The sequence below is a fragment of the Nesoenas mayeri genome (assembly GCF_963082525.1).
Source record: "Nesoenas mayeri genome assembly, chromosome: 6".
Lineage (NCBI taxonomy): Eukaryota > Metazoa > Chordata > Aves > Columbiformes > Columbidae > Nesoenas > Nesoenas mayeri.
Genome location: NC_137545.1, coordinates 9,587,117 through 9,659,205, shown reverse-complemented (window position 1 = coordinate 9,659,205; position 72,089 = coordinate 9,587,117). Strand labels below are relative to the sequence as shown.

Below are 72,089 nucleotides of genomic sequence, written 5' to 3'. Positions count from 1 at the left end.
AGGTATGTCCTGCAGCTCCACTTCATTGTGATGCCTTAAAACACGTTGGGCACGCTGTCTGCAAGACATAATGTCTAGTGTGGTTCCAGGTACCTCCTCAGTGTACCCAAGCACATTTTCCTTGCTCTGTGCTGGGATTGTCCAGCCTTGCTGAGCCAGGGAGCAGCTGACTGTGCTCATACAGCTCCTCCTGAGCACTGTGTGTGTGTTGGGGGGGGAAATGACTGAGAAAATGAGTCTGTAAAATAAATGAGTGATAATAGCTATGTTTAGGGAACCCTGCCAGCTGGAGGGCAAAGTTTCTTGATGCAGAACAGCCTCAGGACTATACAGAGGCACTGCAACTTGTCTCCTTCTTCCTGCTGCTGTGCAGGCAGCATCTCTGGACAAGCCTCATGCAAAGAAAACCAGCCAGGCAGCTGAGCCTTTCAATCTTTTCAGGCTGCCCACTGACTCATGTCACCACTGACTGGGGGAACAAAAGCAGTTTGCCACATCTGCCTTCACCAATTGCAGTTTCTACCACATTGTATCAAAACCCTCTAGGTCACTGCCTGGTAAATTTGGCTTTAAGCAGGTGACATATATTTTGTCAACTTGATTTCTTCTACTGCACTTCTAACCCATGTTCTCTGATACCTGCATCCTCTCACATCAGCCAGTTCTTGTCACCTAATGATTATGATCCTGGGCAGTGAGAAGGACAGTGCTGTTACAGGGATAGGACAAGGTTAACCCTGGGTAAGCATCAGCTTCTCAGTGATGTAGCTTTGATATAAGAAAGCATATAAGAACAGATTAGCATTCTGTTAAGCTGGAAGCCAAGAGTGCTGATGTTACACAACAGTAAAAGGAGAAGAGCTGTTTTTCTATATACTGACTTCTTATCATTAATAACTGCTTTCAGGGCAGTGGATATGTCCTGTGAAGTCATTTCAAGTATATTCAGCGTCAGTCCTGCTCCCCGTGACTCTACTCGCTTGGCATTGTCCATCTGGTCTCCAAATAACGGCATTAGTACCATTGGCACTGCGTTGCATATGCCCTCGTAGATACCGTGTGAGCCTCCATGAGTAATAAAGGCACGAGCCTTAGGGTGAGCTGTAGAGGAAAGAAAGACTTGCTTAGCTTTTTGAATTCTTAAGTCACAGTAACACATCCCTGGGGAAAGAACTTGGGCAAAATTAGCATTGGCAGTCATAAAACAAGAACTTAGGGCTGTCACATGTATCATTACTTATGGACAGACTCAGGGCTGCAGAGAATGGGGCATTACAAGGGACTGAGTGAACCTTGGGTTGTAGAGCCCTTTCTTGGTTTGGGTAATCTCTGGCAAGCCCTGGATAATCCTCCAAAGCTTCTCAGATTTTTGAGTGAAATCAGAGCCAAGTGATGTTAAGGAGGATGTTACCATCACTTACTTTTTTACCATGTCTTCCATTTGCTGGCTTTTCAGATGGCCCACAGCTGAGTCCTGTTGTCTAACCAACAAGTGTACACCTGCCAACAGCATGTACTATTTTACCACTTCAAAGCCTGATGACTCGCCTGGAAATGCTCTCTCGGGCTCCTTAAATTTTAGTTTCAGTCCAGTAGACAAAAACATGACAACACCCCACAGCTGGCTAGTCAGAGGTAAAGACCCCCGTTATTGACAGAAAGAGTAGAGTCAATTGGTGGAACACCTTTCCAAACAGTGTTGTTTCATAATTTGGCAAATTTGAAGCTGCAACCAGATATGTTTCTAAAAGACGAGCTCTGGTTCAAACAGCAAGGGCCAAAACTAAATCCTGTGACCCACAGTGACACAGGGACTCAGCAGAGATGATGCTCATGGGGCTTTACCGCAGCAGTATCAGACTAAAAGAAAGATGTTGGAGTCACTCAGGGTATCTCAGACCTACCTAGAAGATCATTCTGTGGCAGCCATTTGACGAGCTTCACGTTCTTTGGCAGGTTGGGTGGTGCCTTTCCCGTGTATCTCCACAAAACCTGTCAAGAAAAGTAAGCACAACATCAGTTCTCAGCAACTGGTCTCTTGCTGCTCCTCAGTGGGTTTGCAAAGCACAGCTAAAAACCTGCACGATGCACAAAAGCTGTTTTGTCTTGCGGAGCAGCTGGGCTGATACTTCCTTCTGGCATCAGGGAGCAGGAGAAAGAAGGGAAGACCAAGCACACCAAAAAGCAAAGGTAATCATGTACTGTATTTGAAAAGAGCATTGAATTGCTGTGCTGGAATTGGGAGAGGGAAACCGTACCGTCTGAGGGACAGAGCCCAAGGCATCTGCAATTTCTTCGGCTTTCTTCATAGGAATCTCAGAGACCATGGAGCCCAGCGAGAAGACAACAATGCCATGTTCTCCAGAGGCATTCACAATAGCTTCAAATTCCTGCCAACACAGAGTGCATCCCGAGTCAAATTCCTTTCCACGTTACGTGCTGTACTTTGTCACATTTGCACAAAACTGGGAAGGCAATAAAATGAGCAGCTGACATATCAAAATTATGATCAGAAAATTTAGTTCTCTATAGGAAAATGAGTCCTGGGTGAAAAAAAATCGGCACAGGTGGATGAACAGAGTGATGGAGGTGTGTGAGTGTTTGCAGAATTGAAGCCTGAGCCATAATACAGTATGGTCATGAGAAAATATTTACTCTAAAACCTTCATGCAGCAAAGCCTGCGTGCTCACAGACAGCAGTTTCTGTGCACTAAACAAGATCCTGTAGCAATACCCAGGTGAATATATTGTGCTTTATTTTCACATATATTACAAGTCAGGTGCTCTGGATTTGGAGTTGATGCTCTTCTTTTCAGACCATGTAGCTGCAAGAGAAAATGAAGAGTTTTGCAAAGTGTTCTTACAGCAGAAAGCTCTAACTTCTAATATCTGCATGTTTTGGGCCTGCTTTGAGTATAATCATATTGAATCACTGCCAATTTTTTAATCTGTTTTGTTTGTTTGATTTAAACAAAAGAAGGACTAGGAGATCTGCCACTGGAATTCAAGAACAAAAGGATTCTGTTGAAGCATAAAAACAGCCGAAGGCTGGAGCAAAAATGTTGCACCTTAGAAAAATATTTGATAAGGCCAGGGAAGGAAAGACAAAACTGGAGGGAATTACTGCAGGCATCAGAGTTAAGTGGAATAAAATGAACTAAATGTCCCTATAAGTCTGGCAACTGAAAAGTTATATCTAAGGTCTGAGGGGATAACAGGGATCGATCCTCTTAGTTTATGCCCCATAATGTATTTTTGTGGCTGACCAGAATGCCAAGGCTCTCTGCTTGAGACTGGATCCCACAGAGAAGGAGCCATTGAAGGTTTGGTGACAGCCACATCCCGAAGAGCAGACGTCGCGCTCTCCTGGGGGCAAGCAAGGTGAAACGCAGTTCTAATTTCAGGGCTTGGTTGTGTCTTAGCAGACTTCTCAGAAGACGTGCTCTACATTAAGGCACCATAGATATCTGTTTGGGAGTGCAGTTCTGTGTAAACTCACAGGCATCTGGGAACTGCAAAATCCTCCCTGAATTACCAATGTGCTTTTGATACGAAATTCTTCGGCACTTCCTGATGCAGTGGAATGGGTATGGCTATTTCAGAGTATATTTAGCACTGTTTATTCTCTATGGGACCAGTCACATCAGTTTTACTCCTTTCTTTAAATGTTTTTGTGTACCAAGGTCTGACTCTCTCCTCAGGAACGCCACTACCATTAAGAAACTTTTTGTAACACTGCTTTGGAAATAGGTGGGTTATTGTACTAAAGTCTTTTTAACCAGGCTCTGCTTGCATAGGTGGGTGCTACGCATGACCTTTATGAAATATCTGCAGTAGACATTAACTGAAAAATAAGAGAAAGCATTAAGAATTAGGAGGATTTCTTTGGGGAAAGTGACAGATATTCTATACTTAAGAAGCTGGCCATAGTTCTAGCAAAACATAGTTGCAGTCCAGATCTGGGACAGAGTATTTTGCACAAAAGACCTCTGGCTCCTTCGCTGGGTGATGGGGGTTTCACTCAGGTCTGCCACTGTCTGACATTCCTGCAGAAATGGTCCTCTGCTCAAGGGCAGAAGACTATAGCATTACCCCAGCTAGCACCAAGTCCTATAAACAGGCATACAAAATGGAATTACTGGAAATAGGCTGCTGGAAAATACTGAGGGAAAAGCCCACCTTTTCATGCACGCTTCTGTGGGAATCTGGAGGTCTCCCACAAAATAACATATTCCTCATTGCCCAAGGGATGCAGAGGTGCAAAATGCTTCCTAGCCACTTCTACCTCACTCTTTCTCTTATTATTTGTTACTGCCAGGAGCTCCACCCAACGGTGAGAGCGAACGGTGCAGTCATAGCTAAGCTAGAGGGGGTAAAAAAAGGTAACTAACCTGTGGTAATGCTTTTTCCTGAGTGCAGCTTATGCCTCCGATCAAGACCATATTAGGCATTAAGGGCCTGGGGTACTCAAAGACAAAGTCATATTTCATGAGCCAAACAGATGCATGGCTGAACAGCTCGAGCATTGTGGCCTCTTGTTGGAGGAATTCCCTGATCAAACCGTCATATGGTGAATAAAGAAAGCTGCAAGCCAGGGAACTGCTCAGGCTAGCTAGGAGGTTGCCGGTGCGCTGCAGGAATGCCATGCGGTCTGTGTGGCGAGTGTAGAACCTAGGAACGTAAGAAGGAGGATTTGGGCACAGGGTGGCGTGGAAGTCTAGGCTGCACGGCAGTCCCCGTAGGAGGTACACAGAAGGTAGGGAGAGGTGTTCAGCCACTATTTGTCCACATGGGAAAAAAGGATCCATAAAGACAGCATCAAATTTGCTTTCTTCAAGGTATTCAATCAGCTCTTTGTTAGACAGAAGATGTTTGCAGGAATCAAAGAACATGCTTGAAATATTTGCCATTTTTGAGAATTTTTCAAAGAAGGATTGGGGTGTGAAACTGCTATACCCCAGCTTTTTAAATTCTGCCTCCACATACTCCCTGGTATAAGACACAGAGTACGTTTTCATGCTATAATGCACCGATGAATCTATCCGCAAATTTATCTCTGGCGCAAGCACCGTGATTTCATGTCCCCTCTGTCTGAGCCGCTCCACAACCGGGCGCATGCTGAGCCAGTGGCTGCCATCGATAGGGACAACCAAAAGCTTTCCTCCTTCAGAAGAGGTCCACAGGAGCAGGAAAAACACAGCCCAGGAAGCAAGAGCATTAAATCCTCGATTTGAAGAAGCCATTTTCTGTGAGCTGTCAGCAAAGTTTTAACCAGCTGCAAAACTGCTGCAGGGGATGAGGAATGAATCGTGGGGTACTTTGCACTTTGTTCTTCACTAAGGTGAGTGTTTAATGTTTAATGGACCGTACAATGGTGGGCAGAAACAAGGGTAATTTTTAACTGTGGGTAAAGATTGGATTTGTCTTCTCTGCAGAGTGAAGGCTTTAAGCAACTGGGCCCACAGCAGTCAGCGATGTCTAACAGTGAAAGGCTGAACAGAGTTATGATTGGGAGGTATCAGCTGACTGAGCATTCTCTATCTTATTAGCAAACAGTTAATGATGAACTCCCTGCCTTGAGTCTGCTCAACTGATTGGATGCAGAACTTGGAACAGAAGTCTGACCTGTGGATTAACTTGTGCTCTCAGAGCCTAAACGGGAAGCAATGAATTGACAGAGATTTGATATCCAGTGAGTTGATAAGGTTTATCTTCGGATTTGTTTCTATACTGTACCAGTTATCAAAGCAAAAGCCCTGAGTCTACAGTAGTAAAGGTGATACAAGCTCAGCAATAACTTCTGCTGTTGCAACACCACCGCGGTCTGAAAAATGCAATAAATGACAGGCATCTGCATTATATGCACAGCCCACTAGGGAGATTTGAACAAGTTAGGGAAAGAGGGTAGATACTTACACTCCTGAAGGTTTCTGTTTCCAATCATCCTCTTCTATGCTTTCTTCCACAAATGTGGAAGGAGCTCCCTCTACTGTTTTTGATTGCCTACCCTGCTAGGATTTGGGGTATTCATGCACATTATTGATCTCTGTCGCACACTGCCAGTGCCTGGGTATACCCACAGAGTTAATTCCACATTTCTACTTTGTGCCCAGTTAAGTCTCCTACAATTAATCAATATTCCACAACTGTTAGGGGTATGAATATGATCTAGCATGATTTTGTCATTTATCTAGATACAGTAGAACTGCCATGATTGTCTGACATTACTTGATATGCTTCCAACAAGCTAAGCTATACCTAGGCAGCTGTATAGCTTAGACAACTTCACCTAAGCTCTTCCGGAGAGAAACCCTTCAGCTGCTCACAGTGCAACGAAGCTAAGGTCTTGTGATCATCTATCAGAGCTACTTCCAAATCAAGCCATCCTGGTATTCGATCACATTTGTGCTCAAGCACAAATACTACTATAGGAAGCATTTAAAAAGGCAAATCTTAAATAATCACTAATAAATGCTATAATGCCCTTAATGGAAACAGTGACAAACCTTCGGTAATGACTTCCTCTGAGCGCAGTTGATACCTCCAACATAGACCATATTGGGCATTATTGGGCGCGGGTACTCAAAAACGAAGTCATATCTCATCAGCCAAACGGATGCTTTGCTAAACAGTTCCAGTACTGTTACTTCTCTTTGAAGAACCTCAGAAGCTAAGTTCTCATATTTTAAATAAAAGAGATAGCATAACAAATCTTCTGAAATCCCAACCAGAAGGTTCTTCACACGCTCTGTAAATGTCATGTCATCTGCACTGGCTGTGAAAGTCTTCGGCACATAAGAGAAAGGACTGGGGCACTGAGCGGCTTTGTAGTCCAAGGTACAAGGAAGACCACGCATAAAGTACACTGAAGGGAGAGAGAGATTCTCAGCAACAATCGGTCCACAGGGCAATACAGGATCCGTCATAATGGCATCAAATTTGGTATCATTGAGGTACTTCATTAGTTCTTTATTATATAAGAGATGCCGACAAGCAGAAGAGAACATGTTGGTCACTTCTGACATATTGATGAGTAAAAATGCAAATCTTTCTAGAATGGGAGAGTTATCAAAACTGTTTTCACCAATGGAATTGTAGCTTTCATCCAGAAACTCCTGTGTGTAAGGCACAGAGTATGTTTTGATGGTGAACGACTGTGAGCTGTTCAGCAGCAAAGTGGCTTCAGGAATCACTGCAACAATTTCATGCCCTCTCTCCCAGAGTTTCTCCAGAACCACGCGCATGCTCAGCCAGTGACTTCCATCCTGAGGCACGACCAAGAGCTTCCCACCTTCTGCCAAACTCCAGAAAGAAAGGAAAAGAACAAGCCCGTTGGGTATCTGGTATCTCCGCACAAATACCATGGTGCTGTTGGCAGGAAAATAAACAAACGCACTGTTCCTTCTTCTTCCAGGTCACGTATGAAAGCAAAATATCATTGCACCTCAGTTATAACTTCGTGGTCTTTATAACTTCGTGGTCTTTAATCCCTGTCTCCACCAAATGTTTACTGACAGAGGTTGGCGTTCAAAGATCACTTTTTAAACTGTGATAAAGGCGTTTATAACAGTACTATCAAGGGATCTAAAGCAAGAAGTACTTCCGTGCATTTGTGTTATCTTAAATGATTCAGAACAATTAGCGGGGCTTTCCATTTGCAGAGGTAGCAGTTGTTTTTAAAGAGATTTTTCTGGATCAGGGCTGTTAGAGATGAGTCACTGTGCCTGGAGTTCACACGCAATGTTCTACACGCTGAGCAGGAGCTGGCACGCCAAGCAGTGGTGTCACCAAAGTTTGTGTAACACATTAACCAAACACCTCTTTGTGTAGACAGTGATGCAGCAGAATATGCAGCTCTTGCTCAAGAGGGGAGCTCAACTCCAAAAGAGTCCATAGGTGAGTAGCTCAAGGTCAAAGATCTTTTAGAAGGCAATGATACCACAGAATATGTGGTCCTTGCTCAAGAAGGGCCATAAGAGTTCATAGGTGAGAGGCTACAGGCCAAAGGTTTATAAATGTTCTTAATAATACCTGCTTTTCAAAAGAACTTAATAAGGCTTGGCTGTGGTATAAGCCAAGATAGTCCCACTCCAAGGACTTGTTTAGATAGCCAAATCAGATTGATTTGCATGATTTCAGTGACTTATTGAATTATTCTTAAGAAACTGAGTTGACACAACAGCAAATGATGCAATGGATAGTCAAGGGGTAGATGGGTGAATTAAATAGGCCCTGGTAAACAAAGCAGTGGGAGCACATGTGAAGGCACATGAAAACTTTCATGATAAACCTAGGAGAGCAGATATCTGCTGTTTGTGCTTGAAGAAGTGCCTGGCCAAGCAGATTTTATCTGCCATTAAGGAATATTCCATGGAAAGGGAAAAGGTGGATGCCAAAAGTTGGCAAATTTACAAATCCCAACAAGATAAAGGAATGGTATGGTAGCTAAAAAAGAGCAGTTTCTGGGTGGAGAAGAGGAACTGTTTCAGACTCCAAATGAAGCAGACTTGATCAGAGAGAGCTCTGAACATTTTCTTCGTGCTGTGCAGCAGCCTGGAAGAGTCGTCGTGGAGCAGGTAAGAGTGACAGGAAATCCGTTTCATGGATGTCTACCTTTGCTGAAGGTAGTTGGGTGTGACAAGCACATTTTGAGGCTAATACCAAGTGTGTCCTAAAAAGGTTCTCCATATGGCACAATAAAAAAGGTGATTCTCATAAGCCAGCAAGAAGGACTATAACATCTAAGAACACTTCATTTGAGAGGAAGGAGTTTCAGGCACTAATACAGTCCCTTTCTGCAGCCTGTTTTAGTGCCACAGGACAGGCTGTGCTCCAGATGGACAGACAGCAGCTCTGCAGAAAATGACCTGGAGTCTTTGTGGACAAGAAGATAAGTAAGATAAATAAGAATCAGCAGTGTGGCCTGCACCCTTGAGACAATACTGTCCTGAGCTATACAGGTGAGACTGCAGCCAGCTGGCTGAGGAGGTGATCCTTCTGTGTTCAGCACTTGGGAGACATGTGAAGATATGTACCTAGTCTGGGGCTCTCCAGCACAAGAAAGACATTGATGTGCTGGAGCAGGTCCAGCAAAAGCCAAGGGGATGGTTAGGGGCTGGGGACCACTGAGAAACATGAGCTTGCTCAGGATTCAGAAGAGAAGGCTGCCAGGAGATCTTACTGCTGTCTTCAACTCCCCTTGTGGGAGAGCATAACGAAGACAGAACCCAGCTCTTCTCAGGGACTCACGGTGACAGGACAAGAGGCAACAGACACAAACAGCCACATGGAAAATTGGAACTGAATACAATAATAAATTTTAGATATATTGAAGTGTTTTCACTATAATGGTCATAGGAGGTATTCAAATACATTCAACATGACATGGAATGGAACAACTTGAACTGGATATGCTTTGACTAGGAGGCTGGCCGAGAGTCCTGCAAATGACCTTCCAAATGAAAGTATTTAAGGGGTCTATGATAATTCAAAACATAGAGAATCCTTCTTTAAAGAAAAAAAGACAGGAATGTAGAGGAAATCAGCAATGACAAGTTGGTCCACAGGATGTGTTGAAGGTCTCTTGAAATGAAAATCTGCCTTTGCAGCACATCAACAGCCCCGGGTGATGAGGCACTGAGCAACCTGCTCTAATGTCCAAGCTGGCTTTGGGCAGAGGCACAAGGCCAACAGCGAGTTTCCCAGAGCTAATTCCAGACACAGCTCTTTATCTGTCTTTATACTGTGACAGTAGGATGTCTTTACTGAAACAAGCACTGGTATCTCTTTGCAAAGCAATAGTAGTTTGAAATCCTGCTACTGTCAATTACCCACAGAAAGAGACTTTTCTAACTAAACCTACCTTACGAATTTTCAAGGGTACGTGAGAACCTGCGAGAAGGACAAGAAAAAGGAGAGTATGACCCACCTGTGTTAGCTTCTTGTGAGCACAAGTTACTCCACTAACCATGACCATGTTGGGCATCAATGGTCTTGGATACTGAAAAACAAAGTCTATCCTCAAGAGCCAAATGGAAGCCTGGCGTAAGAGATCCATCACAGTCACATCCCGCTGGAGGAATTCTGAAGCTAGTGTTGCGTACGGTTGAAAAACAAAATTACAGAGAAAAAAATTTGGGATGTCATATATTAGGTTCTTCACCCGCTGGAGAAAGTTCATGCGATCTGTATGATCTGTGAATGCCCTGGGGACATAAGAAGGGGGACTGGGACACTGAGTGGCTTGTAAGTCTAAATCACATGGTAAGCGTTGCAAAAAAAACACAGAAGGGAGTGAAAGATGCTCAGCCAGTATCGGCCCACAGAGTAGGAAAGGATCTGTAAAGACAGCATCAAACTGACTCTCCTTAAGATATGTGACAAGCTCTTTGTTGTACAGCAAGTGTGAACAGGTAGACAGGAACAAGACAGAGGAATTTTTCAGTAGTTCATGTGTTTTAAAAAATCTTTCCAGAAAAGATCCTTCTTCAAACGCATTCTGGCCAGTTCTCCAGAAGGTGCGATCCAGCTCTTCCTGCGTGAAAGGCACTGGGTATGTTTTCATAACAAAATTCTTTGTTGGCTTTATGTGGAGAGTGATTTCAGGTGCTACGACGACTATTTCATGTCCCTTCTGCTTCAGACCATCCAACACTTCCCTCATGCTGAGCCAATGACTCCCATCCACCGGCACCACCAGCAGCTTCCCCCCAGCAGCCAAGCTGAGCATGGACAGGAGCAGAACCAGCGTCGCTGTGACTCGTGCATGAGCACTAAGCACCGGGACCATTTCTGCAGAAACCTGGTGAGTGCTGCCCACAAAGAAAACCGCTGGTGACACTGAAGGAAGAGCACCAGCTCTGCACTTTTAAGCAATCTGTGCTTCTGTTTAACTTTTGATCCTTGGAGTTATTTGCTGTCTGGTAAATGTATAATCACTGTTTTGATAAAGGCTGGAGAACAAGAGATCAGTAATCTACATCGTTGCATAGTAAATGTGGTGAGAGTGCCAGATATGCTCTGCCTGGTTCTATTAGAAAAGCTTTGGCAGCTCTGCTGCCTTTGAGCAGAATCTGCCAGGCCACCGTAGCCCCTTCAGGCAAAGTGAGATTGACTTTTCTCTCAGATCTCACATAGCCATCACCACGGTCAAACCTTGTACATGGAGACAGTGCTTCTTAGCCCCAGAGTCCACAACCTGCAGCATTCCTGCTGATTCCAGCTTTGGAAATAGCCTTGGGAAGCAGACAAGTTCATTGACAAAGAAACAAGTGGTAAGGCAGCAAGGGTGCACCAGGACAGAAGCCTGATGTGCCTTTCTCAGTAAGTAGCGGACCCTGCAACGATTTGCAAAGTTGTATGGATTATACTTGACTGCAAGACTTTGACAGCCCCTCAGACTTGCCTGCTGCTCATCCATCACTCACAAAGGAAGAGAGTACCAATTTACTCAATGTTACACAAAATGGCTTGAAATACACATAATGAAAAGGCATCAACTGAGCCTAATTTATAAGAGAAAAGATATGGCTGCCTAATAGCTGCCTAAAAAAGTAGAGAAAAATAATTTATTTCATGAGTATTTGCCTAACTCACTCAAACAGGAACTTGATTCCTATCCACAATACAAAATTCCACACTTGTGAACACGTACGTCTATCAGAGCAAGAATTAAAAACACAGCATGACCCACCTGTGTTAGCTTCTTGTGAGCACAGTTTACTCCTCCAATTACAATGATGTTGGGCATCAAAGGTCTTGGATAATCTAACACAAAGTCAAACCTCAAGAGCCAAATGGAACCCTGGCGTAAGAGATCCATCACAGTCACGTCCCGGTGGAGGAATTCGGAAGCCAGTTTTGTGAACCGTTGAAAGGCAAAATCACAGAGAAAATAATTTGATATTTCAAAGATTAGGTTCTTCACTCGCTGGAGAAAGTTCATGCGATCTGTAAGATCTGTGTACATCCTGGGGACATAAGAAGTGGGACCGGGACACTGAGTGGCTTGAAGGTCTAAACTACATGGTAAGCCTCGCAAAAAAAACACAGAAGGGAGTGAAAGATGCTCAGCCAGTATCGGCCCACACGGTAGTACAGGGTCTGTAAGAACGGCATCAAACTGACTCTCCTTGAGATACCTGAGAAGCTCTTCGTTGTACAGTAAGTGTGAACAGCTAGAGAGTCCAAGATCAGAGAATCTTTTCATGTTGTTGTATATTTTAAGAAATCTTTCCAGAAAAGATCCTTCTTCAAGTACAGTTTGTACAAATGCTTCGAAAGATTCATGCATCTCTTCCTGTGTGTAAGGCACTGGGTATATTTTCATAACAAAATTATCTGTCGGCTTTATGTGGAGAGTGACTTCAGGTGCTACGACGACTATTTCATGTCCCTTCTGCTTCAGACCATCCAACACTTCCCTCATGCTGAGCCAATGACTCCCATCCACCGGCACCACCAGCAGCTTCCCCCCAGCAGCCAAGCTGAGCATGGACAGGAGCAGAACCAGCGTCGCTGTGACTCGTGCATGAGCACTAAGCACCGGGACCATTTCTGCAGAAACCTGGTGAGTGCTGCCCACAAAGAAAACCGCTGGTGACACTGAAGGAAGAGCACCAGCTCTGCGCCTTTAAGCAATCTGTGCTTCTGTTTGACTTTTGATCTTTGGAGGTATTTGCTATGTGGTAAATGGATAATCATTTAATTGATAAAGGGCTGCGTAATAAACATTTAATTCCAGCCAAGCCCACAGGCTGGTGGTGCGTGGTGGATGCACCAAATAAACCCTATCAATTTTTATTAGAGTAACAGTAAAGAGTGTCCTAGGAAGCAGGCAGGGTTGATTCTGGGTGGGACTGCACTTCTTCCCTCTGGATGAACCTTTTGCAAGTGCAGGAGATATGTCATGTGCTGCCCAGATAAAATATTCCCGGCTCTGTGCTTGTAAGCAAGCTGTGCTGTGGTTCTCTGAGCGGTCTTTAGATTTATTTGCTGTGTGGTAAATGTATAACTATGCGTATGACAAAGATGGAATAAGGGGTGTTAAGGTACAGCCGATTTGGCAGACAACAATCAGAGTGGCAGCTAAACTGGGAAACACCCACCTCTTTATAGTGGAGGAACACTAGGATTTAAGAAAGTGTGGGATCCTTAAATAAACGGTCTGCTCAAAAATGCACAATAATTCCACAATTAACAGATCATTAATTTTCCAAACAAAGATTTTCAGTATGAGGAAAATCTTCCCCTCCTACCAGTTCAAATCATTTTTTATTTGTTAAAGGCTGGAAAAATATTAATGCTTCACATAGGAAATGGTCTGGTTTCTTATCCAGTTTTATATCTTGACACTGTAATGGAAATGGAAAATTGGCTACCGAAGTTCATTTCCCTGAAAGGCCTCTTTCTAGAAGGATGAAGTAGGAGTTGGAGGGAGGAAGGATAAAGGCATATTGTTTTGCCAGATACATTTAAAACTGGATTAGCAACTTTGAAATTCCATTCTGGATCAGCCTAGGAAGAGCACGCCCTAGGGTCACGAAAGCAAACAACACTAATGCATAGACAGGATTTGCAGACAATCAGACATAATTATAATAATTATTGCACATAAGTAATTTTGACCATAGTGTAATTTATGATAGAGGTTGATGGTATGCACTAGAACTTTTTTAAGGACATTTACCAAATTATTGGATTTCTAGGTACACCTTTTGCAGGGAAATGTTTCAGAAGGCAGTGTGAGCTGCTGCAGATGGCTCAGTGCTGGGTAGCAGCTATGAAAACCTCCAATGGTTCTGCAGAAAATTGCGTAAGGAATCCATACAATAGAAGGATAAGCCTAGACTGACAAAGCAACTAGTCATGCATCATGACACTTTATTTCTAGATTATGGAAGGATGGTTCTCCTAACCAAAAAGATTCATTGTTTTTAAAAATCAGTTGTGAAAGTAAAACAAATAGTTTCAGATAATACTGACCTGGTAAAAATAAGCAGCAGAGTTGCCTGCTAAGTTGGGGATCACCCTCACTGGTGGGTGTGTGGCTTGTTAGGGAGAGTTCACTGATAAACTACGTCCAGCTCGCCCAAAGAAAACAACTGCATAAGCAAAAATGCTTAGATCCTGCTAATGCTATAGAAGACTACCTGCAAGAGTGGGAGAGAATTAAAATCAACCCAGTTTTTCACCTGTTTTGTCTTTACAGTATACCTTAATGCAAGTATAAATCCCACAAACTCAAGTATACAATTATACATAGAGCATTTGTAAACAGCCTTTTCCCTTCAAAGCTTAACATACTTCATAAAGGAAATCACTGACCTGAGATAAGGGCTTTTTCTTTCCACAATTTATACCTCCAATGAAAACTATGTTGGGCATCGCTGGCATGGGATACTCAAAACCAAAATCCATTCTTTTAAGCTAAATAGATCCGTGGCTTAAGAGCTCTTTCATTGTTACTGGTCTGTGGAGAACATCTGAGGCCAGAAATTCAAATGGCAAATAGGCAAAATTGCAAAGAAAGGATTCTGATGATTTCAGAAATAAGTTTTCCACATGCTGCAGAAACATCATGTGGTCTGAGCTGTCTGTAAATGTTCTTGGGACGTAGGAAGGAGAGTCTGGACACTGGGTAGCCTGCAAACCAAAACTGCAGGGAAGTCCCCGCAAAAAAAAAAAAACAGATGGGATAGAGAGATGCAGAGCCAGTATTTGTCCGCATGGTACAGTGGGATCTGTGAGAACAGCATTAAATTTACTCCCTTCAAGATATAGCATCAGTAAATTGGTACAGGAAGAAATGTAGAGACTGGAGATGACTTTAACTTCTTCATAAAGCGCAGCAATCCTTTGAAGAAAAGGTCTTCTCTCAAAAAGATCATTCGCAAATGAATGCATGCTTGCTCCCAGTTCTTCCCTCGTTAAAGGCACTGGATACATTTTGAGAGTGTTATTCAGACGCCTTCATGTTCAAGCTTACTTCTGGTGTGACAACGACAATTTCATGACCTTTCTGGCTGAGGGCCACCAGCAATGAGCACATGCTGAGCCAGTGACTCCCATCCATTGGCACCACCAACAACTTTCCACCAAGGGCTAAGCAAAACAGAGACAGGAAAACCACAACTCCTATAGAAACTAAATAACTGGATATACTTACATGAGCCATGTTGCTAGAAATCCAAGGCTCATCTGCCCTGACGTAACAGATTTTAAGGAGACCCCACAGCCCCTTGCCAGATTCTTGCATTCCTCTTAATGATCTGTTTTTTCCAGCAAAACCAGTCATTGTTCAAGGCACTGATGAATCATTTAAGGAACAGTGATAAATCAGCTTGGGTTGGGCAGAACTGGGCTTGGTATCTGAGGCAGCCTTGTGATGAATCCTTTCTGATTCATTCCCTGAGCTGATGGATGTTGAATTGAAAATACAATCAGACTGTGTAAAAACAATATCCCAAGTCTTTGAATAGTACTGGCACTTGGAAGTTAACTGCGCTTGCAGATGTTAAAATGGCTTTCTTGCTTTCCTTCTTCCCTTTCTTCTCGATAAGCATTTTACAGTTGTTCTGAAATGCTTGTCAAGATTATATTTAAATCTAATTATAAAATTATGCCGCTATACAGCACAATATCTATGCAAATCCTAAGGAGGAGGCTCTGTGATTTATAGAGAGCTCAGCACTGGGGCCAGGGACACCACAAGGTACAAATTTATTACAATAAACAACATTGCAGCAGAGGCTTGTATCAGCAAAGGAAAACCCCTGAATCTGTGCTGTCAAGCACAATACTTCTTTGTTTTCATCCTGACCTACATCTCTGTGCTGCTCTCATTTCTTTTCTTTCTCCAGGAACAACAGAAAGGAAAAGCCACTCAGTTCTTCTTGTAGCTAGTTAAATATAGGAAAGCCTGGACAGAAATAGCCAGCAACAGCCCTCTTGTTTCAGGACAGGAATTGATTTTAAATGGTAAGAGGTGGTGTTACTACTTCAAATGAAAAACTAAAAGTAAGATACTGTGTCTGAGCAGTTAATAAGTATTTCTGATAAACTTGGCAACCTGCAGGATTATATTGTTCCGTGAGATGTAACTGTGTGATTTAGAGGCATAGGTGGAAGACAAGAAGAAATCAGGATGGAAGAATCAGTACTTCTGCAATAAATATTGCTGCTGGACTATGATCTTTATCCCTTGAGCACCATGAGAGTGAGTTTGTCTTCAGAGGAAAGTCTGATTTTAATCTGGAGCTGCCACATGGCTTCTCCTGGAGGGTCTGCCTGGGATTGGCCCTGAGGAGCCCTTAAGCAGCTCTGATGGACAGGACAGATAGGAAAAAACTCCTCTCATAAAAGCAGCGGTGTGGGGGGCTGGTGGTAATTTGAAAGGCTTTTGTGAAACAGCAAGTTCTGAACACTAGCAGCTCAACAGAAATGGGCAGTACTTTCAATGGGCAGCATCAGGTGAAGTACTGGGAGGGGTAAAGCAAAGCCTGAGGGCGGTTAAGGTTGGCTTTGGCAAGGTGTGCCAGGCTTGTAAAATGCAAATCTATTTTCTTGTGAGGCTTCACTCATTTGTGTTCACAAAGGCCCATGGATTGGGGGGAAGAGTAGGAGTGGTGATAGGCAGGAGGAATCCATCCCCTAAGACTCAAGGAAGGCTGGCAAGTGAAAACAGTTCAAGGAAAAAATAGAAGAAAGTCTGTTTCTTTTTAAGCAGCATTTACAAAGGATAAAACTTTATCCTTTCTAGGAAACAAAGCAATTTAGTGCATTTTTTGCATTATTTCCTGGGTGAGATGCTGTTTGTGTACCTGACTTCAGCTGGAATTGAACGCAGCATAGCATGTGATCCCCTCATTGAACGAAATCTCTGTGTTGGGCAGACCCAAGGAAGGGAGATGGAATCACATCTTGTTCTCCTGGTCCACCATATCACTCAGTTTTTGGCTATAGAGAAAGCATTAACCTAAATTATCTCTTTAGGCAAGCAATGTCCATATCAAACACACCATTGGACCTCGCTCAGATGGTACAGGTGTATGACTGCCAGAACTTTTCCCATGTTATACCTTTCCCAGCCAGACACTGACCTGAGATAATGGTTTCCTCTGTCCACAGTTTATGCCTCCAATGAAAACCATATTGGGCATGACAGGCATAGGATATTCAAAGATAAAGTCAGTTCTCTTCAGCCAAATGGATCCATGACTTAAAAGCTGTGTAACTGTCATTGGCTTTTGGAGAAAGTTTGAGGCCAGGCTTTCAAATGGTGAGAAGAATATACTGCAGGTGAGATAGTCCGCAGTGGCGAGCAAGAAGTTCCTCATTCTCTGAGGAAATGTCATATGATCTGTATAGAGTGAGAAAAGTCGTGGGACGTAGGATGCTGGGTCTGGACACTGAGCAGCTTGAATGTCTATACCACACGGGATGCCCCGCAAGAAGAAAACAGTAGGGATAGAGAAGTGCAAAGCAACTATCTGTCCACAGGGTGTCAGAGGATCTGTAAAGATGGCGTCAAATTTACTTTCTTCAATGTATTTCATAATCTCTTCGTTGTACAGTAAGGAACTGCAGAAGGCTTCAAACATGGCAACAGCCTTTCTGAAATGAACCCAGGTATTCACAAATCTCGTCAGGAAGGGCTCTTCACTAAAACAGTTTTCACTGAATGAGCGCATATGTTTTTCCATGTCTTCCTTTTTGAAAGGCACAGGATACATTTTCATTTCGTACATCTCCGAGGAATCTATCAGGATCCTGCTGTCTGGGGTGACGACGACTATTTCATGGCCTCTCGCGCCCAGCTCAGCCAGCACCTCCTTCATGCTCAGCCAGTGGCTGCCCTCCATGGGGATCACCAGCAGCTTCTCGGCGGCGGCAGCGCCCGGGCAGCACAGGAATGGCAGCAGCACTGCCAGCAACATGCTGCGAGTCCGACAGTCAGGGACTCGTGCACAGAGGGGCTGGGTGGGTTCACAGGCTTTTGTAGCTATAGTCCACCTCTGCAAACAGCGCTTTCTGATGTTGCTTTGCCCTTTGGCTTGCCTGGTGTTTCAGGCCCTCACATGTTTGTACACAATGGCAGTTGCACTAGGTGATTAATGATTATAAAAGGTTGAGGAGGAGGTTCGTACTTCAGAAGCGGGCTTGTGTGAGCATGAGAAAGGTGTGTTTCCCGTCATATGCTTCACTCTCCTAAGCTGTGAGTACATCTCATTGCCACAGCCTTCTCCTTCCCATAGTAGGTCCATGATACTTCTTCCCACCAGCCACATTTACTGACATGACATTTACTGACAGCGTGCTCTGAGATACATGGGAACCCCAGAAGGAAACACATCCACAGAGCAGATGGGCAAAAACACTGCTGGGATTACCCTACATGGTAGTACTGAGTCTAGGAAGCATGCATCAAAATTAGGTTTTTTCCATCTGGTATTGGAGTTCTCTACATCACTGAAGGCTGAGAGTGTTGTCACAGAGTGTAGTAAACTGATATTCTTTTAATAAGTATTTTCTAAAGCAGCTAAGGCAAGTTGTACAGCAAAACATAACTTATAGTGAAGATAAATATGAGGAATCAATGTTAAAGTACCTTGGTTTTGGGTTTTGCTTTTTTTTAATAACCAAAACCAGTTGGTACAACTGAAAAATTGAATTATTTTTTTCATTGATGCAAACACGCTCTTTTTTAAAGATAAGTAGCCAACAGAAAATCTTTCCACATCTCTGTATATCTATCTAACCTCTTATCGAGTATAAAACTAAATTGCAAAACAGCAGGTCAACATTGTACCTCAGATAACATAAACTAACAACAGGTTTCGAATAATGAACCCAAGAGTTCATGGTCCATGTCAGTTTAGTTCATGACTGAAACAGTTAACGGACTCTGATCCTTCTTGATTGTAAACTGCTGGGGTTTTAGATGTTGGTGATAATCTCTCATCATAAAAATTTAAAAATGGGTGGCTGGGCAGGTGCCTTTGGGTTACAATTTGCTTGTCCAGAACATTCAGGGCTGTACATTACTGGTGGATCTTTCTGCATGCTTATATTCTCTAGCCTGGTGGGAAAGCTTTGATGTTATTGAGAACATGCCCTCCAAAAAGAACAGCCAGCTCCATCACATGCACAGTCCCCGTATCAGTAGTTTACAACACAGGACTAACTTAATGGGAATTTTTCAAACAGCCCAGGAGAAGGTGATGTGCAGAAACAGATCTGCTGCTCATAACCTCTGAAAATGCTGTCAAATGAACACTAGAAGATGATGCCTTTAAGCTAGACTGACAGATGAAGGCATCCCCACCCAGAAAAGCTTAAAAACAATTAAATAGCCTACAAAAGAAGGAGCAGATTCATTTTTAAAAGGCTTTCCTTGACAGCTTCACATAACAGGAAGGATGTAAATGAATCAATCTGGCAGATGGATATGACAGAAAAAGAACTGATGAATAGCTAAAATCTTATTTCCTATGACCTTCAAAGTATATGAAAGGAAAATGGGTACACAGAGGTATGGATGGACAGTCCATGAGACAGCTGGAAAGGGAGGACACCATGGGGCAGACAGAGGGCAGACTGTGCTTATGGATGTTCTTCAGGCTCTTTCAGAGCAATACAGCCAAGTCCTTGGAGCCTGGTCTTGGTTGTAGGGACAGCTCTTACGGAGATGGACATGGCATAAAAAACTTCGATGAAATGGAAGCTACTACGTCTGGCTCCTGTTAGTAAAGAAAGTTTGCAGCTCACCAAAATCCAGGTGAGCTTCAGTTCAACAAAACAGCTTATTATTTGCATTAAAGTTACATGTCACTTGGATTTTCATATCTGATAAGACATTGGCTTTGCCAGGATATGATCTAACCTGAATGTTGGATACTAGGAAATAACATTTCTGCATCATGCAAGATTTCTCATTAGCTTTCTATCTTTAAATACCAAGGTGCTGCCAGTTAGGTTTTGATCTAAGGATGCTTAAACATTTATGTTCTTGCCTTTTCAATAAAAACAAAATGAAATTTCATACCTGAGACAGTTTTTTCTTCTGATCACAGTTTATCCCTCCAATAAAAACCATGTTTGGCATCACCGGTCTTGGGAACTCAAACACAAAATCAAATCTCATTAGCCAAACAGATCCACGGCGTAGAAGGTCTGTAGCTGTCATTTTCTTTTGTAGTATCTCATTTGCAAGTTCTTCAAATAGAAATAATATAGGCTTACAGTAAATGACCTCCAGCAAATGGACTACTGTGTTCTTCACGCGTTGAGTAAATGTCATCTGATCTGAATGATTTAGGAAGGGTCTGGGGATATAAGAAGGAGGGTTTGGACACTGGGTAGCTTCAGAATCCATACTGCAAAAAAGCCCCCTCAAGAAGTACACAGAAGGAACTGAAAGATACTCAGCAATTATTGGTCCACACATCAGAACTGGATCCGTGAAAACCACATCAAATTTGCTCTCTCTCAAATACTGCATCATGTCTTTGTTGTGAAAAAGGCTCTCGCAGTTGCTCAAAAAGAATTTGGTAATTTCTACCATGCTTTGATGTATTGAAATAATTTTATTCAAAATAGATTCTTCAGAAAGATGAGCATTAACAAAGGACTTGAGCACAACAGAATAATTTTCGTCTGTGTAATGTACTGGATATTCTTTCACTGTATAATTCTGAGGCTCCTTTGGCTTCAAATACAAATCTGTTGATGGTACAACCACAACAACTTCATGTCCATTTTGCTGGAGTTTCTCCACCACTGGGTGCATGCTGAGCCAGCGACTTCCATCTTGAGGTACCACCAGGATCTTTCCACCTTCAGCAAAGATTAGAGATGATACCAGAAGAAGAAATATCCCAGTATGTTGGTAAAAACACTGAAATGGAAGACCCATTTCAGTGGAAGTAAACTGGAGAGTTCTGCTCTGTACACATCCGACACAGATCCATGCAAGCTCTAACTTGTCTGCAGGAAACTTATTCACTGCAGAAGTAAATGTTTAACTTCCCAGCATCATTGCGGTTATCTGTCAATATTTAACTGCAATACAGGAAATGGGAGCATACTGCTCTTGAAAAGAGATGTCCCTCTTTGTACTTGTTATTAATTTTCAAGCTTGAAAGTATGTTAGCACGTTCCTTCCTTCATGAAACTAAGAAGAGTGGGATTGTCATCATGTAATAATGTTTGTAGTTAATGCCATTGACTTGGTAGGTACCCAGTGAGAAAAACCTGGTTTTGCTTTCAAAAGGCAACCTGTAAAATACACCCAGCAGAAGGAATGGAAATTGCAACATCATTTGTTTTATGGGCTAGCCTGAAAATACCTGACCAGTATGTGGAGGTTGATAGATTCCCACCCCCTGGAAGCTGTCAATACTGCATGTCCTATGAATATATCAGAGCTACCGGGATGTACCATGCAATTCCAAATCTGAGGAGAAGAAAAGTCCTGTTTGGCTTTTCTCTCCATGGTACTAGACAAAAAAAACCCCAACAAAAATACAAAAAAAAAAACCAAAACAAAACAAAAAATCCAAAACACACCAACAAAACAAAACAAAACAAACTCCTACACACACAAAAACAAACAAACAAACAAGCAAACAAAAAAACCCATCTAAATGATGGTTTCAGGGCAAGTGAATGGAAAGGAGGCCAGTGGAGACTTTTTTGGGATACAAAGAAGGAGCCTTAGTCTTTGGTCACTGTCCTGAAAACCCTTTTTATATATTGTGAGCGAGACGAAATTTAGGAGGAGCTATAATATTTTTTACTAATCACACTGATAATACACATAGAAAACCCCAACTTTGATGAGAAGTGGGGTCATCTCTTGGTTAAATTAGCCAGGAACTTGGTAGTCAGTCCTGTGGGTTTGAATCCACTCACAGGAAGGCACAAGCTATCGCTGGAGTTCATGTCTCCTGAGAGAGGAACTGATTTCTGGGCTGTTATAAAAAAAATACCCTGGTTAGTGTTTTCACTAAAGCTCTATTAGGGTGGTGTGACTCCTCCTTTGCCAGCATTCACTGCCATCCCCTGGGAACATGCACTGAACTGAGGCCCTCAAGGCTTTGCTGGAGGAAGGTTTTGTCTTTATGCAAGTAAAAGCAATGCCAGAGCAGTGTTTTGGGTAGTGCTAAGGAAAAAATCCTTGCAAAGGGCACCTCTACCCCTTTCAGGTTTGAAGGGTGTGGTGCTCATTATCAATTCCTGTGGTATGTGCAGGTGAGCAGCATGGAGTAGTTGGAGAAAAAAGGGCTCAAAGAGAGAGAACTCTTTGTGTTGTGCCTGCTTCTGGCATCTAGGAGGTAAAGCTTCCCCGCTGGATACTGAAGGAGAGATATTTTATGTTAAACACAGCTGAAGCTCGGGTGACTCAGGACTGCAATTTATTTTCCTCCCAGGAGCATCTCTCACCACAGGACTTGTGTGGGTTACTCCAGGCTGTCTCTTTGAGCTTGCAAGGAGCATTGCTGTGCTGGAGCTTATCTCTGACTGGGACTGGTGGTGACCTGTGGATTTCTTCTAAGCTGAGCAACAAACAGTGAGTGGCACTAAGGAAAGAGGATATAGCAAATGGATACCTCAGCAGCTACTTGCTGTATGAGCAACACTAAAACTAAACTAAATGTTTTTGAGACAGCATGGAAATGTTGGTTTCAATGCTGGATTTGTTTTCCTGTTGGTAGGTGAGATTGCTTGCCTCCTTGTGCTCTGGGTCTTGCAAACAGGATCAGGTTGCTAAAATGCACAAGCGATGATCTAGTTTCATTTCCCAGGATTTGGATGATGGATGAGGCTTATATATGGACAAATCCTTGTGCAACTGAACCTACTCTTCTTATTTTTAATTTTTTATTTTTAATGCTAAAGTGCATCAGGCAAAGGGATTCCAGTAAATGCAGAGTGGTAGCTGCTGATGCGAACCTGTCTGCTTTACCCTGTTATATTTTGCATAGCTATGCAGAGGCACTGGCATTTGCCAACACAGGATAAGATAGAATGTAGTTTGGCTAGCATGACTTTGGAGGAAAAACAACCCACAGAAGTGATGAGATGTTGACAGCCAGGAACAGAGGGCTCAAAGAGTGAGAACCGTACACTGAAGAACTATGTTTTCCAGCTTCTTTCAATATCTCTTCAAAATATGAGAGGCACAGGGCTGTGGACAAAAGCAGACTGAGGAGGACAGTGAGATGACGTGTTTGGTTAAAGCAGCTGTTTCAGGTTTATATATACTGCACACTAAAGATGTACAACGCACAACGGCTAAACTTTCTTTTTCAAAAGTAGTGCTGATTGTATTGTCTGACACTGTGTATTTTGATTTTGCAATATAAAGCAGATGAACATTATTGTCAGCTTTAAAAGTGCTCAACTTCCTTTACAAAAACATAAACAGTGAAAGCTGGCTGCTCTGAACTGTCACTAGGTTCATCAACACCTTGAATATTGCATGGAAAAAGCAACCCTAGCATTTGGTTCATGAACAGTGTGATGACTACTGCTCCAGTGCTGAAAATGAAGAGTACCGCTATAGCTGTACTAGTCTGGTTAGCAAAGTAACAGTACCCGCAGACACAACAGGGTCCCTTCTGAGGTCCCATAAAGTGGCTTTTGTGTTGAACAGGCTTTTCAAAAGTGTTGCTCTGTGTACCAGGTATGTGTGCGTGCTTTGGTACTGCTTACTGTATTCTTCGGCTTCTTGTCAGAGTCTTTGTATTCGCTTTAATTGCATGTTTCAGAGGACCAGTTAGGAATGCCTCCTTATCAGTGTCCTAAGTGCTGCTGGCTCTGGCAGGAGGGTTTCAGAACAGGACCTGTTTGCTTAATCCTTGTGCTAGAGGGACAAACCACAGGGTCTTTATTCAGCTCTACTTCTCCATTTCTTAACTACCTACTTAAACACAACTTAAAACTTAATGTCTCACTCTTTGAGCCCTTTGTTTCTCCAACTACTCCATGCTGCTCACCTGCACTTACCACAGGAACTGATAACGAGCACCACACGCTTCAAACCAGAATGGGGTACAGGTGCCCTTTGCAAGGATTTTTTCCTTAGCACCACCGAAACAACGTTTTAAGTTAACCAGTTTGAACAAGTAACATGAACACAAGAAGCATTTTGAAAGGCTGCTATAGCTTACATTTCTGAACTTTGCTTTGATCTAACTTTGATTTTACGTGCTGCACAAAATAGCAACTTCACAGTAAGTCTGGCCAAAAGTGTCTCAGGGCTCACAGTCTGAGTTCATTTGAAATGTTCTCTTAATGAGGGACCATTTATCCTGCCAGCCTTCAGGTCCTTCTGGAGTCATTAAAGGCTGATGCTGGCACGGGACCTCTGCTCAGCCGAAATACTGGCTCTGACTTCCTGCGAACCTTGTATTAGACTTCCAGACACACTGGGATTTGGCAAGTGGATTTATGTGTCTGTTAATGAATATGTACTTGCTGTTGAGACAGATGCCTATGCAAAGTGGGACATGAGGAAGCCCAGCCTGCGGCAGCCAGTGCAGTTACCTTAGTCAATAAGTGCAGTTTGTGTTCCCCCAGGCCCAGTCCTGCAGTCGCATGTTCTCCCACTCCTTTTACACAAGAGCACTGCAGGATGGAGAGGATTCTTATAGCTCAGGAGGGTCAGGGAACGCGGGATTTAATTCCCAGCTCGGTGCTGGATAAGACACACTTGCCCAGTTCTGCAGAGGCAGGAGCTCCACAGCACCCTGGTGCAGGTTCTCCACAGCACCGTGTGAGATATGGCAGCGAGGAGTCCTCTTCTGGAATGAGGCCACAGCGCCTGGTTTTTCTGCCTGTGCAAAACTGTGGACAGTGTTGAATGGTCTGTGGCTTAAGCTTCTCGTCTCAGAAAATAAAATGCGTCTTCAATCTCTTGTTCTCTCTCCCTTTTCTGGTCATCCTTTTTGTTTTCTTGTTGAATAACGGGCTACTGTGTTTCAGAGAACTATCTATTCTAATAATACAATTGTATTTCTGAAAAGTCGTGACCAGCCCAGGGTTTACTACTGTGTACAGATCAGCAGATTGGTTTTTTTTCCCCATGCATGACCCACTTCACATTTGTTTACACTCTGCTGCATTATTGCCTTGCTACTGGGCACTGTTTGAAGTGAAATAGGAGAAATTCTTCTGCTCTCTGCAGAACATGTTGCTGTAACAGGTGGACTGAAGAAACGCAAGTACTTTCAAGGTTTGGAACATGTGGTTTCCACCAGATGACAAATGTCAGTGTGAAGATGGGAGATGCCAGGTATAAAATGAGGGCAGGATGGCACTACCCTTGTAGTAAGCAACAAACTGCAGCTCTGAGACCTTCAGATATAGAAGTAAAGACTTAAGTCATGCAACCAGCAAGAATTTACATCTTAAATCGCAACCTATGAAGCAACAGTTTCTTGAGCCTAATGGAAGACAACGTCATATTTATAATACTATTCTAGGATTTGAATTTACAATGTTATTCTTTATCAAGTTCAGTGGACTCTGCAGAAGCCTGTCAAAGAGTATGAAAGAAATGGGAAAGAATGAAAAAAACATCAGCTCAAAACTGCTGTCCTGCAATTGTACAGTGAAATTGTGTGACCACAATTCAGAAGCAAGGCAGTAATTTCCTATCATAGGAAAGAGATCTGTGTCCTGCTTTGTGCCTGGAAAGAAGTGTCCAGTGCTATTAACTCTTTAGAGACCATATAGTAACTATCAAAATAGATCTAAATTTCTAGATTAGGATTAAAAACCCTGCAGAACAATTCTGGCAAAAGCAAATGTCAAGAAACAGGTATGAAAACTTAGCTGAGTTTTGCATACAAGTGTATTTCACCAAATACACTCTTCCAGATTAATTTTTCCCATTTCAACATGACATTTATGTTTCACCATGACCTACAAATAGAAACAACATACTTTGGAAGCCACAAGTCATCAAAACACAGACAAGGCAACTTAACTGACTTTACTGAGCACAGAGTTAAAAACAAAAGATGACTCTCAGGGCATGGTCTTTGGGCTTTTGGTCAGGTCAAAGAAAGATGTCAGACTCCAGGAAATCAAAATAAAAATGCATTTAGTCAGTGAATATACATTCACAGAGGATGGTAATTTGTAGCTGGCCGATGAAGTCCATTTCTTGTTGGACTTGCCCAAAAATCCTCATTAATTCAAATAGGTCACCTACCTCCATGATGATAATTTGATTTCAGCCTGTGCAAAACAACTGCAAAAATCTGGCTGCATTAAATCATTACCAGAAATAGAAAACTTAATTAGCACTAGATTTCCAGACAAGATGTAATCACATTCCGTTGCAAAATGTGTAATTTGGAGGAAAAAGAACATACCTTAGGCAGTGGTTTCTTCTCAGCACAGTTTATACCTCCAATAAAGACCATATTGGGCATCACTGGTCTGACATACTCAAACACAAAGTCTCAGAAGCCAAATGGAAGCAGAGTTGAACGTGTCTAGCAGGGATACATCTCTCTGAAGAACTTCGGAGGAAAACGCTAGTGCTTCTTTGTAGAAACCATTACAGTACACAAGCTCCAGGAGGGAAACCAGTGCATTTTCCACTCTCTGGAAAAAAGTCATGCGGTCCGAGTTGAAGGTGAACAGTCTCGGAGCGTAAGACAGAGGGCTTGGGCACTGCGCTGCTTCGTAGTGTAAGTTGCAAGGCAATCCTCTCATGAAGAACACAAACGGAAGAGCAAGATAATTAGAAATTGTTGCTCCACACATAAGGATGGGGTCGGTTAGGACAGCATCAAAGCCGCTTTGATTTAAGTACTGCAAAGTCTCCTTGTTCCTGAAAAGTTCCTTGCACTGAGCAAAGAATATATGGAAAACATGCACAGAGCTGTTGTACATCGCTAGAGTGTTCAGCGGAAAAGGCAAGTCCTTCAGGTGAGCAGCAAGGTAGTCACGAAAGCTATTATCCAGGTCTTCTACTGTGTAAGACACGGGGTATGTTTTTACCGTGTATGCCTCTGTCTTTCTTACCTGCCAGCTTACTTCTGGTGTAAGCACCACCACTTCATGTCCTCTCTCGCTGAGCTTTTCAACCACAGGCTTCATGCTAAGCCAGTGGCTTCCATCCATGGGCACCACCAGGAGTTTCCCTCCATCTGAGAGGCTGGGAATGAGGAGGATAAAAATCCAGGCACAGCAAAGCCGCAAAGTCATGTTCCTGTGGTGAGAGTACACACTGTGAAAGTCTTCTTCAAACTGTAGCTTGAAGACACTTTTGAAGGACGCCAGTTGGTTTATCTGTTGAATTGTCCTTCTCTGTCTAGTTAATAATTTAGTGCTCTGGGTTGTGGGTTGGTTTTTTTTTATTAATCATTATTTGTAAAGCCAAATGCCATGACCCCTTTCTGTGCTGTGTCATTGGATTTCCTCAGCGTTCAATGGAGAACTAGCTCCTCAACCTGCCAGTCAGATTCATTCAGATTTCTCTCTTGATCACGGATGTTCAGATAATTTCTCCAAGGACAGAACAAGACACTCTCAAGATAAAGGGAAAGGGCTGATAAGCCAACTCTTTGAGCTGGCAGGAATCTCCAGAGTCTGCAATGACACCAAGAAGAGACACAGAGAGAGGCTGACTGAGGGGAAAAGCTCTGAGATAGGAGTGAAAAAAAAATACTCTCCTAATCTTTTGTGTTATAAAATGTAAGGGAAAAAACATGAACACCTGAAATACGTTATTTCCAGATTTACATAAAACACACATTTGATCATTGGGAAGATGACCAGTTTAGTAAACAGTGTTTTCTCGTGAAAAGTTCTTTGTGTTTTGTTTTGGTTTTTGGTTTAGTTTTGGGGTTTGGTTTGGCGTTGGTATGGTTTGGGGTTTTTTTTGGCCACTCTGCATTTGCCAAAAAGAGGTAAGCAGAGAGCTGTTTGGAAAAAGTCCTCTCCTCCTTTCTGCAGCTAGAAGAATTTGCCATCCAAACCTCACAGCACCATCCAAACCTCGCAGCACCCTTAATGTGAAGGGAGCGGCTGCAAAGGCAAGTGCAGGACAAGCCGGGTGAAGTTAATCAGTACCTCAGAGGTGCTTCTGAGCATTTGAGAGTTTGCCAGCAGCTCCCTCGGTTGGCTTGGCTATTTGGCAAGGGTTTCTTGGTTAGTTAAACTTCGCTGGGTTCAAGGGAGCATGAGATAAGAATTGCTCTCCTCTCATACGTGCAAGGAGGCAGTAGGGACTTTGAATTTGGGTAAGAGGCAGCGTAGCTGGGGGATGCTGTGAGAGAAATGCACAAGCTCAAGGGAGAGAGGCTGAGCTGGGCAGCTGCAGTGAGAAGGAGTGACATTGTGCATGACAGGTGTGATCACAGCGGATCACAGAGAGAGCCAGCGCTGGCAGCAAAAGAGGTGCCAGCTGGGCCAGTCCAGGCTTGGTGCAGCATTACTATATTTCCCCAAAATAAGACCTACCCTGAAAACAAGCTCTAGCACGCTATTTCAGGATTTTGGAAGATGCTCGAAATATAAGCCCTGCTCCAAAAATAAGCCCTAGTTGCAGTTCATAAAAAACCATCAATTTAAATAGAGTCCAGGCAGCTATGCATGCCAATTAATTTTACTTTTGTTGCTATAGAATGCAGCAGGACAGATAGGGTTTGGAGAGTTATCATGATGTTCCAGAAGATGGTGATATCACTGTATTTGAAAAAATGTTGATTTTTGTTCTTGAATATGGGTAGGTTGTCATACATGGAAAAAGGAAATCGAGTATAAGAAATCCATGATGGAAATCAGCATTTGGAGAGTTATAATGCTGCTCCAGAATGTGAGACGTGACTATACTTAGATAAATGTTGATTTTTTTTTTTTTTTTGTTCAAGAATAAATGTAAATTGCTGCTCATGGAAAAATAAGACATTCCCTGAAAATAAGCCCTAATGCATCTTTTGGAGCAAAAATTAATATAAGACCCGGCGTTACTTTTGGGCAAACAGGGTAGGATGGCAGCTGTGAGCACCTGCTTGTTGAAATGCGATGTATTTGATTCCAAGTTAAAAGTCTATTCAGTTCTGTGCTAACAGGTGTTACCGTCACTTACTTTTTTACCATGTCTTCCATTTGCTGGCTTTTCAGATGGCCCACAGCTGAGTCCTGTTGTCTAACCAACAAGTGTACACCTGCCAACAGCATGTACTATTTTACCACTTGAAAAGCCTGATGACCCATCTGGAAATGCTCTCTCGGGCACCTTAAATTTTATTTTCAGTCCAGTAGACAAAAACATCATAAAAATGCACAGCTGGCTAGTCAGAGGTAAAGACCCCCGTTGTTGACAGAAAGGGTAGTGAAACGTTGGAACACCTTCCAAACAGTGTTGTTTCATAATTTGGCAAATTTGAAGTCACAACCAGATAAGTTTCTAAACAGCAAAGGCCAAAAGTAAATCCTGTGACCCACAGTGACACAGGGACTCAGCAGAGATGATGCTCGTGGGGCCTTATCGCAGCAGTATCAGACTAAAAGAAACATGCTGGAGTCACTCAGGGTATCTCAGACCTACCTAGAAGATCATTCTGTGGCAGCCATTTGACGAGCTTCACGTTCTTTGGCAGATTGGGTGGTGCCTTTCCCGTGTATCTCCACAAAACCTGTCAAGACAAGTAAGCACAACATCAGTTCTCAGCAACTGGTCTCTTGCTGCTCCTCAGTGGGTTTGAAAAGCACAGCTAAAAACCTCCACGATGCACAAAAGCTGTTTTGTCTTGCGGAGCAGCTGGGCTGATACTTCCTTCTGGCATCAGGGAGCAGGAGAAAGAAGGGAAGACCAAGCACACCAAAAAGCAAAGGTAATCATGTACTGTATTTGAAAAGAGCATTGAATTGCTGTGCTGGAATTGGGAGAGGGAAACCGTACTGTCTGAGGGATGGAGCCCAAGGCATCTGTAATTTCTTCGGCTTTCTTCATAGGAATCTCAGAGACCATGGAGCCCAGCGAGAAGACAACAATGCCATGTTCTCCAGAGGCATTCACAATAGCTTCAAATTCCTGCCAACACAGAGTGCATCCCGAGTCAAATTCCTTTCCACGTTACATGCCATACTTTGTCACATTCGCACAAAACTGGGAAGGCAATAAAATGAGCAGCTAACGCATCAAAATTATGATCAGGAAATTTACTTCTCTATAGGAAAATCAGTTCTGCCCCAAAAAAACGGGCACAGGTGGATGAACAGAGTTATGGAGGTGTGTGAGTGTTTGCAGGATTGAAGCCTGAGCCATAATACAGTATGGTCATGAGAAAATATTTACTCTAAAACCTTCATGCAGCAAAGCCTGCGTGCTCACAGACAGCAGTTTCTGTGCACTAAACAAGATCCTGTAGCAATACCCAGGTGAATATATTGTGCTTTATTTTCACACATATTACAAGTCAGGTGCTCTGGATTTGGAGTCGATGCTCTTCTTTTCAGACCATGTAGCTGCAAGAGAAAATGAAGAGTTTTGCAAAGTGTTCTGACAGCAGAAAGCTCTAACTTCTAATATCTGCATGTTTTGAGCCTGCTTTGAGTGTAATCATATTGAATCACTGCCATTTTTTTAATCTGTTTTGTTTGTTTGATTTAAACAAAAGAAGGACTAGGAGATCTGCCACTGGAATTCAAGAGAAAAAGGATTCTGTTGAAGCATAAAAACAGCCAAAGGCTGGAGCGAAAATCCTGCTAACATGAATGCTTTTAATTCATGTCTTTTTTATTACATTAGTGCATGCTTTTGCACAGATTTGACACCTGCTTTTAGAATGAACAGAATAAGATGAAAAAAGTTGTAAACATTCTTCTGTTGGGACTTAAAGGTTCTTCGTGTAGAGGTGGGTGCATTCAATTGCATATTTAAAGTAAATGGATTATTTTCTGTTTTTAAGGGACTGTTTTGCCTTCACAATGTTTGGGGACTTATTTGAAGAGGACTTTTCCTTTATTTCAAACGATCATTGTGGAAAAGGAAAGAAATCAAAGCCTCAGTGGTATCAAAAATCAGGGTGGGGAGAATAATGCTTGATGGTTAAAATACAATAAATCTTTATAGAGGAGACATTGTCTTTTTTTTTATAAATACGTTTTTTTTTACAATTACAGAGCACTGTTTTCTATAGGACCTGAAGAACTTGGGACTCTGGATGACCAGATACGGAGGTATTTAAAACTTTCCTGTCATTAATCACTGCTCAGTGTTGGTATGAAAGAATATTGCTTCAATTTGCATAAATCTCATGAGAATGAATGAAAACCTAATTTTGATACTGAAAGACAGTTTGGTTGGCTGATACTCTGTTTTGCACACAGATGTAAGATTTCAGGGCTGTAGGCTTTTCCTTCCAAAGTAAGATATTGAGCCTGTTTCTGTTGAAATTGATAACAGAGATGATTTTGTCTTCAAGTGGAGGAGGAACAATCCCAAATTCTGCACAGTCCTTTTTCAGATTTTTCTTTTCTGTAATTAAAGCTGTGCTGATAGGATTTACTGTTCACCAGAAAAAAAACCAAATCGAAATATGTGTGCGGCCCAGGTCATTGCACTGAGGGTCTCTGGAGGTTTAACAGCCCACGCATGCCCAGATGGTATGAGACTCGAATTTGATGTTTGCTTAAGAAGTGCTTACTAAAATTGACTCCAGAATTTCATTCTTTAGTACTAGGGTTAAAGTGACACAACTGGTTGTTTGGAAATTTTTTTTCTTTGTAAGTCAAAGATAAATATAGGCAGCTGCGAGGTCTCGCTGGGTCTCATTTCCAGATGCACTGCTGTCACCTGGACCATGGGGACCGCAGAAGCTGTCACTTAAGGAGCGTGTGGAGCTGCAAAAGCTGCATTTTAAAAGCAGATCAGCTCTCATGCACCGTGGGCACTCCTTCTGCATGGCCCAAGGAAGAGGTTTCCATGTGTTTACCAAGGGCAGGAGGTGAGGAGGGAAAGGCAAAGGATGAAAAGCAACAATTGGCATCAGTCTTGGACGGGGTGCAGGTGGTGTGGATGCCCATGAGAACTGGGCACTGCATGGGGACAGGCTGAGGAGCAGAGCGACCATCCTCTTGAACTAAAGTACATGCTCTTTCAAGCAGCAATAGAAAATAACAGCAGCAGGAGCTTAGCAGGACACCTGTGCTGCCATAACGTACCTGGATGCCTCCGTATGTATGCCTCCGAATATTCTTACATTTAAGGTCTTTTCTGACTTTTTCTATATGTAGTAGTATGGGGACTGTGGCAACCTCAGGATGTGACCTTTCATGAGTGGGTGCGCAACACTTTTTAATATCTTCATTAGTGATCTAGAGGGTAGGATCCAGCATAGCCTGATGAAACGTGCTGATGATACCACAATGAATGGGGAAGTGGACACTTTGGAAGGAAGAACCACCCTGCAGGGTGGAAAGGTTGGACCAGATGATCCTTGAGGTCCCTTCCAACCTGGTATTCTATGATTCATAGAGAGGTAAAAAAAAAAATATCACTGTGAGCCCTTTGTACAGAAAGACGTGGAAGCCAGGAGCCTTGGACTTCACACTATCTTCCCAAATGACTGGAGCACTTCTATACAAATTATTTTTAACAATCAATTGTAGTTTAAAGGAATGTTTTTATTTCCTGACTGAAAGTCAGCAATTATTTGAGTGAAATTTGAGATGTTTCCTGATCCTTCTGGTCTGGAGCAGAGTCTGTGGGAAACTGCAGCGGGTCTGTGGAATCCTTGACAGAAAATATGAGAGTAGAGATCAGCCTTGAGATATTAAGATTTACCCTTGTGAAGGATGGGAGTAAAGGAGTATCCGGAGAGAGGAGAGATATACCCATGAGAGAGAAGGGGATAGAAGAATAACATGGATGATAGCAAGTTTAACCAATGAGATGTTAGTGCTGTAACTTGTAACCAATAGTGAAAAGACACATGAACTGGCAGAATTGTATAAAAATGCACTTGTAGCAATAAATGGTATCTATTACTTTCATCTTGGTAGAATTTGGTCCATGTCGCTTGTCCGTCTCAACCGCGACATGTGGTGACCCCGACGTGATCCTACCTGAAGAGGATCTCGCCTAACAAGGTGACAGCGAAGAGCTGTGAACAGCCGAAGAGCTGTGGAGACGGAGCCCGGTACAGCTGATAAGAACAGCCCACGAGAGCTGCCGAAGATCCGGATCGATTGAAAAGACACCTCGCGAAGGAGGAGGTGAGCTACCGGGAACAGGGGGGGAAACTCATCTAAGGAAGAGGGTACTATATTATCTACATGGGAGCTGCTTCTGAAGAAGCAGGGTGTTAGCCTTCTGGAACTGACTTTAAGAAAAATGTTACTATGGGGCAAAGCACAAGGTTTAGAGGTTAATCCTGTGACAGCATTTAGTGTGTCACAATGGATGGACTTGGGAGGTAAATTGTTTGATAGTGCTACCCAAGGGTCCAAGGAAGCAACTGAACTGTTAATGACGTGGTGCTTATTATTAGATACTCTGAAAGAGTTAAAACAGCAACAGGCAGAGGCGGCCGAGGGGGATGGTCTTCTTGGCTCTTCTGGGCCAGATTTGGAGGAAAAAGCAAGATTAAGTACTACTCCGACACCCCCTGTTACTAAAGATTCGTTAAAACCGCCCAAGTCCATATTATCTGACACGGACAAGGATCCGCGGCACTTTCTTGGAAAGTTAAAAGGAATAAAGGAGGAGCGCACGTATATGTGTGGCCCCGAGATCGGTTAAAAGCTATGAAAGACTCACATGAAAAAACAGCGTTATGGTCTCGGGAGGGGCCCTCAGAGCACCAGTCGGAGCACCAGTCGGAGTGGTGCGTTCGGCCGACCGCTCCACTGTCATCAATTACGGCTCAAACCTCTCCTCTATCATCAGCAACCGCGGTTCCGCCGTCTGCATCACTGCCATTAATCACAGTTCAACTCTCTGCCCCGCTGCTATCAGTCGCGGAAGAAGAAAATGGACATTTTTTTTTTTTTCCTATCCCCCCTTGCCTGGAGATTTAGGTGGGGAGGACCCCCCAGTGGTGAGCCAGACCGAGCCAAATAACGTAATTCCTACCGATTTGGGTCCCTCCAACCTGCCCCCGCCTCCCTCCCACACTGAATTCCTGAGGGTGAGGGTAGAGTTTCAGAGCGTAAACCGAACTTACCAAAAAGCTGGGATTTACCCCCAGTTTCGATTACAGTTAAACCACGGGACCCTGTGCGTTTCTGGAAGAGACACTATACAGGCACGATAACTTTCTGAAATCCTGAAGCAGTCAACAGACCTCGCAGATCAGGCTGTGATGGGGGTGCCTGGGACCAGCAGTGCGGCCAAATCATTTGCAACTGTTAATCGGGGTCCCAGTGAGAATTACATGCAATTTATTGACCATCTTCAAGAGGCTATCAGTAAGCAGGTTGAAAACTTACAAGCTAAGGAAGCATTGGTGTTGAAATTAGCAGTAGAGAATGCTCATGTTTACTATCTGCAAGTTTTACAGTACATATTATGCATTTCTGTGTATTGCCTCTCTGAAAAATCAAGCAGCTTGTTAGGAATGTGAGTTCATTGTTTTACTAGTTGTTTTAAGTGCGCCGTAAAATTCTCTCCCTACTTTTCCCGGTCATGCTGCAAGCAGCACCCCTCCCTCCCTCCCCCTTCTCAGGGTTTTTGCTTGCAGGATGGGGTCAGTAATAATTGTTTTCAGTTGTGTTCCTGAAAAGTCAGTATTGGGAGGTGTTTTAGAACTTAGGAAGGCACTCAGAATTGTAAGGAAGGAATATCTTGTTAAATATTGAAATCAGTGTTCGCTGCTGTTTACGTTAAATGATTGGTAAAAGTGTCTGGAGAAGAGAATTTTGTTACAATTAATGTTGGTTTTAAGGTGAGAAGAGCAGGACAAGGTAGGTCTCTACGGGAGATCGTTGGATCATTGCAGACAGTTTTACAGCTGGAATGGTTTGAACGTCAACAAGCTGAGAGAGAGTTGGCTGATAACACACAGGTCACAGTAGGCTTGGTGGAGTCTGCGAGATGCTTCCCTCGTTGACCTGTTTTCTTTGTGGGTGTCGGTTTGCGCATGTTGCAATTTTGGTAGGTCTTTGTTATGTGGTGCGATGGGTTCGCAGTCTGTTAGATCGTGAGAATTCCTTGACTCAAGGTGTGCGTTCTGTGGTGGTACAGAGGATCATGAGTGGTTTAGTTCTTTGCTGCGTGAATGTGATGGTGGATTTTGTGTGTGGTAGCTGTTATTTTTTTTTTCTCTAGCATGCTAGCTTTATTCCAGCATTCGGACTTGCGCGGCTCTGTGGCAGGCTGTGTCTCGTCTCGGTGTGCTGGATTTGGTTTTGCCGTGTGCGCATCATGTGAAGGGTCCTGGTTTTGGAGTGGCAGCTGTGGCGCGCCAGGTAGGACACTAAAACAAAGACAAAACAAAACAAAACAAAAGAAGGCCTTGCTCAGTCCGGCTTGGTGGGTGCGGATGGGTTTCAGCGCGCAACTGACTTTTTTTGTCGGGGAGGCCCGAGGGTGCCTCCACCTGGCTGGGCGGTGAGTGGCCCAGGGGTGCAATATAAAAAATTGAGATGTTGTCTTGAATTGGTGTGGCTGTGATCCATCTGCATATTTGAACTTGGTGTGTGGTTTTCATATCTGAGCTCAGTATTTTGGTTTGCATATTCATGTTTGGTGCCGGGGGAGTCTTGTTCGGGGAGATGGTTAAAAGGTGGGAACCGGTTCCACTGCGGAGGTTCCACCTTGCTCCCCCTTGGGATGCATCCTTGCACATTGGAGTGGTTGCTTATATTGTTAGAGAGGTATTTAAATTGTTAAAATGCTATGGTGGCTGTGAATTTGGAGGAGGTTGTGTTTAAAAGTTGCTGGAATGTTAACTGATTTGGATGTAGGAAAATAGAATAATGGATTTGTGTTTGTTATACTGGTTTGTACTGTTTTTTGACATCTCTAGATTGTGACAGGTAAATGGAGCTAAGGAATGTAACTATTGCTGAGCTACTTGAAATTGCGTACGAAGTGTGTTGTGGTTGGAATGAAATGGGAGAACAAGGCAGCAGAATGTTCCGGGCCTGTGTGCAGCTCGTTGTGGCTGGGGAGTTTACCAGAGCCTCCCACCTCGTACCAGCTGCGTGACCTTGGCTATATCTGAACTGCAGGAAGAAGAGAACGAAAAAAAAAAATGGAGAAACCTGTTTTCCCACTGCTAAGCGGAGAAAGGGGGGCTTTACTCCCCCTGCTCTGTCCTTTTTTTTCCCCTGAAGTATTGTCACCCATTTTTGTTGTGGCACTGTGTTGCTTTCCAGCTTTGAATCAGGGGTTGTTGGTGTTGTTTATTTTTGCTTCTGTCTTGTTTCCTAGGTTTTGGCACATTTGGGAAAAGAGCTCATAATTTTACCTCCTTGCTGAAGTCAGTCTTTTCACACTGGTCAGCTTTGGGGGGTCACAGTGTTCAGTGCTTCTCTGGGACAGACTGGTGCTGATTTGAGTGTGGAGTGGAGCCAGGTTGCTTTGATGTGGAGTTCGAACTGATGTGTTTTCATACTGGGCTGTATGTCTTGCCATCTCAGATGGGGGCGAGAGGGAAGTTTTATTCCCCCCCGTACCCCTCCCCCAAGCAATGTTACTGCTAGAGAGCTGTAATACTGCATGAAGGAGTCTGAGGGTGAAATTTAAAGGCATCACCAGTGGATCCATAGTTCTAATGAAACTGGAAAATTAAACCAAAAATTTTTTTAATAGACTTATTCTGTGGTAATTAGTTGTAAGTGACTTCTTAGTAAATTCACCATGCTAGTTTTTGAGATCATGAGAGAGAAGGAAAGAAAAGCCATTTTTTGAGACCAATGGAATGTCAAATTTGGAACAAAGTTTAAATACGTGAATTCTTATAGTTGTTAGAAACTCCTATACCTCTCTTAGGTTAAGATTTGTTAAGTAAATTGTAAGCTCAAATAACGTTTTCTGAGAATTCTATTTATTTGTATGGCCTACAAGAAGCTGCTGGGATGCTGCAGATCTGCTTGCTGCAAGTGAGAAATCTCCAAGGAAATTTCAAATGCTGTATTTCCACTAGTAGTAACAGCCAATGTTTCGATAAAGCAAATACTACACTGATAGATCTGAAACAGGATATGACAGCCAAAATGGAGTTGGAAACTTTGAGGAATGAATTTATGACAACCTTACAGGTTGACTGTATTTGACTGGACTTGCAGATTTGTCTATTTATGGCTACAACATAGAAACAACCTGTGGCTATTGTGGGACAGTATGATGAGATTGCTAGCAAACTGATATACTGATTGTTATATACCAATTGTCACTCTACTCAAGAAAATGCAGGGAATTAATTTAAGTTTCAATAGGCCATGATCCTTTTGTCATATATGTACCATTTGTGAAATTTAATTTTGATTTTTTTATTTGTAATCTATGTCTCTATAAATTGCACTAGCTGGTTTTCTTAACACCACAGCTTTTGGCATGCATAAATGTAAAATGTAAATTACTGCAGAACCTGCAAGTCTTTAACATCAGGTCATAGGCCATACTTGTATTTGGTCTGATCCTACATACTTGCAAAGTTTTTGTCGATGGTTTTGGGAAGTCTCATAAAGCTGTAGTGGTTTAGTGTGAAGATAACAATTGGCATCATTCTGAAAAAATTTTTTGAAGGTTCAACCCAATTAGCAGAACTTGGCACAGCTTTAAATTACTTAGAGCTTTTTAAGGAGGAACCTCTAAATTTGATTTGTGATTCTGAGTACGTAGTCAAGGTTCAATGCACATATCTGCTTTTGTACTGTGTTTTTTTGTTTTGTTTTTGTTCTTTTTTAAAACAAAAAGGGGGGAGAAGTAGGGAAAACCCCACAAAACCAATTGTCAAAAGCACTGTATGTGATTAAATACTTTGCAAGTATGACCCAAAATCATGCTAAATCAGAAAGAACCTACGTTAGTTATGGTCAAATCACTAGTCAATGGAAAAGGCCACATCAATTGATAACCTGGGGGAGAGGTTCTGCTTGTGTCTCTACAGATCAAGGGCCGCAATGGTTGCTGGCACGACAAACAGACAAAGACTAACATGTGGAGTACTTTAGCCAACATGACTGACCAGGACTCTATATGCCTGGCTACGGCATCTCCGGAAAACCCGTTCCACACATGCTTGGTTGGCATCCCCCTTGATGACTACAGCAGCATCACACAATTGTTTCAAATAGTGGTCGATGCAGAGGCATTGCAACAAACTGTAATAATACTAACATGGCACTTTGGATTAACTGTCTCCTGGAAATAGACATTGAAGCACAGGAACTGGAATTGCTGGGATCTGTGCCCATGGACGCTTGTATCCAGCTGGTTTGTGAAAAGTGCCAGGACAATATGCTAAAGCATGGATGGATAAGACTGCAAAATGTTAATGCTACCATTGGTGACTATAGAAATGAAACTCGTTGGTGCAATGCCTCGCAGAAGAATCCAAGGGTTGTCATTGATAATGTGGGAACAGCGACCCCAAAACCTCCTGTCTGGTGTATTCTTGATCTGTGGAGATAGAGCCTGACCAGGAATTCCTTCTAATGCTGTTGGAGGACTGTGTATTTTGGGACTATTAACTCTCTTAACGCCCAATGTATCTGTGATAATAGATCACAGAAGAGCAAGATGAGAAAAACAGCTTTTGCGTGTATATGAGTCAAAATGTGATGATAATGTAGATTTTTGGGGATCAAGGTTAAGGGTTTTAGAATCTCTTGTATCTGGTGTTGGCACAGCTAAAAGCTTTAAATATTTTAGAAAATTAGGATGCTGGCTAGTTAAGCAAACTAACAGAACTTAAAAGGCTTTAAGTGGACTTTTGTTAGATGTAGATTCTGTAAGACATGCCACACGGCAGAGTAGAGCCACGATAGATTTTTGTTATTAGCTCAAGGACATGGGTATGAAGATTTTGATGGGATTTGTTAAATAAATTGCTTAGTGGTTGAGAGTTTTTAGGATGGTTGTTATCAGTAGTGAAAACAGGACTGATCATTTTGATGATTGTTGTGGTTGTGTTACTAATGTTGCCATGCATGATTTCTCTGCTGCAAAGGGCCCTGCAGCGCACAATGAGGGCAGCATTTTTAGCACAAATAAAAAAAGGGAGAATTGTGGGAAACTGCAGCAGGTCTGTGGAATCCTTGACAGAAAATATGAGAGTAGAGATCAGCCTTGAGATATTAAGATTTACCCTTGTGAAGGATGGGAGTAAAGGAGTATCCGGAGAGAGGAGAGATATACCCATGAGAGAGAAGGGGATAGAAGAATAACATGGATGCTAGCAAGTTTAACCAATGAGATGTTAGTGCTGTAACTTGTAACCAATAGTGAAAAGACACATGAACTGGCAGAATTGTATAAAAATGCACTTGTAGCAATAAATGGTATCTATTACTTTCATCTTGAAAGAATTTGGTCCATGTCGCTTGTCCGTCTCAACCGCGACAAGAGTCCTTATTCCCTACCACCGGTTCCATCTGCTAGTGAGACTTTGCTTTGGTTGGCTTTCTTGCTCTTCCCTTCTTCGAGCAGCACCTGCGGCAGCAGAACAGGCAGCACTTCAGAGAAATGAAGAGGGAGAGGAGCACCACGGCCAGGAGGAAGGCGATGACGTCCAGGGAGTGGTACTGGACCCAGTTCAAGTCGTGAGCAGCGGGGCGCAGGTGTGGGGCCCCTTTGTGTCTCATTACAAACTCCACCCAGTGCACGGCCAGGTCCAGGGGGTGGATGGGTCTGTCGAGGTGAAGCTCAGAGAGGCGCTTGATGTTCTCTTTGTACCTGCCAAGGAAAGATGTTGGGTGTTTTCAGTGACTCCTGCTGCTGAGACTGAGACCCCAGAAAAAAAGGGATGCAGTGTTAGTTGTCTGATGGCCCACTGGGGACTTCTCTGGTGGTGTCCTCCCACCCCATGAGAAGGATAACGGCAAAGATACAGGCCCAGAAAAGTGCTATTTGCAATGATTAAACAAAGGAGAAAAGGTATGAGAAAAGAAGAAAAAGCTCAATTTGAGCTGTCAGCAAAATCTTTGGGGTAAAAGTATCTGGCTGAAATGTGTGACTGGGTGTAGAAAAGCCATCCAGCTGAAGATCACGATCTATTATTATTGTAATTAGTAGTAGTAGTAGTAGTAGTAGGTATTGTTACAAGAACAGTGGTTAGGAAACCATGGCAAAAGGTGCCATTTCTTAGAAACACGCTGGGGGAGAGGATGCCAAGGACTGAGAGGCCCTAAAACCAACAGAGAATGGCAGTGGAGAAGAGGAAGGTATGTCCTGCAGCTCCACTTCATTGTGATGCCTTAAAACACGTTGGGCACGCTGTCTGCAAGACATAATGTCTAGTGTGGTTCCAGGTACCTCCTCAGTGTACCCAAGCACATTTTCCTTGCTCTGTGCTGGGATTGTCCAGCCTTGCTGAGCCAGGGAGCAGCTGACTGTGCTCATACAGCTCCTCCTGAGCACTGTGTGTGTGTTGGGGGGGGAAATGACTGAGAAAATGAGTCTGTAAAATAAATGAGTGATAATAGCTATGTTTAGGGAACCCTGCCAGCTGGAGGGCAAAGTTTCTTGATGCAGAACAGCCTCAGGACTATACAGAGGCACTGCAACTTGTCTCCTTCTTCCTGCTGCTGTGCAGGCAGCATCTCTGGACAAGCCTCATGCAAAGAAAACCAGCCAGGCAGCTGAGCCTTTCAATCTTTTCAGGCTGCCCACTGACTCATGTCACCACTGACTGGGGGAACAAAAGCAGTTTGCCACATCTGCCTTCACCAATTGCAGTTTCTACCACATTGTATCAAAACCCTCTAGGTCACTGCCTGGTAAATTTGGCTTTAAGCAGGTGACATATATTTTGTCAACTTGATTTCTTCTACTGCACTTCTAACCCATGTTCTCTGATACCTGCATCCTCTCACATCAGCCAGTTCTTGTCACCTAATGATTATGATCCTGGGCAGTGAGAAGGACAGTGCTGTTACAGGGACAGGACAAGGTTAACCCTGGGTAAGCATCAGCTTCTCAGTGATGTAGCTTTGATATAAGAAAGCATATAAGAACAGATTAGCATTCTGTTAAGCTGGAAGCCAAGAGTGCTGATGTTACACAACAGTAAAAGGAGAAGAGCTGTTTTTCTATATACTGACTTCTTATCATTAATAACTGCTTTCAGGGCAGTGGATATGTCCTGTGAAGTCATTTCAAGTATATTCAGCGTCAGTCCTGCTCCCCGTGACTCTACTCGCTTGGCGTTGTCCATCTGGTCTCCAAATAACGGCATTAGTACCATTGGCACTGCGTTGCATATGCCCTCGTAGATACCGTGTGAGCCTCCATGAGTAATAAAGGCACGAGCCTTAGGGTGAGCTGTAGAGGAAAGAAAGACTTGCTTAGCTTTTTGAATTCTTAAGTCACAGTAACACATCCCTGGGGAAAGAACTTGGGCAAAATTAGCATTGGCAGTCATAAAACAAGAACTTTGGGCTGTCACGTGTATCATTACTTATGGACAGACTCAGGGCTGCAGAGAATGGGGCATTACAAGGGACTGAGTGAACCTTGGGTTGTAGAGCCCTTTCTTGGTTTGGGTAATCTCTGGCAAGCCCTGGATAATCCTCCAAAGCTTCTTAGATTTTTGAGTGAAATCAGAGCCAAGTGATGTTAAGGAGGATGTTACCATCACTTACTTTTTTACCATGTCTTCCATTTGCTGGCTTTTCAGATGGCCCACAGCTGAGTCCTGTTGTCTAACCAACAAGTGTACACCTGCCAACAGCATGTACTATTTTACCACTTCAAAGCCTGATGACTCGCCTGGAAATGCTCTCTCGGGCTCCTTAAATTTTAGTTTCAGTCCAGTAGACAAAAACATGACAACACCCCACAGCTGACTAGTCAGAGGTAAAGACCCCCGTTATTGACAGAAAGAGTAGAGTCAATTGGTGGAACACCTTTCCAAACAGTGTTGTTTCATAATTTGGCAAATTTGAAGCTGCAACCAGATATGTTTCTAAAAGACGAGCTCTGGTTCAAACAGCAAGGGCCAAAACTAAATCCTGTGACCCACAGTGACACAGGGACTCAGCAGAGATGATGCTCATGGGGCTTTACCGCAGCAGTATCAGACTAAAAGAAAGATGTTGGAGTCACTCAGGGTATCTCAGACGTACCTAGAAGATCCTTCTGTGGCAGCCATTTGACGAGCTTCACGTTCTTTGGCAGGTTGGGTGGTGCCTTTCCCGTGTATCTCCACAAAACCTGTCAAGACAAGTAAGCACAACATCAGTTCTCAGCAACTGGTCTCTTGCTGCTCCTCAGTGGGTTTGCAAAGCACAGCTAAAAACCTGCACGATGCACAAAAGCTGTTTTGTCTTGCGGAGCAGCTGGGCTGATACTTCCTTCTGGCATCAGGGAGCAGGAGAAAGAAGGGAAGACCAAGCACACCAAAAAGCAAAGGTAATCATGTACTGTATTTGAAAAGAGCATTGAATTGCTGTGCTGGAATTGGGAGAGGGAAACCGTACCGTCTGAGGGACAGAGCCCAAGGCATCTGCAATTTCTTCGGCTTTCTTCATAGGAATCTCAGAGACCATGGAGCCCAGCGAGAAGACAACAATGCCATGTTCTCCAGAGGCATTCACAATAGCTTCAAATTCCTGCCAACACAGAGTGCATCCCGAGTCAAATTCCTTTCCACGTTACGTGCTGTACTTTGTCACATTCGCACAAAACTGGGAAGGCAATAAAATGAGCAGCTGACACATCAAAATTATGATCAGAAAATTTAGTTCTCTATAGGAAAATGAGTCCTGGGTGAAAAAAAATTGGCACAGGTGAATGAACAGAGTTATGGAGGTGTGTGAGTGTTTGCAGAATTGAAGCCTGAGCCATAATACAGTATGGTCATGAGAAAATATTTACTCTAAAACCTTCATGCAGCAAAGCCTGCGTGCTCACAGACAGCAGTTTCTGTGCACTAAACAAGATCCTGTAGCAATACCCAGGTGAATATATTGTGCTTTATTTTCACATATATTACAAGTCAGGTGCTCTGGATTTGGAGTTGATGCTCTTCTTTTCAGATCATGTAGCTGCAAGAGAAAATGAAGAGTTTTGCAAAGTGTTCTTACAGCAGAAAGCTCTAACTTCTAATATCTGCATGTTTTGGGCCTGCTTTGAGTATAATCATATTGAATCACTGCCAATTTTTTAATCTGTTTTGTTTGTTTGATTTAAACAAAAGAAGGACTAGGAGATCTGCCACTGGAATTCAAGAACAAAAGGATTCTGTTGAAGCATAAAAACAGCCGAAGGCTGGAGCAAAAATGTTGCACCTTAGAAAAATATTTGATAAGGCCAGGGAAGGAAAGACAAAACTGGAGGGAATTACTGCAGGCATCAGAGTTAAGTGGAATAAAATGAACTAAATGTCCCTATAAGTCTGGCAACTGAAAAGTTATATCTAAGGTCTGAGGGGATAACAGGGATCGATCCTCTTAGTTTATGCCCCATAATGTATTTTTGTGGCTGACCAGAATGCCAAGGCTCTCTGCTTGAGACTGGATCCCACAGAGAAGAAGCCATTGAAGGTTTGGTGACAGCCACATCCCGAAGAGCAGACGTCGCGCTCTCCTGGGGGCAAGCAAGGTGAAACGCAGTTCTAATTTCAGGGCTTGGTTGTGTCTTAGCAGACTTCTCAGAAGACGTGCTCTACATTAAGGCACCATAGATATCCGTTTGGGAGTGCAGTTCTGTGTAAACTCACAGGCATCTGGGAACTGCAAAATCCTCCCTGAATTACCAATGTGCTTTTGATACGAAATTCTTCGGCACTTCCTGATGCAGTGGAATGGGTATGGCTATTTCAGAGTATATTTAGCACTGTTTATTCTCTATGGGACCAGTCACATCAGTTTTACTCCTTTCTTTAAATGTTTTTGTGTACCAAGGTCTGACTCTCTCCTCAGGAACGCCACTACCATTAAGAAACTTTTTGTAACACTGCTTTGGAAATAGGTGGGTTATTGTACTAAAGTCTTTTTAACCAGGCTCTGCTTGCATAGGTGGGTGCTACACATGACCTTTATGAAATATCTGCAGTAGACATTAACTGAAAAATAAGAGAAAGCATTAAGAATTAGGAGGATTTCTTTGGGGAAAGTGACAGATATTCTATACTTAAGAAGCTGGGCATAGTTCTAGCAAAACATAGTTGCAGTCCAGATCTGGGACAGAGTATTTTGCACAAAAGACCTCTGGCTCCTTCACTGGGTGATGGGGGTTTCACTCAGGTCTGCCACTGTCTGACATTCCTGCAGAAATGGTCCTCTGCTCAAGGGCAGAAGACTATAGCATTACCCCAGCTAGCACCAAGTCCTATAAACAGGCATACAAAATGGAATTACTGGAAATAGGCTGCTGGAAAATACTGAGGGAAAAGCCCACCTTTTCATGCACGCTTCTGTGGGAATCTGGAGGTCTCCCACAAAATAACATATTCCTCATTGTCCAAGGGATGCAGAGGTGCAAAATGCTTCCTAGCCACTTCTACCTCACTCTTTCTCTTATTATTTGTTACTGCCAGGAGCTCCACCCAACGGTGAGAGCGAACGGTGCAGTCATAGCTAAGCTAGAGGGGGTAAAAAAAGGTAACTAACCTGTGGTAATGCTTTTTCCTGAGTGCAGCTTATGCCTCCGATCAAGACCATATTAGGCATTAAGGGCCTGGGGTACTCAAAGACAAAGTCATATTTCATGAGCCAAACAGATGCATGGCTGAACAGCTCGAGCATTGTGGCCTCTTGTTGGAGGAATTCCCTGATCAAACCGTCATATGGTGAATAAAGAAAGCTGCAAGCCAGGGAACTGCTCAGGCTAGCTAGGAGGTTGCCGGTGCGCTGCAGGAATGCCATGCGGTCTGTGTGGCGAGTGAAGAACCTAGGAACGTAAGAAGGAGGATTTGGGCACAGGGTGGCGTGGAAGTCTAGGCTGCACGGCAGTCCCCGTAGGAGGTACACAGAAGGTAGGGAGAGGTGTTCAGCCACTATTTGTCCACATGGGAAAAAAGGATCCATAAAGACAGCATCAAATTTGCTTTCTTCAAGGTATTCAATCAGCTCTTTGTTAGACAGAAGATGTTTGCAGGAATCAAAGAACATGCTTGAAATATTTGCCATTTTTGAGAATTTTTCAAAGAAGGATTGGGGTGTGAAACTGCTATACCCCAGCTTTTTAAATTCTGCCTCCACATACTCCCTGGTATAAGACACAGAGTACGTTTTCATGCTATAATGCACCGATGAATCTATCCGCAAATTTATCTCTGGCGCAAGCACCGTGATTTCATGTCCCCTCTGTCTGAGCCGCTCCACAACCGGGCGCATGCTGAGCCAGTGGCTGCCATCGATAGGGACAACCAAAAGCTTTCCTCCTTCAGAAGAGGTCCACAGGAGCAGGAAAAACACAGCCCAGGAAGCAAGAGCATTAAATCCTCGATTTGAAGAAGCCATTTTCTGTGAGCTGTCAGCAAAGTTTTAACCAGCTGCAAAACTGCTGCAGGGGATGAGGAATGAATCGTGGGGTACTTTGCACTTTGTTCTTCACTAAGGTGAGTGTTTAATGTTTAATGGACCGTACAATGGTGGGCAGAAACAAGGGTAATTTTTAACTGTGGGTAAAGATTGGATTTGTCTTCTCTGCAGAGTGAAGGCTTTAAGCAACTGGGCCCACAGCAGTCAGCGATGTCTAACAGTGAAAGGCTGAACAGAGTTATGATTGGGAGGTATCAGCTGACTGAGCATTCTCTATCTTATTAGCAAACAGTTAATGATGAACTCCCTGCCTTGAGTCTGCTCAACTGATTGGATGCAGAACTTGGAACAGAAGTCTGACCTGTGGATTAACTTGTGCTCTCAGAGCCTAAACGGGAAGCAATGAATTGACAGAGATTTGATATCCAGTGAGTTGATAAGGTTTATCTTCGGATTTGTTTCTATACTGTACCAGTTATCAAAGCAAAAGCCCTGAGTCTACAGTAGTAAAGGTGATACAAGCTCAGCAATAACTTCTGCTGTTGCAACACCACCGCGGTCTGAAAAATGCAATAAATGACAGGCATCTGCATTATATGCACAGCCCACTAGGGAGATTTGAACAAGTTAGGGAAAGAGGGTAGATACTTACACTCCTGAAGGTTTCTGTTTCCAATCATCCTCTTCTATGCTTTCTTCCACAAATGTGGAAGGAGCTCCCTCTACTGTTTTTGATTGCCTACCCTGCTAGGATTTGGGGTATTCATGCACATTATTGATCTCTGTCGCACACTGCCAGTGCCTGGGTATACCCACAGAGTTAATTCCACATTTCTACTTTGTGCCCAGTTAAGTCTCCTACAATTAATCAATATTCCACAACTGTTAGGGGTATGAATATGATCTAGCATGATTTTGTCATTTATCTAGATACAGTAGAACTGCCATGATTGTCTGACATTACTTGATATGCTTCCAACAAGCTAAGCTATACCTAGGCAGCTGTATAGCTTAGACAACTTCACCTAAGCTCTTCCGGAGAGAAACCCTTCAGCTGCTCACAGTGCAACGAAGCTAAGGTCTTGTGATCATCTATCAGAGCTACTTCCAAACCAAGCCATCCTGGTATTCGATCACATTTGTGCTCAAGCACAAATACTACTATAGGAAGCATTTAAAAAGGCAAATCTTAAATAATCACTAATAAATGCTATAATGCCCTTAATGGAAACAGTGACAAACCTTCGGTAATGACTTCCTCTGAGCGCAGTTGATACCTCCAACATAGACCATATTGGGCATTATTGGGCGCGGGTACTCAAAAACGAAGTCATATCTCATCAGCCAAACGGATGCTTTGCTAAACAGTTCCAGTACTGTTACTTCTCTTTGAAGAACCTCAGAAGCTAAGTTCTCATATTTTAAATAAAAGAGATAGCATAACAAATCTTCTGAAATCCCAACCAGAAGGTTCTTCACACGCTCTGTAAATGTCATGTCATCTGCACTGGCTGTGAAAGTCTTCGGCACATAAGAGAAAGGACTGGGGCACTGAGCGGCTTTGTAGTCCAAGGTACAAGGAAGACCACGCATAAAGTACACTGAAGGGAGAGAGAGATTCTCAGCAACAATCGGTCCACAGGGCAATACAGGATCCGTCATAATGGCATCAAATTTGGTATCATTGAGGTACTTCATTAGTTCTTTATTATATAAGAGATGCCGACAAGCAGAAGAGAACATGTTGGTCACTTCTGACATATTGATGAGTAAAAATGCAAATCTTTCTAGAATGGGAGAGTTATCAAAACTGTTTTCACCAATGGAATTGTAGCTTTCATCCAGAAACTCCTGTGTGTAAGGCACAGGGTATGTTTTGATGGTGAACGACTGTGAGCTGTTCAGCAGCAAAGTGGCTTCAGGAATCACTGCAACAATTTCATGCCCTCTCTCCCAGAGTTTCTCCAGAACCACGCGCATGCTCAGCCAGTGACTTCCATCCTGAGGCACGACCAAGAGCTTCCCACCTTCTGCCAAACTCCAGAAAGAAAGGAAAAGAACAAGCCCGTTGGGTATCTGGTATCTCCGCACAAATACCATGGTGCTGTTGGCAGGAAAATAAACAAACGCACTGTTCCTTCTTCTTCCAGGTCACGTATGAAAGCAAAATATCATTGCACCTCAGTTATAACTTCGTGGTCTTTATAACTTCGTGGTCTTTAATCCCTGTCTCCACCAAATGTTTACTGACAGAGGTTGGCGTTCAAAGATCACTTTTTAAACTGTGATAAAGGCGTTTATAACAGTACTATCAAGGGATCTAAAGCAAGAAGTACTTCCGTGCATTTGTGTTATCTTAAATGATTCAGAACAATTAGCGGGGCTTTCCATTTGCAGAGGTAGCAGTTGTTTTTAAAGAGATTTTTCTGGATCAGGGCTGTTAGAGATGAGTCACTGTGCCTGGAGTTCACACGCAATGTTCTACACGCTGAGCAGGAGCTGACACGCCAAGCAGTGGTGTCACCAAAGTTTGTGTAACACATTAACCAAACACCTCTTTGTGTAGACAGTGATGCAGCAGAATATGCAGCTCTTGCTCAAGAGGGGAGCTCAACTCCAAAAGAGTCCATAGGTGAGTAGCTCAAGGTCAAAGATCTTTTAGAAGGCAATGATACCACAGAATATCTGGTCCTTGCTCAAGAAGGGCCATAAGAGTTCATAGGTGAGAGGCTACAGGCCAAAGGTTTATAAATGTTCTTAATAATACCTGCTTTTCAAAAGAACTTAATAAGGCTTGGCTGTGGTATAAGCCAAGATAGTCCCACTCCAAGGACTTGTTTAGATAGCCAAATCAGATTGATTTGCATGATTTCAGTGACTTATTGAATTATTCTTAAGAAACTGAGTTGACACAACAGCAAATGATGCAATGGATAGTCAAGGGGTAGATGGGTGAATTAAATAGGCCCTGGTAAACAAAGCAGTGGGAGCACATGTGAAGGCACATGAAAACTTTCATGATAAACCTAGGAGAGCAGATATCTGCTGTTTGTGCTTGAAGAAGTGCCTGGCCAAGCAGATTTTATCTGCCATTAAGGAATATTCCATGGAAAGGGAAAAGGTGGATGCCAAAAGTTGGCAAATTTACAAATCCCAACAAGATAAAGGAATGGTATGGTAGCTAAAAAAGAGCAGTTTCTGGGTGGAGAAGAGGAACTGTTTCAGACTCCAAATGAAGCAGACTTGATCAGAGAGAGCTCTGAACATTTTCTTCGTGCTGTGCAGCAGCCTGGAAGAGTCGTCGTGGAGCAGGTAAGAGTGACAGGAAATCCGTTTCATGGATGTCTACCTTTGCTGAAGGTAGTTGGGTGTGACAAGCACATTTTGAGGCTAATACCAAGTGTGTCCTAAAAAGGTTCTCCATATGGCACAATAAAAAAGGTGATTCTCATAAGCCAGCAAGAAGGACTATAACATCTAAGAACACTTCATTTGAGAGGAAGGAGTTTCAGGCACTAATACAGTCCCTTTCTGCAGCCTGTTTTAGTGCCACAGGACAGGCTGTGCTCCAGATGGACAGACAGCAGCTCTGCAGAAAATGACCTGGAGTCTTTGTGGACAAGAAGATAAGTAAGATAAATAAGAATCAGCAGTGTGGCCTGCACCCTTGAGACAATACTGTCCTGAGCTATACAGGTGAGACTGCAGCCAGCTGGCTGAGGAGGTGATCCTTCTGTGTTCAGCACTTGGGAGACATGTGAAGATATGTACCTAGTCTGGGGCTCTCCAGCACAAGAAAGACATTGATGTGCTGGAGCAGGTCCAGCAAAAGCCAAGGGGATGGTTAGGGGCTGGGGACCACTGAGAAACATGAGCTTGCTCAGGATTCAGAAGAGAAGGCTGCCAGGAGATCTTACTGCTGTCTTCAACTCCCCTTGTGGGAGAGCATAACGAAGACAGAACCCAGCTCTTCTCAGGGACTCACGGTGACAGGACAAGAGGCAACAGACACAAACAGCCACATGGAAAATTGGAACTGAATACAATAATAAATTTTAGATATATTGAAGTGTTTTCACTATAATGGTCATAGGAGGTATTCAAATACCTTCAGACCATCCAACACTTCCCGCATGCTGAGCCAATGGCTCCCATCCACCGGCACCACCAGCAGCTTCCCCCCAGCAGCCAAGCTGAGCATGGACAGGAGCAGAACCAGCGTCACTGTGACTCGTGCATGAGCACTAAGCACCGGGACCATTTCTGCAGAAACCTGGTGAGTGCTGCCCACAAAGAAAACCGCTGGTGACACTGAAGGAAGAGCACCAGCTCTGCACTTTTAAGCAATCTGTGCTTCTGTTTAACTTTTGATCCTTGGAGTTATTTGCTGTCTGGTAAATGTATAATCACTGTTTTGATAAAGGCTGGAGAACAAGAGATCAGTAATCTACATCGTTGCATAGTAAATGTGGTGAGAGTGCCAGATATGCTCTGCCTGGTTCTATTAGAAAAGCTTTGGCAGCTCTGCTGCCTTTGAGCAGAATCTGCCAGGCCACCGTAGCCCCTTCAGGCAAAGTGAGATTGACTTTTCTCTCAGATCTCACATAGCCATCACCACGGTGAAACCTTGTACATGGAGACAGTGCTTCTTAGCCCCAGAGTCCACAACCTGCAGCATTCCTGCTGATTCCAGCTTTGGAAATGGCCTTGGGAAGCAGACAAGTTCATTGACAAAGAAACAAGTGGTAAGGCAGCAAGGGTGCACCAGGGCAGAAGCCTGATGTGCCTTTCTCAGTAAGTAGCGGACCCTGCAACGATTTGCAAAGTTGTATGGATTATACCTGACTGCAAGACTTTGACAGCCCCTCAGACTTGCCTGCTGCTCATCCATCACTCACAAAGGAAGAGAGTACCAATTTACTCAATGTTACACAAAATGGCTTGAAATACACATAATGAAAAGGCATCAACTGAGCCTAATTTATAAGAGAAAAGATATGGCTGCCTAATAGCTGCCTAAAAAAGTAGAGAAAAATAATTTATTTCATGAGTATTTGCCTAACTCACTCAAACAGGAACTTGATTCCTATCCACAATACAAAATTCCACACTTGTGAACACGTACGTCTATCAGAGCAAGAATTAAAAACACAGCATGACCCACCTGTGTTAGCTTCTTGTGAGCACAGTTTACTCCTCCAATTACAATGATGTTGGGCATCAAAGGTCTTGGATAATCTAACACAAAGTCAAACCTCAAGAGCCAAATGGAACCCTGGCGTAAGAGATCCATCACAGTCACGTCCCGGTGGAGGAATTCGGAAGCCAGTTTTGTGAACGGTTGAAAGGCAAAATCACAGAGAAAATAATTTGATATTTCAAAGATTAGATTCTTCACTCGCTGGAGAAAGTTCATGCGATCTGTAAGATCTGTGTACATCCTGGGGACATAAGAAGTGGGACCGGGACACTGAGTGGCTTGAAGGTCTAAACTACATGGTAAGCCTCGCAAAAAAAACACAGAAGGGAGTGAAAGATGCTCAGCCAGTATCGGCCCACACGGTAGTACAGGGTCTGTAAGAACGGCATCAAACTGACTCTCCTTGAGATACCTGAGAAGCTCTTCGTTGTACAGTAAGTGTGAACAGCTAGAGAGTCCAAGATCAGAGAATCTTTTCATGTTGTTGTATATTTTAAGAAATCTTTCCAGAAAAGATCCTTCTTCAAGTACAGTTTGTACAAATGCTTCGAAAGATTCATGCATCTCTTCCTGTGTGTAAGGCACTGGGTATATTTTCATAACAAAATTATCTGTCGGCTTTATGTGGAGAGTGACTTCAGGTGCTACGACGACTATTTCATGTCCCTTCTGCTTCAGACCATCCAACACTTCCCTCATGCTGAGCCAATGACTCCCATCCACCGGCACCACCAGCAGCTTCCCCCCAGCAGCCAAGCTGAGCATGGACAGGAGCAGAACCAGCGTCGCTGTGACTCGTGCATGAGCACTAAGCACCGGGACCATTTCTGCAGAAACCTGGTGAGTGCTGCCCACAAAGAAAACCACTGGTGACACTGAAGGAAGAGCACCAGCTCTGCGCCTTTAAGCAATCTGTGCTTCTGTTTGACTTTTGATCTTTGGAGGTATTTGCTATGTGGTAAATGGATAATCATTTAATTGATAAAGGGCTGCGTAATAAACATTTAATTCCAGCCAAGCCCACAGGCTGGTGGTGCGTGGTGGATGCACCAAATAAACCCTATCAATTTTTATTAGAGTAACAGTAAAGAGTGTCCTAGGAAGCAGGCAGGGTTGATTCTGGGTGGGACTGCACTTCTTCCCTCTGGATGAACCTTTTGCAAGTGCAGGAGATATGTCATGTGCTGCCCAGATAAAATATTCCCGGCTCTGTGCTTGTAAGCAAGCTGTGCTGTGGTTCTCTGAGCGGTCTTTAGATTTATTTGCTGTGTGGTAAATGTATAACTATGCGTATGGCAAAGATGGAATAAGGGGTGTTAAGGTACAGCCGATTTGGCAGACAACAATCAGAGTGGCAGCTAAACTGGGAAACACCCACCTCTTTATAGTGGAGGAACACTAGGATTTAAGAAAGTGTGGGATCCTTAAATAAACGGTCTGCTCAAAAATGCACAATAATTCCACAATTAACAGATCATTAATTTTCCAAACAAAGATTTTCAGTATGAGGAAAATCTTCCCCTCCTACCAGTTCAAATCATTTTTTATTTGTTAAAGGCTGGAAAAATATTAATGCTTCACATAGGAAATGGTCTGGTTTCTTATCCAGTTTTATATCTTGACACTGTAACGGAAATGGAAAATTGGCTACCGAAGTTCATTTCCCTGAAAGGCCTCTTTCTAGAAGGATGAAGTAGGAGTTGGAGGGAGGAAGGATAAAGGCATATTGTTTTGCCAGATACATTTAAAACTGGATTAGCAACTTTGAAATTCCATTCTGGATCAGCCTAGGAAGAGCACGCCCTAGGGTCACGAAAGCAAACAACACTAATGCATAGACAGGATTTGCAGACAATCAGACATAATTATAATAATTATTGCACATAAGTAATTTTGACCATAGTGTAATTTATGATAGAGGTTGATGGTATGCACTAGAACTTTTTTAAGGACATTTACCAAATTATTGGATTTCTAGGTACACCCTTTGCAGGGAAATGTTTCAGAAGGCAGTGTGAGCTGCTGCAGATGGCTCAGTGCTGGGTAGCAGCTATGAAAACCTCCAATGGTTCTGCAGAAAATTGCGTAAGGAATCCATACAATAGAAGGATAAGCCTAGACTGACAAAGCAACTAGTCATGCATCATGACACTTTATTTCTAGATTATGGAAGGACGGTTCTCCTAACCAAAAAGATTCATTGTTTTTAAAAATCAGTTGTGAAAGTAAAACAAATAGTTTCAGATAATACTGACCTGGTAAAAATAAGCAGCAGAGTTGCCTGCTAAGTTGGGGATCACCCTCACTGGTGGGTGTGTGGCTTGTTAGGGAGAGTTCACTGATAAACTACGTCCAGCTCGCCCAAAGAAAACAACTGCATAAGCAAAAATGCTTAGATCCTGCTAATGCTATAGAAGACTACCTGCAAGAGTGGGAGAGAATTAAAATCAACCCAGTTTTTCACCTGTTTTGTCTTTACAGTATACCTTAATGCAAGTATAAATCCCACAAACTCAAGTATACAATTATACATAGAGCATTTGTAAACAGCCTTTTCCCTTCAAAGCTTAACATACTTCATAAAGGAAATCACTGACCTGAGATAAGGGCTTTTTCTTTCCACAATTTATACCTCCAATGAAAACTATGTTGGGCATCGCTGGCATGGGATACTCAAAACCAAAATCCATTCTTTTAAGCTAAATAGATCCGTGGCTTAAGAGCTCTTTCATTGTTACTGGTCTGTGGAGAACATCTGAGGCCAGAAATTCAAATGGCAAATAGGCAAAATTGCAAAGAAAGGATTCTGATGATTTCAGAAATAAGTTTTCCACATGCTGCAGAAACATCATGTGGTCTGAGCTGTCTGTAAATGTTCTTGGGACGTAGGAAGGAGAGTCTGGACACTGGGTAGCCTGCAAACCAAAACTGCAGGGAAGTCCCCGCAAAAAAAAAAAAACAGATGGGATAGAGAGATGCAGAGCCAGTATTTGTCCGCATGGTACAGTGGGATCTGTGAGAACAGCATTAAATTTACTCCCTTCAAGATATAGCATCAGTAAATTGGTACAGGAAGAAATGTAGAGACTGGAGATGACTTTAACTTCTTCATAAAGCACAGCAATCCTTTGAAGAAAAGGTCTTCTCTCAAAAAGATCATTCGCAAATGAATGCATGCTTGCTCCCAGTTCTTCCCTCGTTAAAGGCACTGGATACATTTTGAGAGTGTTATTCAGACGCCTTCATGTTCAAGCTTACTTCTGGTGTGACAACGACAATTTCATGACCTTTCTGGCTGAGGGCCACCAGCAATGAGCACATGCTGAGCCAGTGACTCCCATCCATTGGCACCACCAACAACTTTCCACCAAGGGCTAAGCAAAACAGAGACAGGAAAACCACAACTCCTATAGAAACTAAATAACTGGATATACTTACATGAGCCATGTTGCTAGAAATCCAAGGCTCATCTGCCCTGACGTAACAGATTTTAAGGAGACCCCACAGCCCCTTGCCAGATTCTTGCATTCCTCTTAATGATCTGTTTTTTCCAGCAAAACCAGTCATTGTTCAAGGCACTGATGAATCATTTAAGGAACAGTGATAAATCAGCTTGGGTTGGGCAGAACTGGGCTTGGTATCTGAGGCAGCCTTGTGATGAATCCTTTCTGATTCATTCCCTGAGCTGATGGATGTTGAATTGAAAATACAATCAGACTGTGTAAAAACAATATCCCAAGTCTTTGAATAGTACTGGCACTTGGAAGTTAACTGCGCTTGCAGATGTTAAAATGGCTTTCTTGCTTTCCTTCTTCCCTTTCTTCTCGATAAGCGTTTTACAGTTGTTCTGAAATGCTTGTCAAGATTATATTTAAATCTAATTATAAAATTATGCCGCTATACAGCACAATATCTATGCAAATCCTAAGGAGGAGGCTCTGTGATTTATAGAGAGCTCAGCACTGGGGCCAGGGACACCACAAGGTACAAATTTATTACAATAAACAACATTGCAGCAGAGGCTTGTATCAGCAAAGGAAAACCCCTGAATCTGTGCTGTCAAGCACAATACTTCTTTGTTTTCATCCTGACCTACATCTCTGTGCTGCTCTCATTTCTTTTCTTTCTCCAGGAACAACAGAAAGGAAAAGCCACTCAGTTCTTCTTGTAGCTAGTTAAATATAGGAAAGCCTGGACAGAAATAGCCAGCAACAGCCCTCTTGTTTCAGGACAGGAATTGATTTTAAATGGTAAGAGGTGGTGTTACTACTTCAAATGAAAAACTAAAAGTAAGATACTGTGTCTGAGCAGTTAATAAGTATTTCTGATAAACTTGGCAACCTGCAGGATTATATTGTTCCGTGAGATGTAACTGTGTGATTTAGAGGCATAGGCGGAAGACAAGAAGAAATCAGGATGGAAGAATCAGTACTTCTGCAATAAATATTGCTGCTGGACTATGATCTTTATCCCTTGAGCACCATGAGAGTGAGTTTGTCTTCAGAGGAAAGTCTGATTTTAATCTGGAGCTGCCACATGGCTTCTCCTGGAGGGTCTGCCTGGGATTGGCCCTGAGGAGCCCTTAAGCAGCTCTGATGGACAGGACAGATAGGAAAAAACTCCTCTCATAAAAGCAGCGGTGTGGGGGGCTGGTGGTAATTTGAAAGGCTTTTGTGAAACAGCAAGTTCTGAACACTAGCAGCTCAACAGAAATGGGCAGTACTTTCAATGGGCAGCATCAGCTCTGGCAAGGTGTGCCAGGCTTGTAAAATGCAAATCTATTTTCTTGTGAAGCTTCACTCATTTGTGTTCAAAAAGGCCCATGAATTTGGGGGAAGAGTAGGAGTGGTGATAGGCAGGAGGAATCCATCCCCTAAGACTCAAGGAAGGCTGGCAAGTGAAAACAGTTCAAGGAAAAAATAGAAGAAAGTCTGTTTCTTTTTAAGCAGCATTTACAAAGGATAAAACTTTATCCTTTCTAGAAAACAAAGCAATTTAGTGCATTTTTTGCATTATTTCCTGGGTGAGATGCTGTTTGTGTACCTGACTTCAGCTGGAATTGAACGCAGCATAGCATGTGATCCCCTCATTGAACGAAATCCCTGTGTTGGGCAGACCCAAGGAAGGGGGATGGAATCATATCTTGTTCTCCTGGTCCACCATATCACTCAGTTTTTGGCTATAGAGAAAGCATTAACCTAAATTATCTCTTTAGGCAAGCAATGTCCATATCAAACACACCATTGGACCTCGCTCAGATGGTACAGGTGTATGACTGCCAGAACTTTTCCCATGTTATACCTTTCCCAGCCAGACACTGACCTGAGATAATGGTTTCCTCTGTCCACAGTTTATGCCTCCAATGAAAACCATATTGGGCATGACAGGCATAGGATATTCAAAGACAAAGTCAGTTCTCTTCAGCCAAATGGATCCATGACTTAAAAGCTGTGTAACTGTCATTGGCTTTTGGAGAAAGTTTGAGGCCAGGCTTTCAAATGGTGAGAAGAATATACTGCAGGTGAGATAGTCCGCAGTGGCGAGCAAGAAGTTCCTCATTCTCTGAGGAAATGTCATATGATCTGTATAGAGTGAGAAAAGTCGTGGGACGTAGGATGCTGGGTCTGGACACTGAGCAGCTTGAATGTCTATACCACACGGGATGCCCCGCAAGAAGAAAACAGTAGGGATAGAGAAGTGCAAAGCAACTATCTGTCCACAGGGTGTCAGAGGATCTGTAAAGATGGCGTCAAATTTACTTTCTTCAATGTATTTCATAATCTCTTCGTTGTACAGTAAGGAACTGCAGAAGGCTTCAAACATGGCAACAGTCTTTCTGAAATGAACCCAGGTATTCACAAATCTCGTCAGGAAGGGCTCTTCACTAAAACAGTTTTCACTGAGTGAGCGCATATGTTTTTCCATGTCTTCCTTTTTGAAAGGCACAGGATACATTTTCATTTCGTACATCTCCGAGGAATCTATCAGGATCCTGCTGTCTGGGGTGAGAACGACTATTTCATGGCCTCTCGCGCCCAGCTCAGCCAGCACCTCCTTCATGCTCAGCCAGTGGCTGCCCTCCATGGGGATCACCAGCAGCTTCCCGGCGGCGGCAGCGCCCGGGCAGCACAGGAATGGCAGCAGCACTGCCAGCAACATGCTGCGAGTCCGACAGTCAGGGACTCGTGCACAGAGGGGCTGGGTGGGTTCACAGGCTTTTGTAGCTATAGTCCACCTCTGCAAACAGCGCTTTCTGATGTTGCTTTGCCCTTTGGCTTGCCTGGTGTTTCAGGCCCTCACATGTTTGTACACAATGGCAGTTGCACTAGGTGATTAATGATTATAAAAGGTTGAGGAGGAGGTTCGTACTTCAGAAGCGGGCTTGTGTGAGCATGAGAAAGGTGTGTTTCCCGTCATATGCTTCACTCTCCTAAGCTGTGAGTACATCTCATTGCCACAGCCTTCTCCTTCCCATAGTAGGTCCATGATACTTCTTCCCACCAGCCACATTTACTGACATGACATTTACTGACAGCGTGCTCTGAGATATATGGGAACCCCAGAAGGAAACACATCCACAGAGCAGATGGGCAAAAACACTGCTGGGATTACCCTACATGGTAGTACTGAGTCTAGGAAGCATGCATCAAAATTAGGTTTTTTCCATCTAGTATTGGAGTTCTCTACATCACTGAAGGCTGAGAGTGTTGTCACAGAGTGTAGTAAACTGATATTCTTTTAATAAGTATTTTCTAAAGCAGCTAAGGCAAGTTGTACAGCAAAACATAACTTATAGTGAAGATAAATATGAGGAATCAATGTTAAAGTACCTTGGTTTTGGGTTTTGCTTTTTTTTAATAACCAAAACCAGTTGGTACAACTGAAAAATTGAATTATTTTTTTCATTGATGCAAACACGCTCTTTTTTAAAGATAAGTAGCCAACAGAAAATCTTTCCACATCTCTGTATATCTATCTAACCTCTTATCGAGTATAAAACTAAATTGCAAAACAGCAGGTCAACATTGTACCTCAGATAACATAAACTAACAACAGGTTTCGAATAATGAACCCAAGAGTTCATGGTCCATGTCAGTTTAGTTCATGACTGAAACAGTTAACGGACTCTGATCCTTCTTGATTGTAAACTGCTGGGGTTTTAGATGTTGGTGATAATCTCTCATCATAAAAATTTAAAAATGGGTGGCTGGGCAGGTGCCTTTGGGTTACAATTTGCTTGTCCAGAACATTCAGGGCTCTACATTACTGGTGGATCTTTCTGCATGCTTATATTCTCTAGCCTGGTGGGAAAGCTTTGATGTTATTGAGAACATGCCCTCCAAAAAGAACAGCCAGCTCCATCACATGCACAGTCCCCGTATCAGTAGTTTACAACACAGGACTAACTTAATGGGAATTTTTCAAACAGCCCAGGAGACGGTGATGTGCAGAAACAGATCTGCTGCTCATAACCTCTGAAAATGCTGTCAAATGAACACTAGAAGATGATGCCTTTAAGCTAGACTGACAGATGAAGGCATCCCCACCCAGAAAAGCTTAAAAACAATTAAATAGCCTACAAAAGAAGGAGCAGATTCATTTTTAAAAGGCTTTCCTTGACAGCTTCACATAACAGGAAGGATGTAAATGAATCAATCTGGCAGATGGATATGACAGAAAAAGAACTGATGAATAGCTAAAATCTTATTTCCTATGACCTTCAAAGTATATGAAAGGAAAATGGGTACACAGAGGTATGGATGGACAGTCCATGAGACAGCTGGAAAGGGAGGACACCATGGGGCAGACAGAGGGCAGACTGTGCTTATGGATGTTCTGCAGGCTCTTTCAGAGCAATACAGCCAAGTCCTTGGAGCCTGGTCTTGATTGTAGGGACAGCTCTTACGGAGATGGACATGGCATAAAAAACTTCGATGAAATGGAAGCTACTACGTCTGGCTCCTGTTAGTAAAGAAAGTTTGCAGCTCACCAAAATCCAGGTGAGCTTCAGTTCAACAAAACAGCTTATTATTTGCATTAAAGTTACATGTCACTTGGATTTTCATATCTGATAAGACATTGGCTTTGCCAGGATATGATCTAACCTGAATGTTGGATACTAGGAAATAACATTTCTGCATCATGCAAGATTTCTCATTAGCTTTCTATCTTTAAATACCAAGGTGCTGCCAGTTAGGTTTTGATCTAAGGATGCTTAAACATTTATGTTCTTGCCTTTTCAATAAAAACAAAATGAAATTTCATACCTGAGACAGTTTTTTCTTCTGATCACAGTTTATCCCTCCAATAAAAACCATGTTTGGCATCACCGGTCTTGGGAACTCAAACACAAAATCAAATCTCATTAGCCAAACAGATCCACGGCGTAGAAGGTCTGTAGCTGTCATTTTCTTTTGTAGTATCTCATTTGCAAGTTCTTCAAATAGAAATAATATAGGCTTACAGTAAATGACCTCCAGCAAATGGACTACTGTGTTCTTCACGCGTTGAGTAAATGTCATCTGATCTGAATGATTTAGGAAGGGTCTGGGGATATAAGAAGGAGGGTTTGGACACTGGGTAGCTTCAGAATCCATACTGCAAAAAAGTCCCCGCAAGAAGTACACAGAAGGAACTGAAAGATACTCAGCAATTATTGGTCCACACATCAGAACTGGATCCGTGAAAACCACATCAAATTTGCTCTCTCTCAAATACTGCATCATGTCTTTGTTGTGAAAAAGGCTCTCGCAGTTGCTCAAAAAGAATTTGGTAATTTCTACCATGCTTTGATGTATTGAAATAATTTTATTCAAAATAGATTCTTCAGAAAGATGAGCATTAACAAAGGACTTGAGCACAACAGAATAATTTTCGTCTGTGTAATGTACTGGATATTCTTTCACTGTATAATTCTGAGGCTCCTTTGGCTTCAAATACAAATTTGTTGATGGTACAACCACAACAACTTCATGTCCATTTTGCTGGAGTTTCTCCACCACTGGGCGCATGCTGAGCCAGTGACTTCCATCTTGAGGCACCACCAGGATCTTTCCACCTTCAGCAAAGATTAGAGATGATACCAGAAGAAGAAATATCCCAGTATGTTGGTAAAAACACTGAAATGGAAGACCCATTTCAGTGGAAGTAAACTGGAGAGTTCTGCTCTGTACACATCCGACACAGATCCATGCAAGCTCTAACTTGTCTGCAGGAAACTTATTCACTGCAGAAGTAAATGTTTAACTTCCCAGTATCATTGCGGTTATCTGTCAATATTTAACTGCAATACAGGAAATGGGAGCATACTGCTCTTGAAAAGAGATGTCCCTCTTTGTACTTGTTATTAATTTTCAAGCTTGAAAGTATGTTAGCACGTTCCTTCCTTCATGAAACTAAGAAGAGTGGGATTGTCATCATGTAATAATGTTTGTAGTTAATGCCATTGACTTGGTAGGTACCCAGTGAGAAAAACCTGGTTTTGCTTTCAAAAGGCAACCTGTAAAATACACCCAGCAGAAGGAATGGAAATTGCAACATCATTTGTTTTATGGGCTAGCCTGAAAATACCTGACCAGTATGTGAAGGCTGATAGATTCCCACCCCCTGGAAGCTGTCAATACTGCATGTCCTATGAATATATCAGAGCTACCAGGATGTACCATGCAATTCCAAATCTGAGGAGAAGAAAAGTCCTGTTTGGCTTTTCTCTCCATGGTACTAGACAAAAAAAAACCCAACAAAAATACAAAAAACAAAACAAAACAAAACAAAAAATCCAAAACACACCAACAAAACAAAACAAAACAAACTCCTACACACACAAAAACAAACAAACAAACAAGCAAACAAAAAAACCCATCTAAATAATGGTTTCAGGGCAAGTGAATGGAAAGGAGGCCAGTGGAGACTTTTTTGGGATACAAAGAAGGAGCCTTGGTCTTTGGTCACTGTCCTGAAAACCCTTTTTATATATTGTGAGCGAGACAAAATTTAGGAGGAGCTATAATATTTTTTACTAATCACACTGATAATACACATAGAAAACCCCAACTTTGATGAGAAGTGGGGTCATCTCTTGGTTAAATTAGCCAGGAACTTGGTAGTCAGTCCTGTGGGTTTGAATCCACTCACAGGAAGGCACAAGCTATCGCTGGAGTTCATGTCTCCTGAGAGAGGAACTGATTTCTGGGCTGTTATAAAAAAAATACCCTGGTTAGTGTTTTCACTAAAACTCTATTAGGGTGGTGTGACTCCTCCTTTGCCAGCATTCACTGCCATCCCCTGGGAACATGCACTGAACTGAGGCCCTCAAGGCTTTGCTGGAGGAAGGTTTTGTCTTTATGCAAGTAAAAGCAATGCCAGAGCAGTGTTTTGGGTAGTGCTAAGGAAAAAATCCTTGCAAAGGGCACCTCTACCCCTTTCAGGTTTGAAGGGTGTGGTGCTCATTATCAATTCCTGTGGTATGTGCAGGTGAGCAGCATGGAGTAGTTGGAGAAAAAAGGGCTCAAAGAGAGAGAACTCTTTGTGTTGTGCCTGCTTCTGGCATCTAGGAGGTAAAGCTTCCCCACTGGATACTGAAGGAGAGATATTTTATGTTAAACACAGCTGAAGCTCGGGTGACTCAGGACTGCAATTTATTTTCCTCCCAGGAGCATCTCTCACCACAGGACTTGTGTGGGTTACTCCAGGCTGTCTCTTTGAGCTTGCAAGGAGCATTGCTGTGCTGGAGCTTATCTCTGACTGGGACTGGTGGTGACCTGTGGATTTCTTCTAAGCTGAGCAACAAACAGTGAGTGGCACTAAGGAAAGAGGATATAGCAAATGGATACCTCAGCAGCTACTTGCTGTATGAGCAACACTAAAACTAAACTAAATGTTTTTGAGACAGCATGGAAATGTTGGTTTCAATGCTGGATTTGTTTTCCTGTTGGTAGGTGAGATTGCTTGCCTCCTTGTGCTCTGGGTCTTGCAAACAGGATCAGGTTGCTAAAATGCACAAGCGATGATCTAGTTTCATTTCCCAGGATTTGGATGATGGATGAGGCTTATATATGGACAAATCCTTGTGCAACTGAACCTACTCTTCTTATTTTTAATTTTTTATTTTTAATGCTAAAGTGCATCAGGCAAAGGGATTCCAGTAAATGCAGAGTGGTAGCTGCTGATGCGAACCTGTCTGCTTTACCCTGTTATATTTTGCATAGCTATGCAGAGGCACTGGCATTTGCCAACACAGGATAAGATAGAATGTAGTTTGGCTAGCATGACTTTGGAGGAAAAATAACCCACAGAAGTGATGAGATGTTGACAGCCAGGAACAGAGGGCTCAAAGAGTGAGAACCGTACACTGAAGAACTATGTTTTCCAGCTTCTTTCAATATCTCTTCAAAATATGAGAGGCACAGGGCTGTGGACAAAAGCAGACTGAGGAGGACAGTGAGATGACGTGTTTGGTTAAAGCAGCTGTTTCAGGTTTATATATACTGCACACTAAAGATGTACAACGCACAACGGCTAAACTTTCTTTTTCAAAAGTAGTGCTGATTGTATTGTCTGACACTGTGTATTTTGATTTTGCAATATAAAGCAGATGAACATTATTGTCAGCTTTAAAAGTGCTCAACTTCCTTTACAAAAACATAAACAGTGAAAGCTGGCTGCTCTGAACTGTCACTAGGTTCATCAACACCTTGAATATTGCATGGAAAAAGCAACCCTAGCATTTGGTTCATGAACAGTGTGATGACTACTGCTCCAGTGCTGAAAATGAAGAGTACCGCTATAGCTGTACTAGTCTGGTTAGCAAAGTAACAGTACCCGCAGACACAACAGGGTCCCTTCTGAGGTCCCATAAAGTGGCTTTTGTGTTGAACAGGCTTTTCAAAAGTGTTGCTCTGTGTACCAGGTATGTGTGCGTGCTTTGGTACTGCTTACTGTATTCTTCGGCTTCTTGTCAGAGTCTTTGTATTCGCTTTAACTGCATGTTTCAGAGAACCAGTTAGGAATGCCTCCTTATCAGTGTCCTAAGTGCTGCTGGCTCTGGCAGGAGGGTTTCAGAACAGGACCTATTTGCTTAATCCTTGTGCTAGAGGGACAAACCACAGGGTCTTTATTCAGCTCTACTTCTCCATTTCTTCACTACCTACTTAAACACAACTTAAAACTTAATGTCTCACTCTTTGAGCCCTTTGTTTCTCCAACTACTCCATGCTGCTCACCTGCACTTACCACAGGAACTGATAACGAGCACCACACCCTTGAAACCAGAATGGGGTACAGGTGCCCTTTGCAAGGATTTTTTCCTTAGCACCACCGAAACAATGTTTTAAGTTAACCAGTTTGAACAAGTAACATGAACACAAGAAGCATTTTGAAAGGCTGCTATAGCTTACATTTCTGAACTTTGCTTTGATCTAACTTTGATTTTACGTGCTGCACAAAATAGCAACTTCACAGTAAGTTTGGCCAAAAGTGTCTCAGGGCTCACAGTCTGAGTTCATTTGCAATGTTCTCTTAATGAGGGACCATTTATCCTGCCAGCCTTCAGGTCCTTCTGGAGTCATTAAAGGCTGATGCTGGCACGGGACCTCTGCTCAGCCGAAATACTGGCTCTGACTTCCTGCGAACCTTGTATTAGACTTCCAGACACACTGGGATTTGGCAAGTGGATTTATGTGTCTGTTAATGAATATGTACTTGCTGCTGAGACAGATGCCTATGCAAAGTGGGACATGAGGAAGCCCAGCCTGCGGCAGCCAGTGCAGTTATCTTAGTCAATAAATGCAGTTTGTGTTCCCCCAGGCCCAGTCCTGCAGTCGCATGTTCTCCCACTCCTTTTACACAAGAGCACTGCAGGATGGAGAGGATTCTTATAGCTCAGGAGGGTCAGGGAACGCGGGATTTAATTCCCAGCTCGGTGCTGGATAAGACACACTTGCCCAGTTCTGCAGAGGCAGGAGCTCCACAGCACCCTGGTGCAGGTTCTCCACAGAACCGTGTGAGATATGGCAGCGAGGAGTCCTCTTCTGGAATGAGGCCACAGCGCCTGGTTTTTCTGCCTGTGCAAAACTGTGAACAGTGTTGAAAGGTCTGTGGCTTAAGCTTCTCGTCTGAGAAAATAAAATGCCTCTTCAATCTCTTGTTCTCTCTCCCTTTTCTGGTCATCCTTTTTGTTTTCTTGTTGAATAATGGGCTACTGTGTTTCAGAGAACTATCTATTCTAATAATACAATTGTATTTCTGAAAAGTCGTGACCAGCCCAGGGTTTACTACTGTGTACAGATAAGCAGATTGGTTTTTTTCCCCATGCATGACCCACTTCACATTTGTTTACACTCTGCTGCATTATTGCCTTGCTACTGGGCACTGTTTGAAGTGAAATAGGAGAAATTCTTCTGCTCTCTGCAGAACATGTTGCTGTAAAAGGTGGACTGAAGATACTCAAGTACTTTCAAGGTTTGGAACATGTGGTTTCCACCAGATGACAAATGTCAGTGTGAAGATGGGAGATGCCAGGTATAAAATGAGGGCAGGATGGCACTACCCTTGTAGTAAGCAACAAACTGCAGCTCTGAGACCTTCAGATATAGAAGTAAAGACTTAAGTCATGCAACCAGCAAGAATTTACATCTTAAATCTCAAACTATGAAGCAACAGTTTCTTGAGCCTAATGGAAGACAATGTCATATTTATAATATTATTCTAGGATTTGAATTTCCAATGTTATTCTTTATCAAGTTCAGTGGACTCTGCAGAAGCCTGTCAAAGAGTATGAAAGAAATGGGAAAGAATGAAAAAAACATCAGCTCAAAACTGCTGTCCTGCAATTGTACAGTGAAATTGTGTGACCACAATTCAGAAGCAAGGCAGTAATTTCCTATCATAGGAAAGAGATCTGTGTCCTGCTTTGTGCCTGGAAAGAAGTTTCCAGTGCTATTAATTCTTTAGAGACCATAGAGTAACTATCAAAATAGATTTGAATTTCTAGATTAGGTTTAAAAACCCTGCAGAACAATTCTGGCAAAAGCAAATGTCAAGAAACAGGTATGAAAACTTAGCTGAGTTTTGCATACAAGTGTATTTCACCAAATACACTCTCTCAGATTAATTCTTCCCATTTCAACATGACATTTATGTTTCACCATGACCTACAAACAGAAACAACATAATTTGGAAGCCACAAGTCATCAAAACACAGACAAGGCAACTTAACTGACTTTATTGAGCACAGAGTTAAAAACAAAAGATGACTCCCAGAGCATGGTCTTTGGGGTTTTGGCCAGGTCAAAGAAAGATGTCAGACTCCAGGAAAACAAAATAAAAATGCATTTAGTCGGTGAATATACATTCACAGAGGAAGGTAATTTGTAGCTGGCCGATGAAGTCCATTTCTTGTTGGACTTGCCCAAAAATCCTCATTAATTCAAATAGGTCACCTACCTCCATGATGATAATTTGATTTCAGCCTGTGCAAAACAACTGCAAAAATCTGGCTGCATTAAATCATTACCAGAAACAGAAAACTTAATTGGCACTAGATTTCCAGACAAGATGTAATCACATTCCGTTGCAAAATGTGTAATTTGGAGGAAAAAGAACATACCTTAGGCAGTGGTTTCTTCTCAGCACAGTTTATACCTCCAATAAAGACCATATTTGGCATCACTGGTCTGACGTACTCGAACACAAAGTCATATCTCAGAAGCCAAATGGAAGCAGAGTTGAACATGTCTAGCAGGGATACATCTCTCTGAAGAACTTCGGAGGAAAACGCTAGTGCTTCTTTGTAGAAACCGTTACAGTACACAAGCTCCAGGAGGGAAACCAGTGCATTTTCCACTCTCTGGAAAAAAGTCATGCGGTCTGAGTTGAAGGTGAACAGTCTCGGAGCATAAGACAGAGGGCTTGGGCACTGCGCTGCTTCGTAGTGTAAGTTGCAAGGCAATCCTCTCATGAAGAACACAAACGGAAGAGCAAGATAATTAGAAATTGTTGCTCCACACATAAACACGGGGTCAGTTAGGACAGCATCAAAGCCGCTTTGATTCAAGTACTGCAAAGTCTCCTTGTTCTTGAAAAGGTCCTTGCACTGAGCAAAGAATATAGCGAGAACATGCACAGAGCTGTTGTACATCGCTAGAGTGTTCAGTGGAAAAGGCAAGTCCTTCAGGTGAGCAGCAAGGTAGTCACGAAAGCCATTATCCAGGTCTTCTACTGTGTAAGACACGGGGTATGTTTTTACTGTGTATGCCTCTGTCTTTCCTACCTGCCAGCTTACTTCTGGTGTAAGCACCACCACTTCATGTCCTCTCTCGGTGAGCTTTTCAACCACAGGCTTCATGCTAAGCCAGTGGCTTCCATCCATGGGCACCACCAGGAGTTTCCCTCCATCTGAGAGGCTGGGAATGAGGAGGATAAAAATCCAGGCACAGCAAAGCCGTAAAGTCATGTTCCTGTGGTGAGAGTACACACTGTGAAAGCCTTCTTCAAACTGTAGCTTGAAGACACTTTTGAAGGAAGCTGATTGGCTTATCTGTTGAATTGTCCTTCTCTGTCTAGTTAATAATTCAGTGCTCTGGCTTGTGGGTTGGTTTTTTTTTATTAATCATTATTTGTAAAGCCAAATGCCATGACCCCTTTCTGTGCTGTGTCATTGGATTTCCTCAGCGTTCAATGGAGAACTAGCTCCTCAACCTGCCAGTCAGATTCATTCAGATTTCTCTCTTGATCACGGATGTTCAGATAATTTCTCCGAGGACAGAGCAAGACACTCTCAGGATAAAGGGAAAGGGCCGATGAGCCAACTCTTTGAGCTGGCAGGAATCTCCAGAGTCTGCAAGGACACCGAGAAGAGACACTGAGAGAGGCTGACTGAGGGGAAAAGCTCTGAGATAGAAGTGAAAAAAAAATACTCTCCTAATCTTTTGTGTTATAAAATGTAAGGGAAATATGTTATTTCCAAATTTACATAAAACACACATTCGATCATTGGGAAGATGACCAGTTTAGTTAACAGTGTTTTCTCGTGAAAAGTTCTTTGTGTTTTGTTTTGGTTTTTGGTTTAATTTTGGGGTTTGGTTTGGCATTGGTATGGTTTGGGGTTTTTTTTGGCCACTCTGCATTTGCCAAAAAGGGGTAAGCAGAGAGCTGTTAGGAAAAAGTCCTCTCCTCCTTTCTGCAGCTAGAAGAATTTGCCATCCAAACCTCACAGCACCATCCAAACCTCGCAGCACCCTTAATGTGAAGGGAGCGGCTGCAAAGGCAAGTGCAGGACAAGCGGGGTGAAGTTAATCAGTACCTCAGAGGTGCTTCTGAGCATTTGAGAGTTTGCCAGCAGCTCCCTCGGTTGGCTTGGCTATTTGGCAAGGGTTTCTTGGTTAGTTAAACTTCACTGGGTTCAAGGGAGTGCGAGATAAGAATTGCTCTCCTCTCATACGTGCAAGGAGGCAGTAGGGACTTTGAATTTGGGTAAGAGGCAGCGTAGCTGGGGGATGCTGTGGGAGAAATGGACAAGCCCAAGGGAGAGAGGCTGAGCTGGGCAGCTGCAGTGAGAAGGAGTGACATTGTGCATGACAGGTGTGATCACAGCGGATCACAGAGAGAGCCAGCGCTGGCAGCAAAAGAGGTGCCAGCTGGGCCAGTCCAGGCTTGGTGCAGCATTACTGTGTTTCCCCAAAATAAGACCTACCCTGAAAACAAGCTCTAGCACGCTATTTCAGGATTTTGGAAGATGCTCGAAATATAAGCCCTGCTCCAAAAATAAGCCCTAGTTGCAGTTCATAAAAAACCATCAATTTAAATAGAGTCCAGGCAGCTATGCATGCCAATTAATTTTACTTTTGTTGCTATAGAATGCAGCAGGACAGATAGGGTTTGGAGAGTTATCATGATGTTCCAGAAGATGGTGATATCACTGTATTTGAAAAAATGTTGATTTTTGTTCTTGAATATGGGTAGGTTGTCATACATGGAAAAAGGAAATCGAGTATAAGAAATCCATGATGGAAATCAGCATTTGGAGAGTTATAATGCTGCTCCAGAATGTGAGACGTGACTATACTTAGATAAATGTTGATTTTTTTTTTTTTTTTGTTCAAGAATAAATGTAAATTGCTGCTCATGGAAAAATAAGACATTCCCTGAAAATAAGCCCTAATGCATCTTTTGGAGCAAAAATTAACATAAGACCCGGCCTTACTTTTGGGCAAACAGGGTAGGATGGCAGCTGTGAGCACCTGCTTGTTGAAATGCGATGTATTTGATTCCAAGTTAAAAGTCTATTCAGTCCTGTGCTAACAGGTGTTACCGTCACTTCCTTTTTTACCATGTCTTCCATTTGCTGGCTTTTCAGATGGCCCACAGCTGAGTCCTGTTGTCTAACCAACAAGTGTACACCTGCCAACAGCATGTACTATTTTACCACTTGAAAAGCCTGATGACCCACCTGGAAATGCTCTCTCGGGCTCCTTAAATTTTATTTTCAGTCCAGTAGGCAAAAACATCATAAAAATGCACAGCTGGCTAGTCAGAGGTAAAGACCCCCGTTGTTGACAGAAAGGGTAGTGAAACGTTGGAACACCTTCCAAACAGTGTTGTTTCATAATTTGGCAAATTTGAAGTCACAACCAGATAAGTTTCTAAACAGCAAAGGCCAAAAGTAAATCCTGTGACCCACAGTGACACAGGGACTCAGCAGAGATGATGCTCGTGGGGCCTTATCGCAGCAGTATCAGACTAAAAGAAAGACGCTGGAGTCACTCAGGGTATCTCAGACGTACCTAGAAGATCATTCTGTGGCAGCCATTTGACGAGCTTCACGTTCTTTGGCAGGTTGGGTGGTGCCTTTCCCGTGTATCTCCACAAAACCTGTCAAGACAATTAAGCACAACATCAGTTCTCAGCAACTGGTCTCTTGCTGCTCCTCAGTGGGTTTGAAAAGCACAGCTAAAAACCTCCACGATGCACAAAAGCTGTTTTGTCTTGCGGAGCAGCTGGGCTGATACTTCCTTCTGGCATCAGGGAGCAGGAGAAAGAAGGGAAGACCAAGCACACCAAAAAGCAAAGGTAATCATGTACTGTATTTGAAAAGAGCATTGAATTGCTGTGCTGGAATTGGGAGAGGGAAACCGTACTGTCTGAGGGATGGAGCCCAAGGCATCTGTAATTTCTTCGGCTTTCTTCATAGGAATCTCAGAGACCATGGAGCCCAGCGAGAAGACAACAATGCCATGTTCTCCAGAGGCATTCACAATAGCTTCAAATTCCTGCCAACACAGAGTGCATCCCGAGTCAAATTCCTTTCCACGTTACATGCCGTACTTTGTCACATTCGCACAAAACTGGGAAGGCAATAAAATGAGCAGCTAACGCATCTAAATTATGATCAGGAAATTTACTTCTCTATAGGAAAATCAGTTCTGCCCCAAAAAAACGGGCACAGGTGGATGAACAGAGTTATGGAGGTGTGTGAGTGTTTGCAGGATTGAAGCCTGAGCCATAATACAGTATGGTCATGAGAAAATATTTACTCTAAAACCTTCATGCAGCAAAGCCTGCGTGCTCACAGACAGCAGTTTCTGTGCACTAAACAAGATCCTGTAGCAATACCCAGGTGAATATATTGTGCTTTATTTTCACACATATTACAAGTCAGGTGCTCTGGATTTGGAGTCGATGCTCTTCTTTTCAGACCATGTAGCTGCAAGAGAAAATGAAGAGTTTTGCAAAGTGTTCTGACAGCAGAAAGCTCTAACTCCTAATATCTGCATTTTTTTGGGCCTGCTTTGAGTGTAATCATATTGAATCACTGCCAATTTTTTAATCTGTTTTGTTTGTTTGATTAAAATACGAGAAGGACTAGGAGATCTGCCACTGGAATTCAAGAGAAAAAGGATTCTGTTGAAGCATAAAAACAGCCAAAGGCTGGAGCGAAAATCCTGCTAACATGAATGCTTTTAATTCATGTCTTTTTTATTACATTAGTGCATGCTTTTGCACAGATTTGACACCTGCTTTTAGAATGAACAGAATAAGATGAAAAAAGTTGTAAACATTCTTCTGTTGGGACTTAAAGGTTCTTCGTGTAGAGGTGGGTGCATTCAATTGCATATTTAAAGTAAATGGATTATTTTCTGTTTTTAAGGGACTGTTTTGCCTTCACAATGTTTGGGGACTTATTTGAAGAGGACTTTTCCTTTATTTCAAACGATCATTGTGGAAAAGGAAAGAAATCAAAGCCTCAGTGGTATCAAAAATCAGGGTGGGGAGAATAATGCTTGACGGTTAAAATACAATAAATCTTTATAGAGGAGACATTGTCTTTTTTTTATAAATACGTTTTTTTTTACAATTACAGAGCACTGTTTTCTATAGGACCTGAAGAACTTGGGACTCTGGATGACCAGATACGGAGGTATTTAAAACTTTCCTGTCATTAATCACTGCTCAGTGTTGGTATGAAAGAATATTGCTTCAATTTGCATAAAACTCATGAGAATGAATGAAAGCCTAATTTTGATACTGAAAGACAGTTTGGTTGGCTGATACTCTGTTTTGCACACAGATGTAAGATTTCAGGGCTGTAGGCTTTTCCTTCAAAAGTAAGATATTGAGCCTGTTTCTGTTGAAATTGATAACAGAGATGATTTTGTCTTCAAGTGGAGGAGGAACAATCCCAAATTCTGCACAGTCCTTTTTCAGATTTTTCTTTTCTGTAATTAAAGCTGTGCTGATAGGATTTACTGTTCACCAGAAAAAAAACCAAATCGAAATATGTGTGCGGCCCAGGTCATTGCACTGAGGGTCTCTGGAGGTTTAACAGCCCACGCATGCCCAGATGGTATGAGACTCGAATTTGATGTTTGCTTAAGAAGTGCTTACTAAAATTGACTCCAGAATTTCATTCTTTAGTACTAGGGTTAAAGTGACACAACTGGTTGTTTGGAAATTTTTTTTCTTTGTAAGTCAAAGATAAATATAGGCAGCTGCGAGGTCTCGCTGGGTCTCATTTCCAGATGCACTGCTGTCACCTGGACCACGGGGACCGCAGAAGCTGTCACTTAAGGAGCGTGTGGAGCTGCAAAAGCTGCATTTTAAAAGCAGATCAGCTCTCATGCACCGTGGGGACTCCTTCTGCATGGCCCAAGGAAGAGGTTTCCATGTGTTTACCAAGGGCAGGAGGTGAGGAGGGAAAGGCAGAGGATAAAAAGCAACAATTGGCATCAGTCTTGGACGGGGTGCAGGTGGTGTGGATGCCCATGAGAACTGGGCACTGCATGGGGACAGGCTGAGGAGCAGAGCGACCATCCTCTTGAACTAAAGTACATGCTCTTTCAAGCAGCAATAGAAAATAACAGCAGCAGGAGCTTAGCAGGACACCTGTGCTGCCATAACGTACCTGGATGCCTCCGTATGTATGCCTCCGAATATTCTTACATTTAAGGTCTTTTCTGACTTTTTCTATATGTAGTAGTATGGGGACTGTGGCAACCTCCAGATGTGACCTGTCATGAGTGGGTGCGCAACACTTTTTAATATCTTCATTAGTGATCTAGAGGGTAGGATCCAGCATAGCCTGATGAAACGTGTTGATGATACCACAATGAGTGGGGAAGTGGACACTTTGGAAGGAAGAACCACCCTGCAGGGTGGAAAGGTTGGACCAGATGATCCTTGAGGTCCCTTCCAACCTGGTATTCTATGATTCATAGAGAGGTAAAAAAAAAATATCACCGTGAGCCCTTTGTACAGAAAGACGTGGAAGCCAGGAGCCTTGGACTTCACACTATCTTCCCAAATGACTGGAGCACTTCTATACAAATTATTTTTAACAATCAATTGTAGTTTAAAGGAATGTTTTTATTTCCTGACTGAAAGCCAGCAATTATTTGCGTGAAATTTGAAATGTTCTCTGATCCTTCTGGCCTGGAGCAGAGTCCTTATTCCCTACCACCGGTTCCATCTGCTAGTGAGACTTTGCTTTGGTTGGCTTTCTTGCTCTTCCCTTCTTTGAGCAGCACCTGCGGCAGCAGAACAGGCAGCACTTCAGAGAAATGAAGAGGGAGAGGAGCACCACGGCCAGGAGGAAGGCGATGACGTCCAGGGAGTGGTACTGGACCCAGTTCAAGTCGTGAGCAGCGGGGCGCAGGTGTGGGGCCCCTTTGTGTCTCATTACAAACTCCACCCAGTGCACGGCCAGGTCCAGGGGGTTGATGGGTCTGTCGAGGTGAAGCTCAGAGAGTCGCTTGATGTTCTCTTTGTACCTGCC

The 72,089-nt window shown here is 42.9% G+C and overlaps 2 protein-coding genes and 1 pseudogene across 3 annotated transcripts in view; all 3 read right to left on the bottom strand.

Moving 5' to 3' along the window:
- LOC308041923 (UDP-glucuronosyltransferase 1A8-like) overlaps positions 1-27,225 on the bottom strand; it is a 28,009-nt pseudogene extending 784 nt beyond the window's left edge. The window contains exons 1-4 of the transcript in view: positions 26,385-27,225; positions 2,259-2,390; positions 1,905-1,992; positions 882-1,101 (exon numbers count right to left, since the gene is read on the bottom strand). The product of the transcript in view is annotated as a UDP-glucuronosyltransferase 1A8-like (transcript). The remainder of the gene's footprint in view (positions 1-881; positions 1,102-1,904; positions 1,993-2,258; positions 2,391-26,384) is intronic.
- A 12,348-nt stretch (positions 27,226-39,573) lies between these two features.
- LOC308041922 (UDP-glucuronosyltransferase 1A8-like) lies at positions 39,574-66,272 on the bottom strand (the record flags this gene model as incomplete). The annotated part of the gene is made up of 5 exons (XM_080346909.1): positions 39,574-39,871; positions 41,239-41,458; positions 42,262-42,349; positions 42,616-42,747; positions 65,427-66,272. 5 exons carry the CDS (start codon positions 66,270-66,272, stop codon positions 39,574-39,576), a joined length of 1,584 nt encoding a protein of 527 aa, XP_080203035.1.
- A 5,514-nt stretch (positions 66,273-71,786) lies between these two features.
- LOC308041799 (UDP-glucuronosyltransferase 1A8-like) overlaps positions 71,787-72,089 on the bottom strand; it is a gene marked incomplete at both ends in the record, with an annotated part of 11,096 nt that continues 10,793 nt past the window's right edge. Inside the window, one exon of the mRNA XM_080346708.1 lies at positions 71,787-72,084. Within this exon, the coding sequence (XP_080202834.1) occupies positions 71,787-72,084 (298 nt within the window). The remainder of the gene's footprint in view (positions 72,085-72,089) is intronic.